This window comes from Nicotiana sylvestris, chromosome 4 (assembly GCF_000393655.2).
Source record: "Nicotiana sylvestris chromosome 4, ASM39365v2, whole genome shotgun sequence".
NCBI lineage: Eukaryota > Viridiplantae > Streptophyta > Magnoliopsida > Solanales > Solanaceae > Nicotiana > Nicotiana sylvestris.
The window spans coordinates 110895577-110967665 of record NC_091060.1 but is presented as its reverse complement, the minus strand read 5'-3'; the positions used below and the strand labels follow the sequence as shown (position 1 = coordinate 110967665).

Sequence of the window (72089 nt, the reverse complement as noted above, 5' to 3'; positions counted from 1 at the left end):
TGAACAGTGCACTGGGAAGTTGAAGGAATACATTTGCAGAGTTGGCATATCTGCTACTCCGCATAATCACTCTGCTGGCCGCAGAATGGTTGCAGAGTGAGGCAGTCTTTTGGTCATTTTTGATGTCATTTTTGCGGCCTATTATGCGACCGCAGAACCATTTCATGGGCCGCACTCTAATCGCATATACAAACTTGATATTTTTCAGATGGAGGTTCTCCAGCACATTATGCGACCGCAGATTGAAGCAAGAAATGTCAGTTTTGGAGGGCTAATTATGCGGCCCACTTTACGAATCGCAGAAGCATTATGCGGTCGCCTATGCGACCGCAGTTCTGTGTCGGGGCTCCTATTTTGCTAATTTTTAAACCAGGCCCTAATTCGTTAAAACATATGCCATAGTCCATTTTGAGCATCTTTCTGATACTTTTCGAGTGAGAGAGAGTTCTTAGAGTGGGGGAGTAACCTTCAACCTATTATCCAATAATTCTTGCTCAGTCCTTGAAGATTAACAAGAAAAGTCCTCATCTTAAAGGTAAGAATCTATGCCCTAGCTCTTAATTTCGAAATTCTATTAAAAATGAATAATTAGAAAGACAATTCTTGGTTGTGGGGGTTGTTATCTTGCATGCATGTATTATCAAAGAATGTGGGAAGGTTGTGAGCTAAAGATGGTAGAGAATGGGTTAAGGAATGATGGAATCCTTCACAAAAGGGCCTTAAAAATATTAATGCACACCTAGTGTTTGTTAATATGCTCAAACAAGCTGGAATCATGATCATATTCTTAATTTTTGTCCAACTTGTTATATTTCTAAAATAGATTGAAGTTGCTAAGAATTTCGGAATATTGTAGAGCTTAAGTTGGCTAAACCCCCTCTTCTTAGAATTGAATCCCATGGTATTCATGCAATAGGTGTAAGTCCCAAATTGACCGTTATAGAAATTGCTATTCCAAATGTAATGGCGTTGAAAAATATATATGTGCAATATGTATTCCAGTGCTTTCATCATGTTATCTTATCATTTGAGGAGGTGTTCAAAACATGGAATATGTGCTAAAAATGCCTAGACTTCAAGTCAAATTCGAATAAAGATTGTTAGGCCAAATTATGTGAAAGGTCTCTATGTGCCTTAGATTCTAAATTCACATGTGTAATTAAAGTCTTGAATAAAAAGTCGTGTTGCTGTTGATAATGATAATAATGTTGGAATGTGGAAAAGAACTTGAATTATGAAATACGGTCAAGAGCCAAATATGATATAACAATTGTGGCCACTAGTGCCAATGAATTGAAAGATGTGAAAGAAGTGTGAAATGGGGTGATTTATAGATAATGCTAATGTCTCGGGCTAGACGGCCTAGCCGATCGGGCCGTGATCGGACGTTATGCCCCACACATGGTGGTAATTGTGCTGGAAATTATAATTGAAATTGTGATTATGGTTGATGTGTCAAATGAGATGACCTAGCCGATTGGGTCGGGATCGGACTCCGTGTAAAAATGTGGTGGTATTGTGGATGATGGTGTATCGGTACTAAGATCTCCCAACCAAAAATTACGGAAAGTTACTTGAAAACTTATGTGATTCTTAACTTGATGATTAGGTATTGTTTGAGGCTTCTATTGAATTCATAATTGTTCCTTCTTGTATTAATGATCATTCTATTGAGATGGTATTTAGTTATACATACTAGTACTATTCGATGGTACTAAGGTCCCTTTTGTCGGGGGCACTGCATCTTTAAATGGATACAGGTGTTTCCACAATAGGTAGCCTTGATTGCTGATATCAGTACATCCTCCTCCCAGCAATCTTGATGAGCTCCATTTCATTTCAGAGTTATACATATTTTATTCCTTATGTATTGTACTTTAGGTATAGCTGGGGTCTTGTTGCCGACACTTTTGTAGCACTCTTTTGTATCTATTAGAGGCTCCGTAGACACAATGTGGGTTGTATATGGGTGCTGGGAAAGTCGGACGAAATATGGTTGTGTTTGAATCATTTATTCCACTTCAAACTATGAAACATGTGTGTATTTTAAGACATTAGAAATGAAGTGACTAATGAAATGACTCGGTATTGTATACATGATCTCCCTATTATCTAATTAATGAAAATATGACTTCTCTTTGATCATAAGTGAGTTTGGGTAGAAAGTATCTAACAGGCCGGGTTCACTCAGTTGAGCGCCGGTCGCGCTCCCCGAGTTTGGGGCATGACATATACATGAATCCATCATTATTTTTATCATTTAATTAGTGTTTTGAGTTGGAAAAATTGAGTAATTTTGTGGAAACTTCCTAAGCTATAATTTAAGAGTTTGAAGGTCAATTTAAGATCAGAATTGAATAATTTTAATATAGTTGGACTCATTATTGAATGAGCGTTCGAATTTTGTAAGTTTGGTCAGGTTCCGAGACGCGGTCCCGGGGTTGACTTTTTGATTTTCTTCAAATATTGTAACTTTATTATCCGGAATAGTTTTCTATTGTTTGTATTTATGGTATAAAGTTATTTTACCTAGATTCAAGTCGTTCAGAGTTGGATATTTTCAGAAAAGGCTTACTAGCGGGTTGAGTTAGCTTGTTTAAGGTAAGTATCTTGCCTAACTTTGTGTGAGGGAATTATCCCTTTAGATTGGAGTTGTTTTGTGTTATTTGTGGTACGTGAAAGTTGTGTATGCAATGTGACGAGTGGGTACACGGGCTTAATGTGGTAATTGATCGGTTAGACTATTTAGTTTCTTTTCATTCCTATAATCGAATTGTCATAACATGTTATATCCTCGTCGTAAATCTATCCTTACATCCTTTCTATGACATTGTTAATACGTGTCCCATCTCTTACTTGTTATTTGTCGTTACATGCTTAGTTGAAGTTATTGGTTCCTTATTGCCTTGTTAATTATTGAATTGTTCAGTTACCTTTTTTGAAGTTGTTATTTTTTGCAATATCATCTTGTTGAACTTTGGTGTTGAAGTTGTAAGAACCGTTATCACTTGAGGCTAAGTTGTTAATAGTGGAGATATCGTTCTTTTTGAGCTATTCACCATTATATTGTTATTGTCGAGATTCGTGTACACATTGTGGTTGATCAATGGGCTATTTGTTGTTTGAGATCCATAATGTTGCTTTGATTCACTTCAAAAGAATATGAAGTCTTGGCTGGACATAGACATGACCCAGGAGCTTTGGATCAACTACTCCGACTTTGAAATAGAGTTAGTGCAAATATGCACTTTTGGCATTTAGAGGACCACTCTTTTATAGCCTCAACAGCGAAGAGGTCACAAAGAAGCAAAATCACGGTCGTTGACTTATCATTATCTTATCATGGAGGTTATTTTCTTTCATTACTTATTTGATTATATCTTTCAGAGAGAAGCTCAGGCTATTGATTTATGATGTATTAAAAATTTTAAATGACCGAGTGATAATGGTGCACAATTTGGAGCTGGGTGGACAAAAGGCTCGCCCCTTTACGCACATCACGTGTTATACGACCAAAGCTTAGAATTTTGTTTAGTTCCTTATTTGTGTATCAATTATGTTAAGATCAAGCCCTAGGTCCTCCATGTCTGAGCTTCACAGAAGGATCGAGAGCAGAAGAAGAGAAGAGATAGAAAGAGAAAATGTACAACTCATTTTCTTAACTAATGAAATGCAATGTACTGTACAACTAATATAACAAAATAACCGACCTTTTACACTTAACTATTAACTAACTACTTATCTACACCTTCTAGAACAGTACCAGTTAAATATATTTAGGTACAACTATACTATGCTAATAATTTCTACACTCCCCTTCAAGTTGACAATGGAAAATTTTTTTCATTCTCAACTTGGAAACCAGAACTGCGTGTTGTTGGTGTCCTAAAGCTTGTGCTGAAATATCAGCTGGTTACTCATTACTTCCTATGTGTGCAGTCTTGATTAACCCCTATTGAATCTTCTCCCTTATGAAATGGCAATCAATCTCTATGTGTTTTATTCTTTCATGGTAGACGGGATTTGCAGCAATTTGTAACACAACTTTGTTATCACAATATAGCTCTGTAGGTTCTTTAATATCGACGGTTAGCTCCTTCTGTAAACCATGTCAACTCTGCCACTGTATGTGCCATACTTCTGTACTCAGCTTTAGCTGAGCTCCTCGAGATAGTAGTCTACTTTTTTGCCTTCCGTGAGATAAGACAACTCCCCAACTTGATACACAAATATGTAATTGACTTTTTGGACTTAGGACATGATCCCGAATATGAATCACAGAATCCCTGAAATCTTTCTACACTATTACTTAACAAAAGAATTCCAAGTCCAGATTGATCCTTAATGTACCTCACAACATGTAGTGCAACTTCATAGTGAGACTTCTTTGGAGCGGGCATAAATTGGCTAATACATTGTACTGCATATGCAATGTTAGGTCTTGTGATTATCAAATATAGATGTTTTCCAACCAGGCTTTGAAAAAGACTTCTGTCCTCCAAGACACTGTCATTAGTGTTCCCATCTACAATCTTATCAAACTCTATACTTGTAAGTTTCAAGTTATGTTCCATTGGAGTCTTCTTGGGCTTTGATCTTGAGAGCCCTGCCTCTAATATCATCTCTAAGGCATACTTTCTCTGGGACATAAAGATAACTTTTGCTGATCTAGCAATTTCAATTCCCAGGAAGTTTCTCAATTCTCCAAGATCTTTCAGTTTGAAGTTCTAATGCAAGGCTACTTTTGATGTATTAATCTCCTCTTGATCGTTTACTGTAACAAGTAAATCATCTACATAGACAAGTACAAGAACAAAAGTTCCATTAGTTGTTTTAGTAAACAATGAGTAATCATGTCTCCTTTGATGAAAGATAGACTTGAGAAGTGTTTGTGTTAGCTTCAAATTCCATTAACTCGAGGCTTGCTTCAAGCAATAAAGAGATTTAAGTAGTCTACACACCATATGCTCCCCCTAGCTACCAAATCCCTAAGGCATTGTCATGTAAATTACTTCACATAAATCTCCGTTTAAAAAAGCTTATATACATCCATTTGGTAGATTGTCCATTTTCTAAGTGCAAAAACTGCTATAAAAGTCCTCACTATTGTCATTTTGGCCACAGGTGAGAAGGTGTCATGAAAGTCAATCCCCTCCTACTGGGTATAGCCCTTTTCTACCAGTTTGGCCTTAACCTTTCTACTGTGTCATCAACATTGTACTTAATTTTGTACACCTATTTACATCCTATAGAGACTTTTCCAAGAGGCAAATTCACAACTTCCCAAGTGTTGCTTTATTTTAATGCTTCAATCTTAAGTTTCATAGCCTTGATCCACCTCTTATCTTTAACAGCTTAGGAAAATGAGGTTGGCTTAGTGTCAGATGAAAAAGAAGCTATGTAGTATTGAAAAATAGGTGAAAGATGAGAATAAAAAATGAATTAATGTATATGATAAAGAGATGAAGCAGAGGCAGATGAGGATGCACATAGTCAGTCAGCCATATCGGAGGTTTAGAGATCCTAACTTATTTCTTGACTTGTGTGGGGCCCGTAACTGGGATAGTCTTTGTATCTGGGGCTACATCATTAGTATCAAATGATGATTCAGCAGGCAAAGAAGGTGCAAAAAAGGGAGAATGAGTAGGAGAGGAAGGAGAGTTAGCAAGAGAATCAGAAAAAGTAGCAAGTGAGTCTGCTGACTAATTTGAATGGTCAAGTGCAGTAACTTCTGGTTCAACATTGGTAGAGTTCTGGTTCTATGCTAGACGAAGGAAAGATATCTAGGACAATGTGACTAGGATTTGGATCAGGGATATAAGAATCTGTGTAAGGTGCTTGAAAGGAAAGATCATTTTTTTGAAGACATCATCCCTACTAATCATGAATTTGTTAGCAGCAGTATCATTTTTGTGTTGGTGCATACCCCATTAAGACTCAAGGAATATATTTAGGATTGAATTTGTCATGGAAATCAATCTTTGTGCCGTAGTAACTGCACCCCATTGTTCTCATGAGGTCAAAAGAATGTGGTTTTCCATGGAACATCTCATAGGGAGATTTTTCCTTGTAGAACAGAACCGAGAAGTCTATCAATGATGTAGGTTACCGTTATAAATCAATCAACCCCAGAATTTTAAGGGTATGTTGGCTTGAAATCTTAAAGCTCTTCCTATTTCAAGAAAGTGCTTGTGCTTTCTCTCCACAACTCCATTCTGTTGTGGAGTGTGCACACAACTGCGTTGATGAATTCTTCCTTTGGACTTGAAGAGATTGAAACAAAGAGTGTTGAAGAATTCATGACCGTTGTCTAACATGACACATTTGACAGTATTACCAAATTGGTTTTCTACTAGTTAAAGGAAATCTTTCAAAACAACATACACATCACTCTTTAATCTCAAGAGAAAAGTCCATGTCATTCTAGTATAGTCATCCACAAGAGTTAGGAAGTATTTGAATCCATTATAAGAACATACTCTATAGGGTCCCCAAACATCCATATGGAATAGTTCAAAAGAGCAAAAAGACGTAGAAGTAATAATGGAAAACGGCAATATAGCTAACTTGCCTAGCAAGCGGACAAATAGGACAATTACAAGTAGAGGGCTTAGACAATTACTTATTTATTTTAGGTATATTTTGTAAGACTGTCATAGGGGCATAGCCTAGTCTTTGATGCCACGGGAAGCTTGAGCTTGGTTGATGTGAGACTGTCATACAGTTGGAAGAAGAAGATGTAGTAGCAGGTGCTGAAGGATTGAAGATATAGAGCCCTCCTCTGAGTCTACCAATCCCCTTCACCATGCCACTGGAGATGTCCTAAAAGATACAAAAATAAGGATAAAACTGGACTGAATTGTTTAACTATTTAGTGTATTTGGAGATAGACAACATGTTATATCTAAATTCAGGTACATAGAGCACACCATGAATGGTTTCTGAGTTAAATAGATTGCAAGGACCAGTGTGAGTAATTTTTGTGCTATCACCATTAGGAAAATGTACTGAGGAATATTTAGGCTCAGGTATTTGAGTGATACTTGACAAAAGATTAAAGGATGATACCATATGATTTGAAGCACCAGAATCAATAATCCAGCAGCTTTGTTCAGTCAGTGATTTACCTGCCATGTTAGCAACTTCTGATGACTGAGGTTCTTTACTTAAGAGCTTGTGAATCTGCTGATACTGTTCTGGATTGAAGGCCTGCACAGTTGGAATAGTCGGAACATTGTGCATAGCATATGCATTTCCTGCATTCTGAAACGCATCCCCTGCATTCACATTATGTGCCACAGGTCCACTATTGTCTTGTGTTCCTCTCCTTTTATTGTTGTTGTACTTAAAACTTGGTAGATATCTATTCAACTTGTAACAGGTGTCCCTTGTATGTCCTTTCATCTTGCAGTAGTCATGTATCAACATAGTGTTCCTCCTAGGTCTCATATTGGAAGCCTTGGCAGTTACAAGTGCACTGTTGTCTATACCAATAGGTGCACCACCTAGAATGCCATTCTATGTAGCAGATCCACTACTCATTCTCTGACATTCCTCTTGAATAATCATAGAGTATGCTTGATCAAGCGTTGGTGTTAGATGCATCATTAGTGTCACGACTCAAATCCACCATGTCGTGATGGCGCCTAACGTGAAACTAGGCAAGCCAACTCAATTACCAAAACAACACAAAATCCAAAATAACGATTTCTTTAAGATATTAATTAACAAAACTTTATAATATAAGTCTGAATAACAAAGTGCAGAAAGAAAAGCTCGACATCGGGGTGTCACAAGTCATGAGCATCTACTAAAAACTATTCGAACTATGTTGGTAATAAATGTGTATCGTAATAAATGCATTTGTACTATGTTAGGTTTCCCCCTCATATATAAAAGGAACCCTTTGTCATTTTGTAGGGATCTGATGCTCAATATTGAATACACAAGAACATTCTCTCTGCTCTCTAACATATTCTCTTGATCTCATTACTTCCATTTATTTCTTATATTCATTGTGTTCTATTTCTTGTTCTTCATTTATTGTTTTTATTGGCCATAATGATCCGTCATTGATTTTATCATAACTGTTAGTCATCCATCAACTACCCTCGGCAGGACATCAGACTCGACCTCGAGGCCCCGAATAAGCAAGCTCGAGGCCCCGATTATCAGCCATTCGGTTTGGTTATCACCTTTTTTTCTTGTTTCTAAGCCTTTCACTTAGCATCAATTACCTAACAACTAGCATAAAAATAGATCACATATTTTTAGAACCACAAAATCAAATCTAATTATAATTACCATTTTCAATGTTAACAGTTTGGCGCCCACCGTGGGGCTAAAAATAATAGTGATTATTTTCTTGCTAGTTTTACTACATAACGCAAGTTATCTTTAACGATTTTTCTTGTCCAAGATCTTTTTATTTCACGTCAAAATGTCTAACTCATTAAATGCACATGAAAACAACAACCTTGAAGACCATGGATAAAATGGTGTGGATGTTCCAGGTGTTGGTGTACCACCACGAAACCCTGAGAAAATCACCAGAACCAATTCTCGTGGACGTGATCTCGTGCAACGCCCAACACGTCAAAATAAGCTCCCACACCAACAGGAGCATACACCAAGAAGATAAACAAGAAGCTCAAAAAACCACGGCTCAGGAAGAACAAGAGGTTAGCCTTCACGTCATCTTTGAAATGTTGCAAACACAAAAGCTGGTGATTGATCAGTTGTAAAGCCACCAAAAGACTCCAAGCATGGTAGTTCGGGAAACGGCTCCCGAGCCAAGCAGGTACCAGAAAGATCAAGAAACAATGGGTCGGCAGCCGACCCCGCCATCATAAAGATGCTCGAGGACCTCACAAAGAGGATCGAGTCGGCGAGAAGAAGATAGAAGCCAACGACAAGAAGGTAGAGACCTACAATTCTAGCGTCAATCAAATTCCGGGCGCACCCCCGATTCTGAAATGTATAGATTCGAAGAAGTTTGTACAAAAGCCATTCCCACCAAAAGAGGCCCCAAAACCCATTCCAAATAAGTTCAGAATGCCCGACCTTCCGAAGTACAACAGGACCTCAGACCCCAACGAGCACATCACTACTTACACTTGTGCAGTGAAGGACAACGACCTAAAGGACGATGAGATCGAGTCCGTCCTACTGAAAATGTTAGGAGAGACGCTTTCAAAAGAGGCAATGATGTGGTACCACAACCTAGCCCAAAACTCGATAGATTCATTCACCATGTTGGCAGATTCTTTCATAAAGGCACATGCTGGTGCCATCAAAGTAGCTACAAGGAAATCTGACGTCTTCAAAATCAAGCAAAGGGAGAACGAGATGTTGCGAGAATTTGTATCTCGCTTTCAAATGGAACTACCACCGGTCTCCAACGATCAGGCGGTGCAGGCTTTCACTCAAGGTTTGAACGAGCGAAGCTCGGTAGCTTCGAAGCAGCTGAAGCAGAACTTAGTCGAATATCCCGTCGTGACTTGGTCGGACATCCACAACCGATACCAATCAAAGATCAGGGTCGAAGACGACCAACTAGGAGCCCCATCGGGCTCGGTATATCCTAGCAAGCTTCCGGTAAAGGAGTTAAAGCCGAATAAAGAGAGATACAAACAGTACACTAAAGAAAGAAGAAACGCCCCAAGGCGCAACATACCCCGCAATGACCGGAGGATGGACCGAGGCTAGAATCCTCGAGGACTTGTTAATAGAGCTGGATTCGATAGGCACACAGGGCTAACGGAGGCGCCCCGCTTGTCAGAATACAACTTTAACGTTGATGCTTCAAATATCGTATACGTCATTAGTAAAATCAGAGATACCAGGTGGCCAAGGCATGTACAATCAGATCCTTCGCAAAGAAACCATAACTTAGTGTGTGAGTTTCACAACACGCACGGTCACAGGACCGAAGATTGTCGGCAACTCCGGTAAGAAGTAGCCTGACTAATCAGCAAAGGTCACCTCCGAGAATTCCTCAGTGACCGGGCCAAAAATTAGTTGCGAGAAAGAGAGGCGACCAAGAAAAATGAAACAAATGAGCCACAGCAAGACATCCATATGATCTTAGAAAGGCATCGATGCTCCACAAGAACCCATGATCAGAAGAGCAAAAATATCCATCACCAGAGAAAAGTGAACTCGAGGTTACATACCCAAGGATGCTCTCACATTCAGCGATGAGGACATCGAGACCTTGTCTTAGTCTCACAACGACCCACTGGTAATCTCTTTCCTTGTAAATACATTTCAAATTAAACGTGTACTTGTGGATCTAAGTATCTCGGACAAAATTATCAGGTCGAGAATGGTAGAGCAGCTCGGACTGCTAGACAAAATCATGCCCGTCTCTCAAGTCCTCAACGGATTCAACACGGCAAGCAAAATAACGAAAGGGGAAATCACCCTCCTAGTCAACGTGGTCGGCACAACCCAAAATGCCAAATTCCATGTCATCAAAAGAGACATGAGATACAACGCCTTGTTCAGGACGTCGTGTATACACTATATTAGAGCAGTACCATCCACCCTCCATCAAATGATGAAATTACCGACAAAAGATGGGGTAAAAATTGTCTATGGGGAATAGCATGCAGCAAAAGAAATGTTTGCGGTGCACGATATGGCACCAATGCCAATACCTCCACCATTAAAGGAGCCGAAGGATAAGCAAATAGTAAGATAGCGATAACAAGCTACATTCTTGGCTACGCCCGACTAAACAAAACGAAGGACCGTACCAAGTCCTCATAACAAACGATTGAATCACATCAAGGTCCGAAGCGCCGTCAGCACTAAGGTATAGTTATCTCCCTTTTTCAGTTACATTTTATGCCAACCTGAATGTAGGTATCCAATCGAAACAGCCAAAACTCTTTCTAACTCGAAGGCCTTAGGTTCCAAAAGCGTACGTTGCACTCTTTTCCTTCGACCGGGTTTTTATCCCAAGAAGGGTTTACCGGCAAGGTTTTTAACGAGGCAACATCTATATGCTACCTAGCGAAGACTTAACAAGTATTCAGGGCTTCTTTTCAATCAACCTCGAATACTAGGGGGCATCCCCCCTAGAGGAACACCTCCTCAGAGAAGCCAAGATGCGCTAAATGGGGTCTCGATAGGAAAAAGATGTACCGGGCCAAACGGTCAAATGAACCATGCCCGTATAGAATAACCGAGCCCTTAACAGCGAAAACATGTATACTTGTACAGAGTAGTCAAAGAATACTTTCCATCAAAGCATTTTGCGTTTCAAAAAAGTCCGCTATTTTTTACAAAAATGGCTCCAAAGCCAAAAAGCATCACGAACACTCGGGGACTAGCATCAACAATTCGAAACTGTATGACCTCTGGGTCGGAGCTTCAAACTCCTAAGCCCTCAATGAGGCAACATCAAGATTACAAAAATGGCCCCAAAGCCAAAGAAACGTCCCGAACACTCAGGAACTGGCGTCAACAATTTGAAGCCGTATGACCTCCGGATCGGAACTTCAAACTCGCAAGCCCTCAATGAGGCAACACCCAGTTTGCAAAAATGGCTCCAGAATCCAAAAACATTCCGAACATTAGGGGACTGGCGTCAAAAACTCAAAGTCACATGACCTCCAGGTCAGAAACCCCAAACTCATAAGCCCTCTATGAGGCAATACCAAGTTTACAAGAAATGGCTCCCGAGCTACGAAATCTTTGATGACTCGGGGACTACCGCCAATTGCCACCCCCATCGACTTATCAAAAACCCGAGGCCATAAGACCCCAAGTGGGCAGCCTCGGTCTCGTAAGACCTATATAAGGCAGTAACAATATCTGTAAGACCTCAAGCGAGGCATGAATCATCCTTGTACCAAGTAACAATATTTGTAAGACCTCAAGCAAGGCATGAACCATACTTGTACCAAGTAACAATATCTGTAAGACCTCAAGCAAGGCACGAACCATACTTGTACCAAGTAACCAAAACTATAAGACCTCTAGTAAGGCATGTAAAAAATTTTAAGACCTTACAAAAGGCATAAACCAGATCTTAAAGTTAAGGCTATATATCGAACTTGTAAGACCCCTAAAAAGGCATACCCTCAATATAAACCCCGAAACTACTTCACTCGGGGACTGAAAGGCTCCGGCCAAACACAATGACTACGGTCACAAGTCTCTACCATCCAAGTTAACACTACTCGGGGATGCCCGGCCATCACTATAAAATCATAGGCCTTCAATTACTTTGAAAGTATTTCGAAAAGAACCGGTTAAATAGGCTACCCTCGACATAGGCAAAAGAGCTTCGACCATGTCAGCTCCAAACTATAGGCTTCGAGATACTCAGCCACTAAGCTAAACCTCCCGAGGTGCTTGATCATCTCCATATAACAACTCATAATCGAGGTTTTTCATGAAACCGTCGAAGAGTCAGGCAAACACAATTTCAAAAGTCCTTAACGAAGGAAAAATAAAGCCTACTAGAGGTCGTACTAACCCAATGCGTAAGAGCCACTATCGCTAGCCCATACTAGAGGTCGTACCGACCCAATGCATAAGAGCCACTACAGCCAGCCCATATAAAAGGTCGTACTAACCAAATGCGTAAGAGCCTAGGGACAACTTTAAATTAAAAAACATAAGGGTCAAATGAGCTCGAGTCGAAACCCAACTTGGAGACTGAACTCGAAATAGTTAACTAAATATGCCTAAGAGCAAAAGCATAAGAGCTCAAACGTCGGCTTATACTAAAAGGTCGTACCGACCAAAGCGCGTAGGAGCCTACGGGCCAGCCTAACGAGCCCCAGGGCCATACTAAGAATCTAAGGATTCCTTTTAACTCGAAGACCAAATTCATCTGGCTAACGACTGAAAAATATTAAGGCAAAAGGAAATGCATGAAAAATAAAACTGCGAGGCTTCCTTTTATACATATATGCGAGAGAATACAAGCTTCATTCACAAAGTTATTTGAAAGCACTATACACAAAACAAGAAAGGAAGGGTCTAATCTACGTCCCCCTTGGGAACTATGGTCTACCGGCCTCCTTCTCGCCATTTTCGGCATCGGACAGAAGGAGCTTAGCACCATATTCTTCCTCATCCACCTGCTTTATCTCTTCCAAGAGGTCGAATCCCCTAGCATGTATTTCCTCTAGGGTTTCCCTCCGAGATTTACACCTCACATACTCTTTATTTCTACTCTCCTGGTCGAGAGCCCCTTTAGCTTAGCACGAGCATCAGTAGCATCATTCAAATAGACATCCACCTTCTTATCAGCCTTAGTTCGGATACTTTGGCTTCAGGCCGAGCATCCATGACTTCGGCCTTCACCTTTAGGAGCTCAGACTCGAGCCTTGAAATCATATCCATTCGGACCAAGCTATTCTCATGAACGTTGCGAACCTTCACTTCGAGGGCGTAAGCCTTGGCCAAAGCATCTTTCTTAGTCGATATCTGGGTGTCCACCCGAGCCTTTAGCTCGTCACGCTCGCACTTGTCTTGACCAACTTTGCTCTTAAGGTATTCTAGGTCCTCCATCTTTTTCTGCAACTAAAATAAACTAGACATTGGCCTCAGAATGCAGAAGAAGAAACACGCACTCTCTCGAAACAAAAATTACATGCTCCTCGATATAGCTTTCGTAGTTCAAACTTCGACTTGCCTCATAGCACAAGTGTGCCAACTCGTCTTCCCGTTCATGCAAAGAAGCCAGAGAGATTTCTTCGCATCCACGACTTCTCGCAACCTGGTCTCATGACAGAGCAGCTCGGACTTGAGCTTGTTAAAAGCCTATGAAAGAGAAACTCGATAACAAAGTAAAAATTACAAAACTATAAAATCAATACGTACGGCCAAAACTCACCACAGAGTAGAGCCGTTGAGATTCCTCGAAGGTCGAGCGTACATCTACTAGTCTGGCTCCCTCAACCCCAGTAAAATCGATCCCGGTTGGGGCACGATCGCTTCGTGTATGTGGCCCCTAGCTTTGAACATCCCTCAAAGTAACTTCGATGGGAGAAGAAGTTGGTGGCAGAAAACCCTCATTCCTCGAGGTGCCTTCGACGAGAAAAGAAGATGATAATGGATGTGGAACTATTTTCCTAATGTAACGATCCGACCGGTCATTTTGAGCTCAAGCACTTTGTTCAGCAGTTGGAAGTCATGAACATCTTCATTTCAGGTATATTGACTTGTACGTATGGTCCGAGTTGAATTTCGGGAAATTCGGAGTCAAATTGGAAAGAAACTTTTCATTGCGGCAACCTTAAGTTGAAGAAAATGGCTAAGATTGGAATTTTAAGTAAACGACCTCGGAATTGGGATCTGAAAGTTCCAGCATATTCGTATGATGATTTCAGACTTGGTCGTATGTTCGGATTTGGTTTTGGATAACCCGTGAGCATTTCGGCGTATATTGTGGAAGTTAGTATTTTAGAAGAATTTCATAAATTTGGGTTGGAAGGCATTTCAGAGCTATAGATGTCCGTTTGGGATTCCGAGTTTGGGAATAGCTCCGTATGTTGATTCTGGAGTTGAGAGCGCGATCGGAAGTGAATTTGGATGTCCGGAGGTCATTTTGAAGTCATTTGGCTAAATATAGAAATTTGAAGGTTTTTGAGAAAATTCGACCCGTAGTGGAAATTTTGATACGAGGGTCGGAATGGAATTCCGAGATATGCTATAGCTTCATTATGTCATTTTGGACTTGTCTGCAAAATTTGAGGTCATTCGGACGTGGTTTGTTTGGTTTTTTTATCAAAAATGGAATTTGGATGTTCTTGAGATTCATAGGCTTGAATCTGATGATGGTTTGATGTTTTGATGTTATTTTGGGTGTTCCGAAGGTTGGGACAAGTTTGAATGATATTGTGGGACATGTTGATATAATTGATTAAGGTCCCGAGGGCCTCGGGTGGATTTCGGAAGGTTAACAGAATGGAATTCGGACCCGAAGAGAAAAGAAAAATCTGCTGCAATTTCTGCTGCTAAGCTGTCTTTGGACAGCAAATGTGCAGTCGTGGAGCGTACTTCGGAGGCCTATATCTTTTGATATACAAGGAATTTTGAGATGATTCAAAAACAAAGTTGTAGCCCTTCGTGTCTAGTTTCCAGAAAGCTAAGGAAATCGTAATTTGGACATCTGTAGAGAAAGGTATGATCGATTGAAGATGACTGGTGGAGCAGTTTCTCCAGAATTTTCGGATTTCATGGAGCCGACTTTAGAAGCTCATATCTCGGGATATATAAAGTGTTATATGGTGTACAACCTATCAAATTAAAGATATTCGAGTCTAGTTTCTAAATCTTCAAACCGTTCGTAATTTGAATATTTATACAAGACGTTATGGGTGTTTAAACATAAGGTGTCCGACAAGGGAAAATTTTAATAGGATGTACAACTTGTATAGGACAAGTGCAAGGTACAACTCGACGAAGCACGGGCAGATTCTTTAAACACGGATTTGGCTTATTTCTTTCATTTCTTTCATTTGGCTTGGATGATTTTGGAGAGAATTTCAAGAGGGATTTTATCAAGCATCAAAGGTGAGTTGTTTCTACTTATTTCCAAGTTAAATACAAGATTATATGTGAATTAGAACATGAAAATCAGTAGAAAAGTGGGGTTTTAGGGCTTGTGCTTTTGAGATTTTCTAGGGTCGATTTGAAGTGTCAAACGAGCTCCGATTTTTGTGTTCTTTATATGTACGGACTCGTGAGAGGACGAAGAACATCTTGGTATAAAAATTTCTGAGTTTTGAGATGTGGGCCCTGGACTCGGGTTTTGACAAATTCGTGAATTTTGATATTTTTCGATTGCTTTCGATTGGGTATTGTCCCTTTAGCATAATGCGACATATTCGTTGTGATTTTGGGCAGATTCGACACACGAGGAGGCCAATTCGAGGGGCAAAGGCGTCGCGAGCTAAAGAAGTAGCCGGTTTGAGGTGACTACATTTTTGGTTGAGACGTATACTTTATTATTGTGAATTGGGCTTGTTGCCATGCTTGGGGCCTTGTGCCGACCTGTAGAACCCTTAGGGGATTTTTGACTGGTTTTCCTCACTTATTTTGTTAAAGAATTTATATCCTCAGTCATGTTTCCAATTGTAGGCTTCTTGCCAATTATTTGAATCCTTCAGGGATTGATATCACTGCTTTCGCATATTTTGCATATCATTTGACCTCAGTCCAAGGTTTTAAATACTGTTTTGCAAACTCAGCCATCTTTCTAAGATTTGAAAACTTAAATGATATTTCTAAATGATATTTCGGGCTGAGAACTACTGTTTTACAAATGCCCAAGGGGCTTATTATGATTTCTGGACTGAGCATGGATTGGACTGCGCGCCGCAGCAGTGATTTGAAGCAGTGGTAACAATGACACTGTATGATGTGACTTGAAACAGTGGTAACAATGGCACTATGTGATATAAATTGGTTAGGTAACAATGACTGACCAGGACTTGATTGATGCCACGAGATGGCTTGTTATTGCGCTTGGGCTGTAGGAGCCCCTACAGAGTCTGTACACACCCCTAGTGAGCGCCGTTGACGATAAATAAATATGGATGGCTCGGGTTGCACGCCGCAGTGGGTACCAGAGGGTACCGTCATATGCATTACATTGCACTCATGTATTTATTCCTCATCTGCATTATCCGCCATAATAATTATGTGCTCTTATTTCATTGACTGGTTGCTTCATAGAGTTCTGAGCCTAAGGGGCTGATACTGTTCTGAGATACTGAGCTCGAGGGGCTGATACTTTTCTGAGATACTGATCCCGAGGGGCTGATAGTGTTATGAGATACTGAGCCCGGGGGGCTGATACTATTCTGAGATACTGAGCCCGAGGGACAGATTTCTATTTATTATTGTGATACTGAGCTCGAGGGGTAGATTTCTACTTATTATTTTGATACTGAGCCCGAGGGGCAGATTTCTACTCGTTGTTTTGATATTGAGCCCGAGAGGTAGATTTCTACTCGTCATTTTACTGCCAAATTACCTGTTTTTACTGGTTTTAAAGAAATTTCACATGATGTTTCACTGAATTGTTATTTTAAATGATTTCACTGCTTCTGTATAGAGTGTTGTGTGCCTTAACATGTTTTCTTACCCTCAATTATTATTTATATTTATTACTCACTGGGTCGGAGTACTCACATTACTCCCTGCACCATGTGTGCAGGTATAGGTATTCCTGAGGCATAGAGCGAGTTTTTTGCTGTTCAGTTTTCATCGGAGTTATCGAGGTAGCTGCATGGCGTTAGTAGACCCGTTTTCTCCCTTATCTTCTGTATTTATGATATCTTTAGATGTCGTTCCTAATTCCATACCTTGAGGAATTTTAGTAAACTCTGTAGTAGCTCATGACTTGTGACACCCCGGTTAGGGCTGAGTTGGGTTGGATTTCCGTATTTTATCTATACTTTCCGCTGTTGGATATTATTAAACCATGTTTATACTATAATTGTGTTAATTAATTGTCTTAAAAGGATGAATTGGGTTGAATGGTTGTCCTTGTCTTCATGAGAGGCGCCATCACGACCAGGTTTGGGAATTGGGTCGTGACAAGTTGGTATCAGAGCCTAGGTTACATAGATCTCACGAGTCATGAGCAGGTTTAGTAGAGTCTCGCGGATCGGTACAGAGACGTCTGTATTTATCCTTGAGAGGCTGCAGAACCTTTAGGAAAACTTCACATTCTTGAATTCTTATCGTGCGTTTTTGATTCAGCTTGAAAAGTAACTCTTGAAATTCCTTCCACGCGTTCGCATGCGCGCATGAGCGCTCAGTATTAGATGTGCCTTGATGTCTTGTGATTCCCTGATTGAGCGGTGAGACGTGATCTCTATGAGTTGATGTTGGGCCAGTCTGAAGGACTTGAGGCCGGATCTTTTCCTACGGCTTAAGCACCAAGGTGCTGATTGTGTGAGCAAGTGTTTTAAACTTATATGTCCGGTATTGCCCCTATTAGCGGGAATGACGGCTGGGTAGCAATGTGATGGGTATGTTAGTACTGCGAGATGTTTCTATATGACTTGGAAGTGTCGAGGAAGATCTGCTGGATGATAGGTGAACTATTAAGTGTATGATTTCCATTGTGATTAGAGGTGTAGCTCCGAGTTATGGGCGTGAAGAATCTTTTCAAGTATCCTGTTTGGAGTGAAGTGAATTTCATGTTACAGTATAAGTTTAGACCCAGGAAGACTAAGTGATTGTGTAATGTGTATGACGGTGGGAGGTATACAAAAATGTTAATTGGAGGCAAAGTAGGTGGGTTATCTCATGCGGAATAATCTATGTAGGTTTGTTCCTTATAATGTTGAGTAGAGAGTTTCTTTTCTACTAACAGGGTGTATGTGTTGAGATTTGAATTTGACTCTAATTGAGAAATTTGAGTTGATTGTCACGAGAATGAAGGTGATCTTAGTAGTGGAATTGAGGTATTTTATGGTCTATGTTACCTAATCTTGTGAAGAATTTTTGTTGAACCAGCTGTAGTAATATGGCAATATTTCTGAGTTTGATGACCTGCGTGGCCTGGTTGAATTAAAGGAATTTAGTTCTGATATCTTGATTAGGAGAAAATGGATTTCCAAGTGTTCTTGATGGTTTCTACCATGGTTTAAAATAGATATTTTCTACAGGTATGGGGAACGTGTTGTGTATTGTGAGTTCCTGTATATTTCTTCATTATTGATGGGGTACGAAGGTTTTGGATTGAGGTTCTGTTTAATGTGGGGTTTCCTACTGGTACTTGGTTGGTTTGAGTGGTTATGGTGATCAAGAATGGTGTTGCGAGTATACGAGTTGTGTAGTATGTTATGCGATTATATCTAGGGTTATTGTTATGGCTTGACACAGTTTGTTTGGACTTATACAATGTGTGTACGTGAGATTCGGGTCTTGAAAGGAATTCTGGATGTTAGAAATTGGGCTCCAAGGATTTGGGGTAAGGTTAAAGTAATGTTTATTATTCACTACAATGGGTTTAATGTGTTTCGGAATAATTGGTTCCAACTTTTTTTATGAATTATATGCCCTACCGGTATGAGGGTTCGTTATGTGCTATGAAAAAAAAATGTTTACGAAATTTATTGAGAAGAAGAAAGAAAGGAAATTGAAAACTGCAATTGGCATAATATGAAATATTTAAACCGGGATGCAAGCCGCGGTGGAGGTTATGTAAGGACAAGGTCCTTGTGGTAAATAATTATAAGTTTAAAGTTTTCCTTTGTAAAGTTTAATTCGTACGATAATATTAAACGGAGTCATGCCAGTTAGGTTGATTTGATAATTCTTGTATATTTTATGTTCATATTCAGCCATTTTCGTACTGTAAACATTGAGTTTTAGCTTATGAGATGAGTTCCCAGGTGGCGTTAAATGTGACTCATTAATCCGAGTAAGTAATAATGAGGTCTTCATGCCTCACATTCTGTTGTCAATATTGTGAAAATTTGAAATGAGGTGGTGGTTAATATGATATTTATTGATAATGATGGAATTATTTATGAACAACTATTAAGACCAGAAATGTGGTTATGATCATTCAAATGATGCGTTTCATGTCAAAATATCATTGTGATAATGTCGGGCTTGTAATGCGGAGATTAGTGTTATTGATATACTTGTGGTACTTGTTGGGTTGTGGATATGCTGTTAGGAGTTGTTTTAGTGTTACTTTGACAGGTGGATAGACCCAATTACAAGGGAGACTCGAACAAAATATTTGAAAAATCTGGGAGTTAGTCAAATTTTGGGGACTTAAGAAAGCTGAAATGTTGGAAGAATATCTAAGATCTATATGAAGTCGTTCGGTTCATTTGGTTGTGGATTGTGGGGTGTTGTCCCGGCTATGGTGGTAGTTCTTTCATGTTATGAGAAGAAATGACTTATTACGGTCCAGGAAAGGCTATCAGCCTAGTTCAGTGCGAGAAGAATCGACCTGAAGTGGGTGAATGGATTTAAATAGGACTATGGGCTTCATGTGAGTCAGATGTATTCATTTTAGTATAGCGCTCCTCAAGGAGGGGTGTTGGAATATCATATGTTGTTCCGTGTTCGTCAACTCATGTAATATTGTGATTGTGCCATGTGTGCTGTGAAACGGCTTGATAAATTCCTATTCTCTGGGGAAAAGTCCATATTAGTTGTGTGAGTTGAGTAGTCCATTCCTGAATCATTTCCTTATGTATCTTGTTCGCATTATGGCCTATTGGCGCATTTTTGCATCATGTGAGACCGTTGGTCATTGTCTGTGGTGATTGGTTGTCTGAGCAGCTCGTACTAGGTGAGGTGAGACTATTGGTATCGGGGACCATTGTAGTGGGATTATGTGAGGTATATTACAGGGCAGTTACCAGTATTTGGGTAGTAATGAGGTGATGATTTTAGTCAAAAAGGAGAGAATTAATGTTTGGTTAACTCTGCAATTGGTTAGAAATTTCTGCACATCTCCTCCATTGTGGTTGTATCGTCAGCATTATAGCAGAATGTATAGGTATATCATCATATGTATTGAGAGCATCAGAGTCGTAGAATTTTGGTTATTAAGGTTCATGGAGTGCCATTGCGGTTGGATGGTGAATTATGTGATGCATGGTGCTAATTCAACAAAGGTACGCAGTCATGTTCCGGTACCTCGTGTGGTAGTTGATACAGTGTTTATATACAGGGAACAGTCTGGCAGAGAATTTCAGATGTTGGAATTGGGTTCTGAGCTTATTGTATGGATAAAAGAGGATATCTGCAGATTTGATCAAACTAATGTGTCCATATGAGTTGTGGTAGCACGGACAGGTGCACGAGGTGTTAAACAGTGATTTCAGATAACTTAAGAGCAGTTCTTGGAACGTTCGAGGACGAACGTCTATTTAAGTGGAGGAGAATGTAACGACCCGACCGGTCGTTTTGAGCTCTAGCGCGTCGTTCAGCAGTTGGAAGTCATGAACAGCTTCATTTCAGGTATATTGACTTGTATGTATGGTCAGAGTTGAATTTCGGAAAATTCGGAGTCAAATTGGAAAGAAACTTTTCATTGCGACAACCTTAAGTTTAAGAAAATGGCTAAGATTGGAATTTTGAGTAAACGACCTCAGAATTGGGATCTGAAAGTTCCAGCATGTTCGTATGATGATTTCGGACTTGGGCGTATGTCCGGATTTGGTTTTGGATAACCCGTGAGCATTTCGGCGTATATTGTGGAAGTTAGTATTTTAGAAGAATTTCATAAATTTGGGTTGGAAGGCATTTCAGAGTTATAGATGTCCGTTTGGGATTCCGAGTCTGGGAATAGCTCTGTATGGTGATTCTGGAGTTGAGAGCACGATCGGAAGTGAATTTGGATGTCCTGAGGTCATTTTGAAGTCATTTGGCTAAATATAGAAATTTGAAGGTTTTTGAGAAAATTCGACCGGAAGTGGAAATTTTGATATCGGGGTCGGAATGTGATTCTGAAAGTTGGTGCAAGTCCGTAATGTCGAATGTGACTTGTGTGCAAAATTTGAAGTCATTCGGACTAGTTTTGGTAAGGTTTGAGATACTTAGTCTCTTTTAAGGAAGCTTAAGTTGGAAAAGTCAACCGGATATTGACTTATGTGTTAGAGGGCTCAAAATACAAATTTTATGGTTCGGATAGCTTCGTTAGGTGATTTGGGACTTAGGAGTGTGTCCGGAATATTTTTGTGATGACTGGTGTAGAATTAAGCTTGAATTGACAAAGTTAGTATTTTGGCGAATTCCGGTTGATAGGTGAGATTTTGATCCGAGGGTCGGAATGGAATTCTGAGAGTTGCTGTAGCTTTGTTATGTCATTTTGGACTTGTCTGAAAAATTTGAGGTCATTCGGACGTGGTTTGGTTGGGTTTTTGATCAAAAATGGAATTTAGAAGTTCTTGAGATTCATAGGCTTGAATCTGATGATGATTTGATGTTTTGATGTTATTTTGGGTGTTCCGAAGGTTCGGACAAGTTTGAATGATATTGTGGGACATGTTGATATAATTGGTTAAGGTCCTGAGGGACTCGGGTGGATTTCGGAAGGTTAACAGAATGGAATTCGGACCCAAAAAGAAAAGAAAACGCTGCTGCAATTTCTGCTGCTAAGCTGTCTTTGGACAACAAAAGTGCAGTCGTGGAGCGTACTTCGGAGGCCTATATCTTTTGATCTACAAGAAATTTTGAGATGATTCAAAAACAAAAGTTGTATCCCTTCGTGTCTAGTGTCTAGAAAGCTAGAGAAATCGTAATTTGGACATCTGTAGAGAAAGTTATGATCGATTGAAGATGACTAGTGGAGCAGTTTCTCCAGAATTTTCGGATTTCATTGAGCCGACTTTAGAAGCTCATATCTCGGGATATATAAAGAGTTATATGGTGTACAACCTATAAAATTAAAGATATTCGAGTCTAGTTTCTAAATCTTCAAACCGTTTGTAATTTGGATATTTATACAAGACGTGATGGGTGTTTAAACAGAAGGTGTCCGATAAGGGAAAATTTTAATAGGATGTACAACTTGTATAGCACAAGTGCAAGGTACAACTAGATGAAGCACGGGCTGATTCTTTAAACACGGATTTGGCTTATTTCTTTCATTTCTTTCATTTGGCTTGGATGATTTTGGAGAGAATTTCAAGGGGGATTTTATCAAGAATCAAAGGTGAGTTGTTTCTACTTATTTTCAAGTTAAATACAAGATTATATATGAATTAGAACATGAAAATCATTAGAAAAGTGGGGTTTTAGAGCTTGTGCTTTTGAAATTTTCTAGGGTCGATTTGAAGGCTCAAACGAGCTCCGATTTTTGTGTTCTTTATATGTACGGACTCGTGAGAGGACGAAGAACATCTTGGTATAAAAATTTCTGAGTTTTGAGACGTGGGCCCAGGACTCGGGTTTTGTCAAATTCGTGAATTTTGATATTTTTCGATTGCTTTCGATTGGGTATTGTCCCTTTAGCATAATGCGACATATTCGTTGTGATTTTGGGCAGATTCGTCGCACGTGGAGGCCAATTCGAGGGGCAAAGGCGTTGCGAGCTAAAGAAGTAGTCGGTTTGAGGTGAGTAATTGATGTAAATGATGTCCTGAGGGTTTGAAACCCCGGAATTTCACATTGTAACGCTATATTGAGGTGACTTGCACGCCGGATAACGGGCATGGGGTAGAGAACCATTGGGTATTGTGACTTAGTCCGTCCCAAGAGATGTTTTTACCGTGTTTTCTACTTGGATTTAATTGTTACATTTGGGCTTCTTGCCAATTATTTGAATCTTTCAGGGATTGACATCACTATTTTCGCATACATGCATATCATTTGATCTCAGTCCAAGGTTTTAAATACTGTTTTGCAAACTCAGCCATCTTTCTAATATTTGAAAAGTTAAATGATATTTCAGGCTGAGAACTACTGTTTTACAAATGCCCAAGGGGCTTATTATGATTTCTGGACTGAGCATGGATCGGGCTGCCCGCCGCAGCAATGATTTGAAACAATGGTAACAATGACACTATATGATGTGACTTGAAATAGTGGTAACAATGGCACTATGTGATATAAATTGGTCAGGTAACAATGACTGACCAGGACTTGATTGATGCCACGAGATGGCTTGTTATTGTGCTTGGGCTGTAGGAACCCCTCCGGAGTCTGTACACACCTCCAGAGGGTACTGTCATATGCATTGCATTGCACTCATGCATTTATTCCTCATCTACATTATTCGCAGTAATAATTATGTGCTCTTATTTCATTGACTGGTTGCTTCATACTGTTCTGAGCCTGAGGGGCTGATACTGTTCTGAGATAAAGAGCCCGAGGGGCTGATACGTTTCTGAGATACTGAGCCCGAGGGGCTGATACTGTTCTGAGATACTGAGCCCGAGGGGCTGATACTATTCTGAGATACTGAGCCCGAGGGGCAGATTTCTACTTATTATTTTGATACTGAGCTCGATGGGCAGATTTCTACTTATTATTTTGATACTGAGCCCAAGGGGCAGATTTCTACTCGTTGTTTTGATATTGAGCCCGAGAGGTAGATTTCTACTCGTCATTTTAATGCCAAATTACCTATTTTTACTGGTTTTAAAGAAATTTCACATGATGTTTGACTGAATTGTTTTTTTAAATGATTTCACTGCTACTGTATAGAGTGTTGTGTGCCTTAACGTGTTTTCTTACCCTCAGTTATTATTTATATTTATTACTCACTGGGTCGGAGTACTCACATTACTCCCTGCACCATGTGTGCAGGTACAGGTATTCCTGAGGCATAGAGCGAGTTTTCTGCTGTTCAGTTTTCATCGGAGTTATCAAGGTAGCTGCATGGCGTTCGCAGACCCGTTTTCTCCCTTATCTTCTGTATTTATGATATCTTCAGATGTCGTTCCTAATTCCGTACCTTGTAGAATTTTAGTAAACTCTGTAGTAGCTCATGCCTTGTGACACCCCGGTTAGGGCTGAGTTGGGTTGGATTTCCGTATTTTATCTATACTTTCCGCTATTGGATATTATTAAACCATGTGTTATACTATAATTGTGTTAATTAATTGTCTTAAAAGGATGAATTGGGTTGAATGGCTGGCCTTGTCTTCATGAGAGACGTCATTACGACCAGGTTCGGGAATTGGGTCGTGACACCTAAAGCCATAGATCTCGTATGTAGCAGGCTCAGCCGACACATCCTCTCCGAGCCCCCAGCCTAGAATCATCTTGCTATAAGCATCGTCGCCCTACGAAGGCCCTTTTTGCTTATTATTATCATTCCATAGCCCAGAAGCTGGTGATCCTTCTCCCTCTCTGAGAGAGCATGGTCTCACCTCAAAGGACTCTCTGATGCCTATGATGACGGGGTTAGTTCGTGTAAAAAGAAAGTGCCTTTCAAAAAAGGGAGCAAATCACATAGCACGTACCGTGGTGTTTGGCCTCCGATCTACCCTTACATAAAGCTCGCCACTCGGATGGATCGGCTCATTCATCCCTGATCCCTGTCTTCTTCATCGTCAACAATGAATGGCATTGTGTATCAGCATCGTAGGGTCAGCAGACCCCAATGGTGAAAGGCCGATACAGCCTGATGACATGACTAAAAGTGAATTCAAGCCCTACTTCTTCCGCAAAGAACCTAATCATCAACATTATCCTCCAAAATGATGGGTGAACCTGCGCTGAGGTGACCTGGTACTTTCGACAGAAGTCGAGCACAACCCTATCAGGGGGGCCCAGCGTGAAGGGGTATGTGTATACGTTCAAAAAACCCTTATCCTGATCCATAATGCTCTCTTCCGGGGAAGGTACCCGTAGTACTAACTTTTCCCCCCATCCACAATCTTTCCTCACTGACTCAATGCGCCTTTCATACTCTCAATAACCCCATGCATTTTGGTTCAAAAAGCCTTTAAGGGCAGAACTCCCCTCTCCTTGCCGAGCGGACCCTGGTGTGGCAGCCATAACTATGGTAAAACTAAGGAATTGGAGCGGGAATTCGAGAAAGGGCTTCAAAGTTGAAATGGTGAAGGGCCTAACATAGGAAATAAAACTCTATGGAAGAGGATAACTACTAGAAATAGTTGAATCCTCAAAATAAGGAATACAACCCTATATGTAGAGAAAGCGACGACTATCTGCCTGCCTCAAAGGTGAATTAAAAATGCTGACTAAGCCATTTTTTGCTTTGGGAAGATATACCAGCGGAATTGCCTTGTTCACTTCATAACCATATCATACAATTAATGCTTTCATACAATATTTTGGGGATTAAAAACCCCCCACATCGTTACAAGCCTCGAGATGGTACCCGATCTCGAGGACCTCTGTCAAGAAGAAGATAGGCTCTAAGAAGCGGTTGACATCATTACGAGCCTTGAGATGGTACCCGATATCGAGGACCTCTGTCAAGAAGAAGATAGGCTCTAAGAAGCCATTGATATCATTACAAGCCTCGAGATGGTACCCGATCTTGAGGACCTCAGTCAAGAAGAAGATAGGCTCTAAGAAGCCATTGACATCATTACAAGCCTCGAGATGATACCTGATCTCGAGAACCTCTGTCAAAAAGAAGATAAGCTCTAAAAATCTACTCATACGGACCTGATTTCGAGGTGGTATCCTACCTCGAGGATTTCTACAATTGTAAATGTGAGTCATTTACCTGATCCTCAAGTTAAACGTCCTCTTGGTTATTTTAATCCAGGGGCTATCCGATTCTAGGCGTACCCTCATTCAGGATCTATGTATAACGCCTTAAGGCTATCTTTGCTCTAAACGCAAAACAAGCTTTCAAGTCGCCCGAGCTTGAGAGAACTCTCACTCGAGGACTACCTTTGAAAGCCCAAAGGCTATCTTTATTCTCAGGAATCCGAGATTCCCCCTCGAGGACTATCACGGGGTCTGAAAGGCTAAGTTCATTTTGAAAGTTTGAAGCCATACTCTCATTCAACTCGAAGTCGGGGGTCCCGATGGCCTAAGCTCGTATCAGCTCAATTTGGGCTCATCCTAAGGAACGACAAAGGGCTCCGCCGAATATTGTATTAAGCAATAAAGGATCGGGGAAACACCTACACTCGGACCTGATATTCAGACCAATCGGTAGAGTCATGCATTCAGATTCTTCATAAACTCGAGTAAAAGGAAATCCGGCACAAATCAGGTACAAAATTAAAGAAACAATTTTTCATTACTAAACGATGATTACAAAAACCCACAAAGGATCCTTACATATGATTACAAAATCCCACCAAGGGTCCTTACACAGAAACATAGAAGCCAAAGAAAAAAGAAAAAAATGTATATAACAACTACGAGCCTAATCCATTTTTCGGGGTACATCATTGGGGGAAGCATCTTTGAGAATCGTTCCCTCGGGGCCTCCTCTCGATCTTTCAAATGGTATCTTCAAGATTAAAGAAGAAGCAGAAAACGATGACAAAGAAGAAGAAAAAGATGAAGAAGAAGCAGTAAAAGATGAAGAAGTTGCTGGGTGAAAATTCTGGCAAGTATGGGTCTCGCCAGCACTACTATTCTGAAGCCATTTCTTGAGACGTTGCACTGGTGCGGGATGCAACAGTTAGTAGATGGCACCACCTTACTCCACGGAAAGCAAAAGGAGCGAGGCACCACACCGGGTAATTAGGGAAGATGGGTAGAAGTTCGTGGTCCATATATCCTTTAATGCGAAGGTAATTTGAGATTTCTCTCTCATTACCTCGGGCCAACAACAACAACAACAACAAAATTAGTACAATCTCGCTCGGGAAGGGAAAGCTCTGGAAAGAGGCCATGGTGCAACTGATGAGGACACTGTCATATAACCTTAAGGCCACAGTCCTCAAACATAGGAAATAATAATGGATGAAGATGAAGAGAAGAAAGAGGTAAAGGGCTGATTGAAGAACACTTGAATGAAGTTTTGATTCAAGAAGGCTTCCATTTATAGGAAAGGTGGTAGCGTAACCAACGGCACAATCAATGTCTTTGAAAGACGTACCGGCAGGAGCAATTAATGTGTTTTGGGAACTCGACCAGCATCGATATTATCACTTTGAAGAATATGAATTGGCGGTACATTGAACGATTATGGAAAGGTACATTGAATGATTCTGGAAAGGTGAATCAATGGGATGCCTCAATTATCATAAAGGCTTATGTCATGAGTATTATATCATTGCGGGAAGGCCGAGGAGATGGATATCGAAATCGTTTCTTATCGTTTCACTCTAAGAAATGCGGGGATTATCTGTATACGGTAAAATCAGAGGGTCTAATTTTTGGTCACTATGACACTTCATAAGCACGTTTCTATAAGCTCGAGATTATGGTTGAGATTAACACCCGAGGGGTTATCGACGTCCAGCCTCGAGGTAGTGCAGACTGATTAGTTATGGTGAAAAAGTGAGAGGCTCCCAAGGCATGTGACTAAAGCTGACCTAGTCTGTTCGGCTAGCTCAAGCCCGTACCATGGCATTAAGTAGATGTACTAACTAGGTATCTTGGAAATAAATGTGTTTCTACTATGTTAGGTTTCCCCCTCATATATAAAGGGGACCCTTTGTCATTTTGTAGGGATCTGATGCTCAATATTGAATACACAAGAACATTCTCTCTGCTCTCTAACATATTTTCTTGATCTCATTACTTTCATTTATTGCTTATATTCATTGTGTTATATTTCTTATTCTTCATTTATTGCTTATTATTGGCCATAAAGAGCCATCATTGACTTTATCATAACTGTTAGTCATCCATTGACTACCCTCAGCAGGACATCAGACTCAACCTCGAGGCCCTATTTATCAGCCATTCGGTTTAGTTATCACCTTGTTTTCAAGCTCTTTTCTTGTTTCCAAGTCTTTCACTTAGCATCAATTGCCTAACAACTAGCATAAAAATAGATCACATACTTTTAGAACCACAAAATCAAATCAAATCTAATTGTAATTACCATTTTCAAGGTAAACATGAAACACATAAAAATTCACACCATGAAATCTCAGTAAGTACAACATGCTTTCAAATCAGTAGATGAGTCAAATCATCTCATTTAAAATCCAGTTTTCGGTAAAAATCATTTGAAGAAGCTTTTTAACAATTTCAACAGAGGCTCAATGCAATTTAGAGTAAAAGTGAAGAATATCATAAACAGCCCCCCGGGCAAACATAGTTCGTACACAACCCCTCGGGCAACATGAATCATAAACCACCCCTTGGGCATAACATCACTCAGAATCAGCCCCTCAGGCACAACATGAATCAAGAACAGCCCCTTGAGCATAATATCATATCACACTCAGATTACCCGCGCTCACTGGGGGTGTGCAGACTCCGGAGGGACTCCTACAGCCCAAGCGCTATATCAAGCCACCTCGTGGTATAAATGAATCATGCTATCGGCCTCTCATAATCATAAATCAGTAACAACATACTGCAGCGCGCAGCCTGATCCCATAATATCCTCATAAAAATAGGCTCTCAACCTCATTCAGTCAGAAACCTCTCAAGACACTCGGGCTATCAGTAAAATAGGGTGCTCGACGCAAAATATCATTTTATACATCAAAACGGGTTAATAAAGACTGAGTTATGAAATCAGTAAAGACAGCATGACTGAGTATAGATCTTAAATCAAAAACAGTGAGAGGTTAATAAGTAAAAGACCTCTAAGGTCCAAACAGCTTTGGCACAAGGCCCAAATATGGCGTTCAGCCCAATTTATAGTAGTTCTTTCTAAAACACATAAGTATCAAATAGTTTTCAGTCAAATACACAACTTTATAGTTGCTACGGGATGGACCAAGTCACAATCCCAACGGTGCACGGCCACACGCTTGTCACCTAGCATGTGCGTCACCTCACAATAGTGAAACGATGTGAAATCCGGGGTTTCATACCTTCAGGACAAGATTTACAATCCTTACTTACCTCAAACTAGTCAAATCCCTACTCCGCGATGCCCTTGACTCTGGAATTGGCCTCAGAATGTCCCGACTATGACCAAAAGCAATACAATGCAATCAATATAGGCCAATGAACTAATTACATACGAAAATTTATCAATTTAGACCAAAATCCCGAAATTCACCAAAACCTGGCCCTCGAGACCATATCTCGGAATCTGACAAAAATCACAAAACTAGAAACTCCTTTCACTCACGAGTCTATACATACCAAAATAATTAAAATCCAACATCAAACGGTCCCTCAAATCCTCAAGTTAAACTCTCCAATTTCCAAGCCCTAACCCATCAATTTCATCCCTTATTTTTACCGATTGCATACTTAAACAACTGAATATTACCATAATCACAAGTATTGAGCCTAAGTAACATACTTCAAGGAGTATCCCCTTGATTCCCTCTTAAAAACCCTCCAAAACCCTCAAAAATCCGAATGAAAATGGCGAAGAATGGCCAAAATTCGCGAAGGGTCCAACATATACCTTCTGCCCAGGCATTTCCGCACCTGCTGTCCAAGACTGCATCTGCGCCCCAGGAACCGCAACTGCGGGCTCGCAGATGCGTCAAACCAACTGTATCTGTGGTTCTTCTCTTTGCCCTCAATTTTTGCATCTATTTTTCCCCACCGCATCTGCAACCTCGCACATGTAGTCCCCGATCCACAGGTGCAGAAACAACTGAAGAAGCAGCTTCAGCTGCATAATCTCATTTCCAAATCCCCCGTTAACTATTCAAATTAATCCCGGGGCCCTTAGAACCCCAACAAAAAATGCCAACAAGTCACATATCACCATTGAAATTTAGTCAAACATTCGGAACACTCAAAACATCGTCAAAACACCAAATCACCCTCGAATACAAGCCTAAGAACTTCTAAACTTCCGAATTCCACAAACGATGCCGAAACCTACCAAATCACCTCCAAAAGACCTGAAATTTTGTACACACATCACAAATGACACTACGGACCTACTACAATTTCCGGAATTCCATTATGACCCCGATATCAACATTTCCACTACTGACCGAGAAATGCCAAATTTCCAATTTCACCAATTCAAGCCTAAATCTAGCACGGATCTCCAAATTACATTCTAGATGCGCTCCCAAGTCCAAAATCACCTAACGGAGCTAACTGAACCATCAGAATTCACATTTGAGATCATTTACGCATAAGCCAACATCTGGTTGACTTTTCCAACTTAAACTTCTAAATAGGAGACTAAGTGTCTCATTTTACACAGAAACCTCTTCGGACCCGAACCAACCAACACGATTCGATGAAATACAGCTGAGGAACACACATAGAAGCAAAAATGGGGGAAATAGGGCTATAACTCATGAAACAACCGGCCGGGTCGTTACATCCTCCCCCTCTTAAACAAATTTTTGTCCTCGAATGAGTCTAGAAACATACCTGAAGCCTAAAATAGGTGTGGATATCTGCTCCGCATCTCCCGCTCGGTCTCCCAAGTAGCCTCCTCCACGGGCCGACCTCTCCACTACACCTTCATTGAAGTTATATCCTTTGATCTCAACTTTCGGACTTGCCGCTACAAAATGGCCACTGGCTCCACATTATAAGTCAAATCACCATCTAACTGAACCGTGCTAAAATCCAAAATTTGAGACGGATCGCCAATATACTTCCGGAGCATAGAAACATGAAATACCAGATGCAAGATCAACAAGCTAGGTGGCAAAGCAAGCTCATAAGCCACCTCCCCAATCCTCCGAACCACCTCAAATGGCCCAATGAACCGAGGGATCAATTTGCCCTTCTTCCCAAATCTCATAACACCCTTGATGAGAAAAACCTTCAGTAGAACCTTCCATGTAAGACACATCACAAACCTTCCTGTCAGCATAACTCTTTTTTCTTGACTGGGCTGTACGAAGCCGCTCCTAACTCACTTTCACCTTGTCTAAAGCATCCTGAACCAAGTCTGTACCCAAAAGCGTAGCCTCACCCGACTCAAACCAACCTACTGGAGATCTACACCGTCACGCATATAAAGCCTTATATGGAACCATCTGAATACTCTACTGATAACTGTTATTATATGTAAACTCTGCGAGCAGTAGAAACTGGTCCTATGAACCCCCAAAATCAATTACACAAACGCGTAACATGTCCTCCAATATCTGAATAGTGCGCCCGGACTGCCCATCCATCTGAGGGTGAAAAGCTATGCTCAACTCAACTTGAGTACCCAACTCTCGATGCACAGCCCTCCAAAATTACGATGTAAATTAAGTACCTCTATCTGAAATGATGGAAACTGGGACACCATGCAGGCGAACAATCTCTCGAATATAAATCTCCTCTAACCGCTCTGAAGAATAGGTAGTACACATAGTAATGAAGTGCACGGACTTGGTCAGCTGATCCAAAATCACCCAAATAGCATCGAACTTCCTTAAAGTCTATGGGAGTCCAACTACAAAATCCATGGTAATCCGCTCCCACTTTCACTTTGGAATATCGATCTGCTGAAGCAAGCCACCTGATCTCTAATGCTCATATTTTACTAGCTGACAATTGAGACACAATGCTACAAACCCCACTATATCCTTCTTCATTCTTCTCCACCAATAGTGTTGTCTAAAAGCCTAGTACATCTTCGCGGAACCCGGATGAATGGAATACCGCAAGCTATGCGCCTCTTCTAGAATCAACTCCCGAAGCCCATCTACATTAGGCACACATAACCGGCCATGCATCCTCAATACCCCGTCATCACCAATAGTCACATATCTGGCATCGCCGTGCTGAACTCTATCCTTGAGGACAAGCAAATAAGGATCATCATACTGGCACTCTTTGATACGATCAAACAAGGAAGATCGAGAAACCACACAAGCTAGGATTCGACTGGGCTCCGAAATACCCAACCTTACAAACTGATTGGCCAAAGTCGGAGACAGGAATATATGCCAAACTGCCCATACTCACCGTCTTCCTACTCAAGGAATCAGCCACTACATTAGCCTTTGCCGGATGATATAAGATAGTAATATCATAGTCCTTTAGCAACTCCAACCATCTCTGCCGCCTCAGATTGAGATATTTCTATTGGAACAACTGCTGGAGGCTACAATGATAGGTAAACACCTCACAAGACACACCATAGAGATAATGCATCCAAATCTTCAATGAGTGAACAATGACAGCCAACTCCAAATAATGAACAAGGTAGTTCTTCTCATGGGGCTTCAACTGACGAGAAGCATAAGCAATCACTCTATCCTCAATATACTGCATAAGAACCTGAAGCTGATGGAAAAACTAGCATTGGAGCTGTGGTCAAGGCAGCCTTGAGCTTCTTAAAGCTCGCCTCACACTCATTCGGCTTCTTGAAAAGAGCACCCTTTTATGTCAATTTGGTAAAGGGCGATGCAATGGATGAAAATCCCTGAATTAATCGATGGTAATAACCTGCCAAACCAAGAAAGCTATGAATCTCTGTGGCTGAGGACGGTCTGGGCCAACTCTAAACCACCTCTATCTTCCTCGGATCAACCTGAATACCCTCACTGGATACCACGTGCCCCAAGAACACAACTGAATAGAGCCAAAACTCACACTTGGAGAACTTTGCATAAAGCTTCTCCTCCCTCAAATGCTGCAATACAACTATCAAATGTTCAGCGTGCTCATCCTAACTACGCGAGTACACTAGAATATCATCAATGAAAATAATAACAAACGAGTCATGATAAGGCCGAAACACACTGTTCATCAAATGCATGAACGCTACTAGGGTATTGGTCAGCCCAAAAGACATCACAAAGAAACTCATAATGACTATATCGGGTCCTAAAAACTCTCTTAAGAAGGTCCAAGTCCATGATCTTCAACTGGTGATACCCTGACCTGAGGTCAATCTTGAAGAACACTCTCGCTCCCTGAAGCTAGTCAATTAAATCATCAATATGAGACAAAAGATATTGTTCTTGATTGTGACTTTGTTCAACTACCTTTAATCAATGCACATCTTCATCATTCCATCCTTAGTCTTCACAAAGAGAACATGCGTACCCCACGACGACACACTAGGCCGAATAAACCCCTTATCAAGGAGTTCTTGAAGCTGCTCCTTCAACTCTTTTAACTCCGCCAGTGCCATACAATACGATGGAATAGAAATAGGTTGAGTTCTCGGCATCAAATCAATACCGAAGTCAATATCCCTATTTGACAACATGCCTAGTAGGTCTGCAGGAAACACATTTGAAAAATCCCTCACTATCGGAACTAAATCAATGGAGGAATTATCTGCACTGACATCCCTCACAAAGGCTAAAAAATAAATACAACCCTTCCCAACCATCTGCTAGGCTTTCAAGAATGAAATCACCCTACTAGGAACATAATCCGTCGAATCTCGCCACTCAATCCGTGGCACCCCCGGCATAGCCAACGTCACTATCTTAGCATGACAGTACAAAATAGCATGACACAGAGACAACCAATCCATGCCTAATATTACATTAAAATCAACCATACTACGCAACAAAAGGTCCATTCGGGTCACCAAACCCCCAATAGTCACCACACATAACCGATATATGCGGTCTACAACAATAGTATGGCCGTGCGTATCCAAATAATGAACAAAATATTATGACACATATGAAAAGGTGGAACCAGGGTCAAATAATACATAGGCATCCCTCTGGCAAACTAAGACAAAACCTATGATCATAATATCTGAAGCAATAATATCTAGTCTGGCTGGGAGTGCATAAACGGTCCTGACCACCACCTGATCGACCTCCCCCTCTGGGGCGACCCCTAGCTGACTACGCGGGTGGTGAAGTAACTGGTGCTGAAGTCGATGGTTGACTTATCTACTGAGGCGGACCTCTATGACAACGAGGACACTGCCTCCACATGTGCCCCAACTCTCCACACTCATAACAACCCCCTAGTGCTGGTGATGGGGACTAAAGGGAACCCCTAGCACCGAGATGACTAGTAGAAAAACCTGGTATGGAAGAGCCCTGAACTAATGGAGCATGGGACGAACTCTGAGCTGGGAGAGCACTAAGTGATGAATGGACCTGATGGGAACTGTGAGAACCACGGCCTGATGATGCCCCACGGTGAATCGAGTGAGATGACTGAGCATGTCTAAATGGACACCCTCTGTCGTGCTGAAACTAACCCCCATGAGGATCACCCCCAAAACTACAAGATCCATGAGGCCTCTTGGCCTCTCTCTCCACTCGCTCCTGATGGCGAATCGACTCAATGTCAACAACCTCCTCAAAAGAAGCACCAGATACCCTCTCTCTGGTCATAAGAATACATAACTAATAAGAGATGCCATCAACGAACCTCCTGATCCTCTCCCTATCTATGGGAACCAACCAGATAGCATAACGGGCTAACTTGGAGAACCTCATCTCATATTGCGTCACGGTCATATCATCCTGATGCAACTGCTCGAACTATCTGCGTAGCTCCTCTCTGCGAGACTGCGGCACATACTTCTCCAGAAAGAGAACGAAGAACTGCTGCTAGGTAAAGGGCGCTGCACCAACAGGCCAACGCCTCTCATAAGCCACCCACCAAGTAAAGGCAGCTCTAGAAACTGAAAAGTAGTGAACGAGACCCCACTAGTCTCAAGAATACTCATCGTGCGAAGAATCCTCTGACACTTGTCCAAGAAACCCTAGGCATCCTCTCCCTCTCTACCACTAAAAGTCGGAGGCTGAAGTCTACCAAACCTCTCTAATTTGTGTTGCTTTTCTTCAGGCATGACTGGTACCACATAATCTTGAGCAGGTGCAATCGACTGGGCTTGTGGTGCCTCTAGTGTCTATAGTCCCTGAACAACATGCTCGGGTATTTGGGTGGCGAGAGTCTGAGTGCCTCCCCCTATCTGAGAAGTAGATGCTATAGTAGAAACTGCGACCGCCTAAGCAAGACTGGTGCACATGGTTATGATATGAGCTAAGGTCTCCTGAAGACCTGGAATAATAATAGGCACAGCTGGTGCCTGAGCTGATCCTGCTGGAGCGTCCACAACTGGGACCTGATCAAGAACTGGGGCAGCTAGTGGATTTGCAGATGTTGTCCTAGCTGCTATGCGGGCTACATCCCTGCCCTTACCACAGCGTCGATCGTGACCTCGGCCTCTATCGGCCCCAACTGGTGGTCGTCCATCCTGACCGGTAGCACATGTCCTCACCATCTATGAAAGAATAGAATAACAGAAGTTTAGTTACCATAATAAACAGATTCGCATGACAAGAATTCAAGAATGTGAAGTTTTCCTAAAGGTTCTACAGCCTCTCGAAGATAAGTACAGACATTTCTGTACCGATCCGCAAGACTCTACTAAACCCGCTTATGACCCGTGAGACCTATGTAACCTAGGCTCTAATACCAACTTGTCACAACTCAAACCCACCATGTCGTGATGGCGCCTAACGTGGAACTAGGCAAGCCAACTCAATTACCAAAATAACCCAAAAATCCAAAATAAAGATTTTTTAAGCTTTTAATTAACAAAACTTTATAAAATAAGTGTGAATAACAAAGTGCGGAAAGAAAAACCTGACATCAGGGTGTCACAGGTCATGAGCGTCTAATAAAAATTGTCTGAACTGATAAGACTAATATAGTCTAGAAATCAACTAATAATATCCATAGGAAGATAGGAGGGAGAGGAGCAAGGTTGTGATCATCATGTAGCTACCTTGCCAACACCAAAATATCCGCAACGGATGAAAAATCAACACTCGCTAGCATGTCCAGCAACCCCTAGATCTGCACACAAGGTGTAGGGAGTAATGTGAATATGCCAACTCAGTAAGTAATAAATATAACTAAAAATTGAGCAGTAGGAAACACATAAAATCCACACCATGAAATCTCAATAAGTACAACATGCTTTCAAATCAGTATATGAGTCAAATCATCTCGTTTAAATCGAGTTTTTGGAAAAAATCATTTGAAGATGTTTTTCAACATATTCAACAGAGGCTCAATGCAATTTTGAGTAAAAGTGCTGAAAATCATAAACATCCCATCGGACAAACAAAGTTAGCACACAGCCCCTCGGGCAATATGAGTCATAAACCGCCTCTCGGGCATAATATCACTCAGAATTATCCCCTTAGGAAAACCTCACAGTCACTCGTAAACAGCCCCTCGGGTATAACATGAATCAAGAATAGCCCTCGGGCATAACATCATATCACTCACTCAGGGTACCCGCGCTCACTGGGAATGAGCAGACTCTGGATGGGCTCCTACAGCCCAAGCACTAAATCAAGCCACCTCATGACATAAATCAATCAGGCTCTCGGCCTCTCATAATCATAAATCAGTAACAACATGTTGCGGTGCGCAGCCCGATCCCATAATATCCTTACAAAAATATGCCCTCGGCCTCACTCAGTCAGAAACCTCTCAAGCCACTCGGGCTATCAGTAAAATAGGGTGTTCAGCCCAAAATATCATTTTATCCATAAAATCAGGTAATAAAGACTGATTTATGAAATCAGTAAACACAACATGACTGAGTATAGATCTTAAATCAAAAACAGTGAGAGGATAATAAGTAAAAGACATCTAAGGTCCAAACAACTTTGGCATAAGGCCCAAATATGTCGTTCGGCCTAATTTAAAGTAGTTCTTTCTAAAATACATAAGTATCAAATAGTTTTCAATCAAATACATAACTTTATAGTTGCTACGGGATGGACCAAGTCACAATCCCAATGGTGCACGGCCACACGCTCGTCACCTAGCATGTGTGTCACCTCACAATAGTGAAACGATGTGAAATTCGGGGTTTCATACCCTCAGGATATGATTTACAATCATTACTTACCTCAAACTGGTTAAATCCCTACTCCGCGATGCCCTTGCCTCTGGAATCGGTCCCCGAACATCCCGAGTCTGACCAAAAGCAATACAATGCAATCAATATAGGCCAATGAGCCAATTCTATACGAAAATTTATCAATTTAGACCAAAATCCCAAAATTCACCCAAACCCGGCCATCGGGCCCACATCTCGGAATCAAACAAAAATACCTAAAACTAGAAACTTCATTCACTCACGAGTCTATACATACCAAAATTATCAAAATCCGATATCAATTGCTCCCTCAAATCCTCAAATCCTCAAATTAAACTCTCCAATTTCCAAGCTCTAACCCCTCAATTTCATCCCTAATATTTACTGGTAACATGCTTAAACAACTGAAAATTATCATAATCACAAGTATTGAGCCCAAGTAACTTAACTCAATGAGTATCCCCTTGATTCCCTCTTCAAAACCTTCCAAAACCCTCAAAAATCCGAATAAAATGGTGAAGAATGGCCAAAATTCGTGAAGGGTCCAATATATACCTTCTGGCCAGGCACTTCCGCACCTGCAGCCTTTTTCTCGTACCTGCACAACCACTTCTGCGGTTCAAACAACCGCACCTTCGGTTTTCACTTAAAAATTCAAGAATGAATCTGTGTCCAAGGAACCACACCTGCGGGCTAGCAGATGCGTCAAACCAACCGCATTTGCGGCTCTTCTCTTGGCCCTTAATTTCCACATCTGTGGCTCCCCACCGCATTTGCATCCTCGCACCTGCGGTCCCCAATCCGCAGGTACGAAAACATCAAAAGCAGCAGCTTCAGCTGCATAATCTCATTTCCAAATCCCCTGTTAACCATCTGAATTCATCCCGAGGCCCTCGGGATGTCAACCAAAAATACCAACAAGTCATATATCACCATTCAAACTTAGTCAAACCTTCAGAACACTCAAAACAACATCAAAATACCAAATCACCCTCGAATTCAAGTCTAAGAACTTCTAAACTTCTAAATTCCGCAAATGATGCCGAAACCTACCAAATCACCTCCGAAAGATCTGAAATTTTACACACACGTCAAAAATGATACTACGGACCTACTCCCATTTCCGGAATTCCATTCCGACCTCGATATTAAAATTTTCACTGCAGACCGAGAACGTCAAATTTTCAATTTCGCCAATTCAAGACTTAATCTACCACTAACCTCCAAATCATATTCCGGACGCGATCTCAAGTCTAAAATTACCTAACGGAGCTAACCAAACCATCAGAATTCACATCCGAGATCATTTACATATAAGTCAACATCCGGTTTACTTTTCCAACTTAAACTTCTAAAGAGGAGCCTAAGTGTCTCATTCCACACCGAAACCTCTTAGCACCCGAACCAACCAACACGATACGATGAAATACAACTGAGGAACTCACAAAGAAGTAGAAATGGGGAAACAGAGCTATAACTCATGAAACGATTGGCCGGGTCGTTACAATTAGTGTATGACTTCTTCGTGGTGCATAAGTTTCATTTAGACCCATTAGAAACTTCATAACTTGTTGGTGTAAGAACATAACAAATTGTCTGGACTTCTCATAGTCACAACCAGGAAAAGGGATAATCGACTCAAATTCATCCCACAAATCATTCAACCTAGAAAAGTACACAAATACACTAGAGATTCCTTGTGTTAAGGAACTTATTTCCTTGTTAATATGATAAGTTTTTGTGGCATTCACCTTAGAAAATCTATCTTTCATGGATTTCCACACCTTTTCCGCATCTGAAGAGTATAAAATTCCTCTTCTAAGTTCTGGTGCTACTGAACTGACTAGACTATAGTATATCACCGTTCCCATTGCCTTAACCTAACTATGTCTTTATCATACTGTTCTCTAGTACAGGTTCCACCTATAAAGCCTAGTTTATTCTTCACCAGTAGTGACATAATCATAAATCTACTCCATTCCAAATAATTTTTTGTTCCAATTAGTAATTCTGGCACAAGTGAAATACCCGGCGTGTCCGAAGGATGCACATATAACAGATCATTGCAATTGACTGTTTGAGTGTTTGCATGTGACGATCCATCAGGAGTATTAATTGCCATTTCTGCAAAAAATGATGAATTTTGAAGGATTCACAAACAGTGAACAATTTTAAAAAAAGCGAGAAAATATTGGGGAAAATTAGAGATTTGAAGAGGTTAATGAGATGTTGAAGCTTGACTGTCAGAATCACATGGAGCCGTGCTCTGATACCATGTGAAGATAAAGCCTTAAGTCCTCCATGTCTGAGCTTCACAGAAGGATCGAGAGTAGAGATGAAGAGAGAAGAAGAAGAAGAAGAGAAGAGATAGAGAGAGAAATGTATATCTCATTTCTTAACTAATGAAATAAAATGTACTGTACACCTAACATAACAAACTAACCCACCTTTTACACTAAACCATTAACTAACTACTTATCTACACCTTCTAGAACAATACTATTTAAATGGCTTTAGGTACAACTATACTAAGCTAATAATTTCTATAATTTACAAGTACAAAACTAGAATTTTAGTTTCTGTACTTAGTGAAGTAATTTTTTGTAAGGGTTAGTGTTTATATTGGATTGAGTGACTTGTAAATTCATAAACTATTAATGTATTTTTAGCATTTTGAACTACTAGTTCGATTCATTAACCTCTATTTTTAAGGAATGCGGGGGGGGGGGGGGGATGGGCTAAAGTGGGATAAGTTCGATGATGTGAATTACCTCATGACATCCATCTCAGTGATATGTCAGGCCACATGAGATAATTTTGCCATGGTGGAGGGCCCTAATGGCAGAGGAATATTTTTGGGAAAAGGCTAGATTTATCTCTATACTTTAGCAAATTATCTACGTTTATCCCTAGTGTTACTATCAGTCCAAATATATCCTACCGTTAAAAAAGCAGACAAAAATACCCCCAATCCTAACAACTATCCATTGTGGCAAATACCCCCTCAATAAAAAATGCCACGTAATTAAATAACCCAATCATAATCTTTCTTTCTTAATATTTCTTTTTCATTCTAAATTTATATTTTTTTCTTTTCTCTTTTTTTTCTCTCACCTTTTCCCTACTATTAGAATCCTCCCCTTTCTCTCCCATGCCCTCCACTATTATCGTGGATAATAAAACTTCACTGGAAAAATGGTTTCTGTCCTTTAGCAATTGCTTACACCGGCGAGATCAACCAGTCGACTAGGCTCTCTCTCTTTCTCTCTCTCTTCTGCTATAACAACTAGCGACCTATATAAAAATATCCACCACCACCTATATAAAAAAAGATCTGTTTGAACACCAAGGAAGCCACCAGACCTGAAAACTCTTTGACCACGATTCACCTTTCTTGCTTATCCATATCCAACTCATGGTAAAAAAAATTAAAACGTCGGCGAGCACCACTGGCCCCAAAAATAGTAGATCGGAAAAACACAAAAATAGACTAGTATAAAAATCAGAAAGACAGAATGGAAGTGGCTCCACTATCCATATCTTGCAGGAAGTTGCTCTGGCATCTGTCGTTATTTGTAATAGTGTTTTGATTTTTTCCCCTTTGCCTTGTCTTGTTCATTTGTTGTTGCTTCCTCGGAGCTCCGATTTGCGCCCCCCCCCCCTCGCTGTTTTGGCCTATAAGTTTTGGTCAACTTTGTTTCACTTGATACCATACAATATGGTTGAAAAGTTGTTATCTACTTTACGTTGGTTTACAATATTTTCTTTCACAAACTTTTGTTGGTTTATTTCTTTCTTGGATATGGCTGATTTGGAAAATACTACACAATGTATTAACCAAACCAAGAGAAAGAGCAATCAATTTTAGTTCTTGTGTCCTTTTTGTTTTAAAAAAGTGAAAACTACTGATTTTTTTTAAAATGTGGGATAAATATGGTTGGCAGAGGTTGGAAATGGTTGTGGAATATAGTCTTAGTGTGGTTCAAGGTGGAGAACGATGGTTCAGGGCGCCGCAAAGTATTAGATACCTAATTCTTTCATGGATTAGGTTTGCTCTAATGGTGGAGGCAAGGGATTCAAATGTTCGGGGAAAAAAGAGAGAAAAGAAGAAAAGAAAAAAGAATAAAAATTTAGAATTAATTATGTGGGTTATTTAGTTATGTGACATTATTTGTTAATGGGTCCTTTGTGACATGGACAACCGTTAGAGTTGGGGTATTTTTGTCTACTTTCTTAATGGTAGAGACGTATTTGGACCGATAATAGAATTAGGGATAAATGTGGATAATTTTACTAAAGTAGAGGGATAAATCCGGCCTTTTTGCCAATATTTTTTAACCAATTTTATGATGTCGGGGCTATGGTGGACTTATAGTATAACAGAGGGTATAAATAAATATTTTTGAAAAGTAGAGGGGTATTTATAACCCTTGAAATCGGACAACAAGAATCTGTACCTAACAATACCAACCATTTATAAATTCAAATAATACAAAGTCTAATTTGCCCTTTAACTACCCCTTTTTTTGGGCCACCAACTACCCCTTGTATTTTGAAACTTGCGGAAAGAAGAGAGTATATAGTATGCATATGGGTAAGCGTCGAATGATTCTCTTTCCTTATAGAGAAGAGAGGAATAAGAGAGAATGATTTGTTAGATGTGATATGGTGCATTTAACACGTTTCCAAAATTAAAGGGTCTAAAAGTAATCCTGCCCAATAACAACAAATCGAAGCTAATCTCTCTCATCTCATAGCTGTAAGTGAAAACACAAAAGGAGCACTTCGAATCATGAGAATTATTTGAGCCTTTGTTACACTTTTATGCTCTTTACCAATAAATAGGGATTCCCGTAATGCAAATCTCTCGGTCAATCCAATGTACCTGGACACCTCAGTATTATTCACATGAGATGCTGAGGAGCTTTAAACCCTATATTTCCCGCACCTTCTCCAGCAGCATTAGAAGCAGAAAATACCCTTTTCCAATGGCGAATTTGTCCACCGTTTCAACACAGAAAGAGGCTGTTTCTACTCAACATGAGTCAACCCAGATTGTCCCTAAGCCTTTGCAGGTAACCCCTTTTGAGATTATTTGTTTATTTTTCTTCGGACTTAGCATTTGATAGACAATTGAAGGGCAAAGTTATTTTGTAATCCATCAAAGTTAATGTCTAATCCATTTTAACTAGCGTTTAGCCATAGATTTCAAATTTGTTTTGAAAAATTTGATTTGGGTGAAGTTTGGTTCGAAGATGAAAATGTGTTTGGACATACGTTCTCAAACCATATTTTCCAACTTTATTTTGGAAAAACATGTATATAATTCCCAAGTTTTGGGATTTTGGCCCAAAATCAGCAATTGGGGTGATTTTGGGATTTGGGGTTTGGGATTTGGGATTTTGCCAAAATGTGGTCAAAATTTATGGCTAAACATGAGTTTTGAAAATAAATTCCAAATTTATTTTGGCAAAACTCAGAGCCAAACGGTTAGTCTTCCAAGTTAAAATTTTTAGGGATCCAAAAAAGTCCATTGAAGAGGATAGTTATTGTGTGATTGTCTTTTGCAGCTATGTCAGTTGAGGCTTTTTTCTTGCTTCTATTTTTTTGTCCGTTAGTGTTACTACTTTTTCTCCCTCTTTCACAACGAAAGAAGATGGAGGATGTTAGGCTCTGTATTTTGCGGGCGAGATGCTGCCCAACTCTTGATATGACCTTTTACCTTTATTTGACATTAGATGTAAGGATCATAACATGTAGTAGTATTAGATGAGAATAATAGAATCAGTTGACTCTATGCCTCAATTTAAGTTGGTGCAAATCTTGGAGATCAGGTGTAATTCCAAATAACAAAAACACTATGTGATTTCTTCCCAGGTGTCTACCTTTGTTGGACAGAGTTATAGATACCTCTGTTGGTGGGAGATAGCAGGTATTCAGAGAAATAGTCGAGGTGCGCGTTACAGCTTAAGGGCCGGATACCACTGTTATTTTAAAAACAAATAATTGACCCTACGCCTCAATCTGAAATTAGTTAAGGCTGGTTGTATAAATCCTCTATGTCCTCAACATCCCTTGTTATTTCATCAATTACAATGTTGTTTCAAATTTTATGCACCTTGGAATCTCATTATGTATCCATGACTACGATAAGTAAGTGTGGTCTCCGACAAATTGTTGTTGTAAACCTCATGTGTTTGGGAAAATTCTCTCTTTCTCTCTCTTCTATTTTCACACTTGTGCTCCGTCATACATGTCCATTATGGTCTTTATATATTTGATATGAAATCTTTGCTTCTCAAGCACACACATCTAATATTGGACTTGCTTCTTTATCGCCTTTGTTATATTGAATTCATGTTTTATCGTTCTTTCCTGAAGCTTCATGTGTGATTCGTAAGTTTAATACCACGACTACACAACTTTGAAAATCTCGTTTGTTCTTTTATGTCAGAATTAAGGTACTCTTTGTCTACTTTTTTCTTCTTTCTGATATTTAATATAATTTTGAATTGCTTAATCAGCCATATACTCTGACCTCCCAAAGACATTTCCAAACCTTATAGAGATATCCTCTCATCCACAAGTTGCCCGACCTCTCATATGTTTCATGGCATCCTTTGCTTCGATCTTCTTAGTTCTATGAGTATACTTAAGGGGTTTTGCATGTCTTGAATGTATGAAAATAAACTAATTTGTTCTGATGATGTGTGTTGAGCATTTCCTTCTTCCATTGGTTTCATAATCTCCTACGAAAATTTGTCCGGTGTTGTCTTTAATGCACTTCACTTGATTCAAGTCTTTACCCCTCTTCTCTCTCAGTCATGTTAGTTTATAAATATTTTCCTCTCTTTCCCAAGTCCCTAACTTTTGGTGGAAATCATCTTAGGCTGTATTCTTAGCTTCTCTCTTCTCTTGAGTCTCTGTTATACTCTTCAAAGGGTACTCCATCTTCGGTTGTTGCTAACTCCCAGTACCACTCTCTTTGCTTTAACAATTATCTACACACCTCCATGATTCTTCAGATCAAGGTCTTAGATCTTTAGACACATGTATAACTTCATTTACTTTATTAATGCAAATGTCATTTCCTATAATATGTGTCTCGTCTTTTAAGTCTAATGCTCCCTCCTTCAGTTACGTGTTCTTAAAAGCTACTTGATCTGTGTACTCCTCACATTTGATATTCGTAAAGTCTTGGAATATCTTGAGACATTGAAGGGCCACCGGTGAATGAAGAGTCATTGTTGGCACAGAGAAATGGGAAGAAACCACTTAAGTTAGACTAATGACAACCTCAAACTTACATAATGATGGAGAACATGTGCTTAAGAAAAGTGGGTCAGTGTGCTTAGGCAACAGGCAAACGTTCCAGATGAAAACAACTATGGCAGATGGCCACATGGGAAGAAACCACTTAAATTTTTTGCCTCTTCTGGAACCCTGGTCCCCCATCGACCATTCCATCTTCATTGACCGCTAAGTTAGATACTAATTATTATGCATGCTCTCTGTCCTCACTGTTCCCTTTGTTTTGGTCTGCTCCAAATTCAAATATATGTTAGCTACCTCTTCGATCAAATTGTTTGGATGATAATCAGAAGTCTTGAAAGGTTTTCTGCTGAAAAGTAAACAAGGAGAAACCAATTGAATAAACATTGGGAAGAGTTTTTGGACCGTTTGAGGAATCCCTCATGACTGTTATCTTCAGTTTGTGAGTTTAGTTGTTAAATTTATGCATGACAATACTGAAAGGTCTAAAATTGTTCCAGAACATGTCTAGATTCTCCATAAAGATAGTTAGAATATTAAATACAGAAAAGGTTCAAATATGCCATCGAACTTTAAGAAATGGCCTATCTATGCCATCCGTTAAAAGTCGGATATATTCATGCCATTAACGTTATACTATTGGCTCATATATGCCATTTTCCACTAACGGAACCCTACTATTACCAGATTTTGCCACATAGCATCATCATCTACTGCCACATAGATTTTGCCACATAGTGGATAATGGCATATTTGAGCCATTTTCGTATTTAAATAAGAAAGCTCCTTAAAGCATATTAGGTGGGAGACCAGTTAAGAAAGTTGTGATCTTTCTTTCTCATGGACAGCAGTTGAGAGGCAGTCTCAACAGCCTTCTGAAACCTATGATCTCAACACATGATGCTGCAGTAGCATGTCCTTAGTAAAAAAGGAGTGCTACTGTTCCATATTAGACCATAAGCCTGAATTGGAGGATGCTTGGTTACACTTAATCTCTCATAAAACCTCATGCTAGAATTACAGCCTGCTGTGATGCAAAAGATGCGGAACATCAAGCGACTGAACTATCTTGCTTTGACACAAAGTATACTGAGAACCTAGGAAGCACAAAAATGCTTGTTTGAGACAGCATATTCTGAATACTAATTGGACCTCCCTGATATGAGCTCATTATTCGTTCAATTTTTTCCTTCTTGTAACCTCCCTGATATCCCAGACCCCACTTATGGGAAAATACTGGGTTTGTTGTTGTTGTAACCTCCCTGATATGAGCTCATTATTCTTGTAATTTATTCTTTCGTGTATAGCTCTACAATAATCCATGCATTTCTCTGGTAAATTGACTAGAAAGAAAAGAGAAGAATCCCTGCTAAATTTAGAGATTTAATTTTGTATTTGATGTTCTTTTAGTAGCCCCAAGAAAAGATAAAGAGAATTTAATCGACGAAGAATCTGATATGCAGTTGCACATCATGCCTTCATGAAGTAATAAGAAAAAAGAATCTCCTTTTTTTTTGTGTGTTGAGATATTGGGTGTTCTTGTTTGCCTTTCAATTGAGTAATCTTGCTGTTTCTTTTAGGTTGCCAAGCGCTTAGAGAAGTTCAAAACTACAATTTTCACCCAAATGAGTATGCTAGCCATCAAGCATGGAGCTATAAACCTTGGCCAGGGCTTTCCCAACTTTGACGGCCCTGATTTTGTAAAAGAAGCAGCTATTCAAGGCATTAAGGAAGGTAAAAATCAGTATGCTCGAGGATATGGAGTCCCAGACCTCAACTCTGCTGTGGCTGCTAGATTCAAGAAAGACAGTGGACTTGAGGTTGACCCTGAAAATGAAGTTACTGTGACTTCGGGCTGCACCGAAGCAATTGCTGCAACCATTTTGGGCTTGATAAATCCTGGTGATGAGGTTATCCTGTTTGCTCCTTTTTATGATTCTTATGAGGCTACTTTATCTATGGCTGGAGCAAAAATAAAGGGTATTACTTTAAGACCGCCAGATTTTTCTCTTCCAATTGATGAGCTAAAATCAGCAGTATCAAAGAGTACTCGAGCAATCCTTCTAAACACTCCTCATAACCCCACAGGGAAGATGTTCACTCGAGAAGAACTCAATGTCATTGCCTCTCTGTGCATTGAGAATGATATTCTAGTTTTTGCTGACGAAGTATATGACAAACTAGCCTTTGAAATGGAACATATTTCAATTGCTTCTCTTCCGGGGATGTACGAACGAACTGTGACTATGAATTCTTTGGGAAAGACATTTTCGCTGACAGGCTGGAAAATAGGTTGGGCGATTGCTCCTCCTCATTTGACATGGGGAGTAAGACAGGCTCATTCCTACCTTACCTTTGCAACATCCACCCCGATGCAATATGCAGCAGCAACTGCCCTTAGAGCCCCAGATTCTTATTATGAGGAGCTTAAGAGGGATTACTCGGCCAAAAAGGCAATATTGGTGGAGGGGTTAAAGGCAGCTGGTTTCACAGTATACCCCTCGAGTGGAACGTACTTTGTGGTTGTTGATCACACTCCTTTTGGGCTAGAAAATGACATTGCCTTCTGCGAATACCTGATCAAGGAAATTGGTGTTGTAGCCATTCCAACTAGCGTATTCTATCTAAATCCAGAAGAAGGGAAGAATCTTGTCAGGTTTACCTTCTGCAAAGATGATGATACTCTTAAAAGTGCAGTGCAGAGGATGAAGGAGAAGCTGTCAAAGAAGTGAGGAGCTGTAAGGGAGACATCATGCACTGACTGTCTTATTGTTCTGGCATGAATTGTTTGTAACTTGTGATAATTACTAGTAGTACATTGTTTGCTGATAGTCATTTTCTGAAAGGTGAGGCTCAATAAGAACTTAGCATGTTGTAACCCTGAAAACATAGGAACGGGAAGCAGTTGGAGATATATGCCCATTCTTGATATTATGAAACTGCCCCAACCCTCCCCAAAGCCACACTCCCTCGGGAGGGCTCTCTTCTTAATTAATAGATAGGGGCAACATCACACATTTCACTTCAACTTCAAAACATCTTTGCAAATTGAGAGTATGATTGATTGCTTATTATGTGACAAATAGGAAATTTTATTTTGTAGTACTCCCTCCGTTTCAAATCAGATGAGGTACTTTTATTTTTAGTATGCTCTAGATAAATGACACATTTCTAAACTTGGAAATAATTCAACTTTCAACTTCTCATTTTACCCATTTTACCCTTAAATGAGAAGCTTTTATAACCACACAAATGTCATGGCTCCATAAAGCTTTTACCTCTTAAGCTTTTAAGACCACTAGTTTCAAAAGTCTTTTTTTCCTTAAACTCCGTGACGAGTCAAACTATCTCATCTAAATTGAAATGGAGGGTATAATATTTTTGGTCGTGTTTGATATACTATATTCGGTTTTAATTTTTTTTAAAAGAATTTGTACTCTTTACCAACATAGTACAAGATTTAAAGTTATATAAACCGACAAAAAAAAAAATATACATAATAGAAACTAGTAATACAGAGATTAGTAATGCAAGTAATATAATATAAGGATCTTTAGGCATTATTTATTACGATGTTTAGTTTGTTGCCTAAAAATTATTATACACTCCATATTTTAAAATATGTTATTTTTTGACAAAATGAAATATTGGTTACCACATGAAAGGTTAATTTCGTCATTTAGTTATTTTATTTTACGTATTTCTAATCCTTGTATCTTCATTTCATATTCTACCAAACAAAAAATAATACATAGATTTTCTCATAAATTGTTTCGAAACCAAAGGACCCCTTATAACATTATATCAGTTATAGGCAATTGGTCTATGTTCGCATCCCTATTTTATCATGGTTCCGATATATGTACAAAAGTGGTGGCCAAGAGTTTAGTCATTAAGACTAGAGACAGTCTTCCAGTGAGTCCCACAACTGTTCGTGGGAGTTTTATTTTTTCTACATTTTGTTTGGATAATTTTACCGATGGGACTGTTGGGTGCATGTGAACAAAGTCCAACATAAAAAGTATTTACTTATAAGATATTGATTACCCCTAATGGTGTGATGCCTTTTGAGAAAATTCATGTGGGTAACCAAAACAAACAATAATACACCATATTTAAGTGTATCTTTAAGTCATTTTATCATAACAACTGGTATCAGAGTCACTGAGTGTCTTTGCCCGTCTATGAGTCATTGTACTACCTTACACACAGCCTCAAAGAGCATACACGAAAAGAAGCTAATGAGCTTTGGTGACCATAAATACTCGGTTAATGTGAGTAGCACACAATTAATCTCTAAAATAGCACATCAATGGTGAGGGGTCACGTCGAACTTAGTTCAAGATGAGATTATTGGGTGTGTATAAACAAATGCTCATATAGAAAGTAAAAAAGATAAAATATCTACTTATAAGGTATTGGATATCTTTAATAGTTTGAGGCCTTTTCGAGAAAATCATGCGGGCTTCATACCTTATTAAGTATATATTTAAGTGTTTTAGTCCAATCATCAGCAGTAATGGATGTTATTATAGTGTTTTGCTGAGATCATAAGATGCTAAGCTGCATTTTATATACAGTCAACCCTCTTTATAACAGCCTCATTTGTTTCGATATTTTTTGATTTTTACAGTGAATGGTTGTTATACACCTATAACAACATTTGACGTTTAAATATTTTGTCTTTTATACATAAAAATTATCCAAATATCAATTATTTTTCCCTATTTAATTTTACATATAAAAAATAAGAAAATTATTTAAATTTAAAATCTCAAAAGATATGCGTATTACACTAGTCAAATATTGAAGAAAAGCTAATATATATTATTAATAAATTTATAACTAAATGATAAAGATTTAAACTCTAAGGCTCACATTTAAAGCTACTTAGAAAAATAAATTCTTTTAAGATTAATGCAAAAACTTTGTAATTGTAGCTCGTTTCGTAGATTTTATTTTCTTACTAGCGATATAACGCTTGAATTGGTGAAGATTCGTATCCAAATTTTCAGCAAAAAGATATCCAATAACATTCACTTGAAGACAATCTAAGAGCTTAACAGTTAAATCTTCTATCTAAATATTTTTTGGCATTTGTCCAATGGAAAAGATATCATGTACAAATCTTCAAATCACATGTCTTACACAAAATAGAAACTTTGTGTAATGGAGAAGATTGTGTCGTATTTTTAGAAGTATTATTAGTAACCTTGATTCTATATGGTTGTTATAGAGGGGTAATTTTATAAAGAGCGTTCTGCTATAAACACGGTTTTTGCTATTAAAGGTAAAAAGTTGTGGCAGAGAGGTAAAATATAACTTAAAAAATTAGTTTTGAGGAAAACTTGGCTTTTGAATGGCTATTATACAGGGATGCTATTATAAAGAAGTCTGGTTGCTGGTGTCTGGTGTTCATCACGTTCGCTAGAGGACCCTCGCATTAGCGATGAAGGTTTTGGTGATGAGGAGGATTTCTTCTTCGCGTTTGTGCCTGGTTGGCCACGTTCGCGATGGCTGACGGATTGGTGCTTAGCGTTCACGCCTGGAAGGTCGCTTCACGATATAGAGGGGGAGCTGGGGGCTTTGGCATTCGCGTTTGCGAGAGTTTGGTCACATTCGCAGAAGGATGGGTTGTTTGGCCTTCGCGTTCGCGGGGTGCGTTTTGGGCACGTGCCGCGTTCGTAAAAGAGTACGCTGGAAAGTGCATTTAAGTATTGAATTTCAGAATTTTACCTATTCTCTCATATTTTTTAACGTTTGACTTCGAGAGGTGGAGACTTTTTGGGAGCAATTTTACTCATACATCGGGGATAAGCAATTTTTACTTGGATTTGGCTTTATATCTTGAATCCTCATGGATTTCTACACCTAAAACTTGGATTTTTTAAAGAAAATTTGGGGGTTTTATATACAACTTAAGAGAGTGAAAATTGGGGATTTAGGAGTCAACTTGGACTCGGTTTTGAAATCTAATCATATATTTTGAATTGTCGGGTTATGAGTAGTCAGGATCTACCCCTTGACCCGGGTTTTGACCGTGTGGGCTAGTGTTGACTTTTATTGACTTTTGGGAATTTGATTAAAGATCGAAGCTTTATTATTTGGGATTATTTTCTATGGATTTGTTTAATATTATTGAGTTATTTTTGACTAGATTCGAGCCGGTTAGAGGTGGTATCTAAAGGAAAGGCGAATTTGGAGGGTTGATTTGGCCCGTTTAAGGTAAGTATCTTGCCTACGCTTGTGTGAGGAAATAATCCTTAAGATTGGACCTTATTTGTCTAATTGTAATGTATGTAAAGTAACATATATGTTAGGTGACGAGCGTATATGCGGGTGATATGTATGAAAATTACCGGACTAGACTCTAGGCTTTTATTATGCCTTAATTTTGATTGTGTGCTCTCTATGATACATGTATAATCCTAATTAGACAAGATGTACATTTGTGAAATCATTACTAAATTAATTTAGTCGTTGTCAAGTCTTATATCTTGAGCATACATCCACACTATATTATTATCATGTCCTTGTATACTTTATTGATGAATTGTGAGAATATATATATCTTGATGATAAATTGTATCCTGAATTGTTATGATTGTGGCACATGTGAATATATTGGGCGGATTGATTGGGTGTTGGCACGAGGTCTATTTCGTGTGGATATTGTTATTCTGATGGTGTGTGGGTATAAGGGTGACATACTTGATTTTGATGATGTATAAAGTATAAGATTTGCCTTCTTGATTATGATATTGTGATAGTTATGGCATGAAGTTTTTGTTGTACATTGTGTGGATAACTGGATATGGATCCTCCCCTCTGGGGTCACCCTTTTATATTTCTCTCTTGATGGCGTACATACAAATTATGGTACCGTGAGTGGTGTGATTGAGGTGATGCTGTATAAGAATGACATTACTGTTTGATGATGTGCGGAGTATAAGGGTGGTATTCTTGATTATGCAAGTGAATTCTTTATGCTTTGTTATGCACTTTATATGATTTCACATGAAACTCTATGCCTATGTTATTCACTGATAATTCCTCTGTCAAAAATTGATTTACCTGTGATGAGTTGATAACTCTTATTTTGTTGAGCGATGGTACTCCATTCTATTATGTCCATGTTGCCAGGATTGGATATATTGCACATGTTCTTTGACTAGTGAGTATTACATAACTTGAACTTCGTCACTACTTCACCGAGGTAGAACTTACTAAGTATATGTTGTCACATACTCTTACTACACTTTCAAATATTTTTGTGCAGAATCAGGTGTTGGAGGTAGCAGAATTTACGTGTGAGCTTTGACTGTTCGAGAGGATTCAAAGTAGTGTTGCATGGACGCCGAAGACCCTTAGAGTCCCCTTCCCTTAATTTTCATACTGTTGCATTATTTTCAGATAATATTGTATCTTTCTAGACTCGTCATGTATTCAGTTAGAGCTCATGACTCGGTATTACCTAATTTTGGGAGTTTGGCTTATGTACCTTTGTATTGGCTTGTAGGAGCTTTATTCCGCGATTTATGATAATTTCAGACTTATTATATCCTATTTCATGTTTCTATATTATTGTATGATTGTCTTACCTAGTCTTGGAGGTTAAATTCCATCAAGACTTGGGAATTTAGGTCGTGACAAGTTGATATTGAAGCTCTAGGTTCATAGGTTCTACAAGTCATGAGCAAGTCTAGTAGAGGCTTGCAGATCATATGAAAACGTCTGTACTTATTTTCAAGAGACTACCTTACTATTAGGAAACTTCACTTTTTTCATTTTTTATCGTGCATATTAGTTTATTCCATATTTTGAACCTTTACTCTCTAATTCTTTCACAGTTGGTAAGGATATGTTCTACTGGATCAGTTGAGCAGGCATCGGAGCCCCCTGGTTCTACTGGATCAGTTGAGCTGGCACTGGTGCCCCCTTTTACAGCCGTGAGAGACCGAGACCGAGGTAGACGTGTGCCACGCTCTGTAGGTAGAGCTTTTTGCCAGAGCAACAGTCGTTGAGCCACCAGTAGCTCCAGTACAAGAGCAGGAGCTTGATCATGTTGAGCATGTGGGACACGCGCGAGCACTTGAATGGCCTATTACTATGCTATGGCTTTAGGATACTTTGGCTCATTTTATGAGTATGTTCGAGATCTTGGCCCATGTAGGGTTGATTCCAGTTGCATCATCTACATCAAGGATGGGAAATGAGCCTAGACTCATGCCGCACGTACACTAGAGCAGTTTGCTCATATTTATTAGACATCGGGTGTTATGCTGGTGCAACTAGTAGTTGTAGTACATCCCGAGGTAGGGTCAGTTGTGTCTCCCGAGGAGCATAAGAAATTGGAGAGGTTTCAGAGACTTCGTCCTCACCATTTCAGCGGAGGGACTTCTTGGATGCATAGGGGTTTTTGGACCGCTATCAGGTTTGGTGGAGTCAAACGCGGTCGAAATTGCTACCTTCCAGTTGATAAGGTTCGCATACAGATGGTGGTAGACTTATGAGACCAACACGATAGATGGTGCATCACCACTTACATAGTTCTAGTTCTCAAATCCTTTCTTGAGGGAGTTTATCCCATAAACCCACAAAGATGAGTTACACAGTCAGTTTAAGCTTTTTCACCATGCGGGTATGACTTTGACCTAATATGCTATGATGTTTTTAGAGTTATCATGCTATGTAACTCCTTTGGTTACTACTGATAGGGAGATAGTCTGTAGATTTGTTGAAGGACTAAACTACAGTCTCAAATTTGGGATGGCACGGAAAATGGAGACAAATATTGCATTTCATCAGGTTGTGGAGATTTATAGGAGGCTACAACATATCCGTAGGCTGGAAAGGGAGGTTAGGTAGGCTGAGAAGCCTCATGGATTTGGAGGATTTAGTAGATCTTACTCTGGGGGCAAGGTTCGTAATGGTAGATTCTTTGTCAGTCGACCAATTCAGTCTGCACTATAGGTTTCATGTACTGCTCCAACTAGCGATGGATCTGAAGTCACTCGTACCGTACAATCATCCTTCAGTGCACCTCTTTCATGGAGTTCATACATCGGTTATTCCAGTCGTCTGAGGTAGACTAAGATCCAATAGTCACATCAAACTGAGGGGTTGCTGCTATTGTGGTGATATGAGACATATTATGAGAGATTATCCTACATTTTTGACAAGTGTACCTCATAAGGGTAACTAGGCTACGATTCCAGCTCCAGATGCCACACTACCAGCACAACCAACAAAAGATGGAGGATAGGCGGGTAGAGGTTATCCTATAGGGGGAGGCCAGACCCGTTGTTTTGCTTTCCCTGGTAAGACTGAGGCAGTCACATCTGATGCAGACATTACATGTATTATTCCAGTTTGTTATAGAGATGCTTCCGTATTATTCGTGTGATGACCCAATAGATTCTTTTGAGTACTAACTAATTTTAGTATTATGAGACCTCCCAAAGCTTCATTTGTTCTTTCTTGATTTGCATGCATGGTCTATATATTTATTTTGGAAAGTTTTTACATGAAATTTTGAAGAAAAAGTAATTTTTGACTTAAAATGAGGTTAGAGTTGACCACTGTCAACATTTTTGGTAAACGACCCCCAATCAATGTTTTGACGATTTCAGTAGGTTCGTATGATATTTTTGGATTTGTACAAACATTTAGTTAGGGCCCGGAGTGAACCAAGCGCATTTCAATACGTTATGTGAAAAATTATAAAATTGAGTTTATGTTGAAATTTTTTTTGAGTTTTGAGGATCGATTCTTGTTTTTGATGTTATTTTAATGATTTGAGGTTGCAAGAAAATTTATAATATATTATTGTACTTGTGTGCATGTTCGATTCAGAGCTCGAGGGGCTCGGGTGAGTTTTCGGTGAGTATCAGATGAGTTTGGTTGGGTTTGTAACTGTTGGTGCTCAGCAGTTGCTCGTGCAAGGCTGCGGATCTCGCATTTGCGAGCTCGCTTTTGAGGTCACTAGACTGCATTTGCGATAAAGGGGCGGGGCTGGATGCCTTCGCATTTGCTATGGTAGGTTCGCTTTGTAGAGGAGTTCCATTTTCATTTGCGAATATTTTGGTCGCATTTGCGATCCCTAGGTATTTTGGACACAACTAAGTTTGCATTTGCAATGGAAGGGCAGATTGCATTTGCAAATATCTTGTTGCATTTGCAACTGTTGACTATCTAATGATCAGTGTCTTGCATTTGCAGACATCGTATTTACGGACATCGCATTAACAAGTTGGGTAAAAGGTTGGAAAAACGGGACTTAGCTCATTTTACACCATTTCTCAACCCGAAATACTCTAGAGGCAATTTTTGTAGAACTTTTCCTTCCCAATTTCAGTGATCAACAACTCTAATTCATTTTCTATCAATTCCCCATTACTTATCATGAGTTTTTAGCATCAAATCTTTGAATTTTATGGTAGAAATTAGGGATTTTGTAAAATTGAGATTTAGGCCTCAAATTGAGGTTGAATTTCAAAACAAATCACATAACCGGACCCGAGGATAAATAAATAATTGGGTTTTGGTCTGAATCTCGAATTTCGACAAAGTGGGCCCGAGGTTGACTTTTTAAAAAATGATCAAAATTAACTTTTGTTATTCGTGAGTAGTTTTTAAAGCTTTATTTTAAATTGTTCGAACAATAAATGGACAAATTTGATTGGTTTGAAGGCTTGTTCAAAAGGTAAGGGCGTGATTGATATTTGATTTAGTTGCGAAGTGAGGTATGTGTCGTGGTTAACTTTGACTTGAGGGAATTAGGACTAATTAGTTTATTTTCTACGTGAATTATGTGCGAGGACAACATATATGCAAGGTGATGAGTATATATGCGTCGTCATAGGGTAAAGCGTGTGGGTGGAAATTGTCTTATTGTACCGTGTTGTTTTATTCATTGTGCGCTCCATGTGTTAGCTAGATTGTTATTCTTTATGTTTACCGGGAAAAATGGTAATACCAAATAAATTTGATTTAGTGGTTCTAAAAATACGTGATCTATTTTTATGCTAGTTGTTAAGCAGTTGACGCTATGTGAAAGACTTAAAAACAAGATAAGATCTTAAAAGCAAGGTGATAACCAAACCGAATGATTAATACTCGAGGCCTCGGGCTTGCCTATTCGAGGGACTCGGGGTCAAGACTTGAGCTCGGTTGGGAACTATCGAGGGTAATCAATGGGTGACTAACAGTAGTAATAAATCAATGACGACCTTTATGGCCAATAATGAGCAATAAAATGATGAACAATAAATAGAACACAATAAATATAAGCAATAAATGGAGCAATGAGATCAAGAGAATATGTTAGAGAGCAGAGAGAATGTTCTTGTGAGTTTTTTATTGCGCAACAGATGTTTACATAATAACAAGGATCCCCTTTATATATGAGGGGGAATTCCAATATAGTACAAGTGCATTTATTACAAAGATATGGGATGAGACAGCTAGTTGACGGCATGATTCGGGTCTGAACTTAACTCACTAGACTTTGTCAGCCCTAGTTGTGCACCTTGGGAACACCCCACTTTATCCCCGTAACCGTCGGTCTGTACTGCTCTGAGATGGAGCGTCGATGGACCTCGAGGGACGAAACTCGACCGTGGTTTTGAGCCTTCGAGACATTGTAACGATGGAAAATTGGACCCTCCGATTTTACCGTATACACTTTAATTATTCGCTTCTGTGTTCATTTCTTATTCTGAAGTTGTGATGATATTAAAAGTTGAAATTTCTCATTCTAGCACCAGGTTGAAGTTAAAATTTGCTTCCCACCTTGCTTGATATTTTGGATTATTGTTGTTACTTGGTGAGGAAGAGTGAAATCCACGAAGTGTGTTGCTTGCCTTATTTGCATATTGTTATCATTGATTAAGTGAATGTGAGAGTAAAAGCACGAATGGTGATGCCATGCACTTGATTGATTTATTAATCATTTATCATATCATTGACGATGAAAGTAAAATCACGAAGGGATGATGCCGTGCCATTTTATTTATCATATCATATGGTGAGAATGAGAGTAAAAGCACGAAGTTTGATGTCGTGCTATTACATTTGTCATATTATATTGTGAGGATGAGAGTAAAAGAATGAAGGGTGATGCCGTAAAATTTGATGATTTTAGTGCTTTACTTGATTCTTGGATTGTGAATTTGGCTTGGCTGCTTCATCGCTCATTACAAAAAGAGACTTATTTGGTAATGCTGTACTTATTGTCCCGATTGTTGTTCCCTTTATTCTGTACTTATTGTCCCGATTGTTGATCTTATCCCGTTATTACCTGTAAATGCATTACTTTATACTTTTGTTGCTTTATATATGTATATGTCTGTACAGGTTTTAGTAGGTATCTTATCTTAGCATCTCCACTACCTTGTCGGGGTTAGGCTCGACACTTACTGAGTACATTTGGTCGGTTGTATTCATATTACACTTCTGCACTACTTGTGTAGATTTTGATGTTGGTACCAACGGAGTCTAGAGAGGCACTTAGCAGATATCAATTTGTGACTCGAGGAAAGCTGTACCCCATTCGCATGCCTTAGAAGTCACTTTCCTACTTTATTATATTGTTTCAATTTTATTTAGAACAATGTTGCATTATTTTTAAACCCTTGTATTTAGCTAAATCTAGAAACTAATGTACTTGTTACACCAGATTCCCAGGTATTTTATGTCATATTACTATTAAATATTTGATATATACTACTGTACGCGGAAAAATCAGAGGACTTGATTTCTTGCTACCAAGTCATTTCGGAAGAACACCTCGAGACCCCGAGGACGGGAAGCCACGGCCGAGTTCCCGACCTCGGGGATCATCGTGGCCCGACTCAAAGAAGATGAAGATCTAAGCCAGGATAGAAGGGGAAGCTCCCAAGGCACATGGCTAAGTCTGACAGGGCTGGCCTATCCGGAGTCTATGCTGAGGCATTGCGTCAAGCCATCCCATCTCCATACTTTGTAATTAATCTCCATGTACTCGTAGCCGAGTTCCCCTCCTATATAAAGGGGACTCATCCTACCTTGTAAAGTGCTGATGCTACTTCATTTCTCTACAAGTGCAATAATATCTCATTCTCTCTCTCTCTCTCTCTCTCTCTCTATTTTCTTTCTAACTTGCTTGTTCTCGCTGGCCCGAAGTCGCCTTAATCTCCATTGTTTTCTTACTAGTTCTTCATCGTATTGCTCAGTATTGGCCGCGAAGATCCTTGTTTAATTATATCCTCAACTGTTATCCCATCCCTGACTATCCCCGATAGCTCGAGCTAGACCCCGATATCGACCCCAATGTCCCTCATCGACCAGACCTATACCTGGGCAGCAGGCCCTTCGGTTCGATTACTATCTCGTTTTAGCTTGCATTTCGTCATTAAACTCTGCCTTATTAGCATCAACTGCTCTAACAACTAGCTCGAGAATAGATCACGTTTTATTAGATTCCCATTTACAAAATTAATTGTTGTTACCATTTTTACGGTAAATAGTTTGGCACCCATCGTGAGGCTAAAAATAATATTGATTATTTTCTTGCTAGTTTCATTGCACGAACGCACATAATATTTCATACTTTTTCTTGCCCAAGATCCTTTGATTTCAGTTCAAAATGGCGTGGTTGTCCCGGCCGTTGGAGCACCACTACAGAATCCCGATAACGCATCCGGATCGATTCTAGCAGACGCGAACTCACAGAACGCACAGCAAGTCGGCAAAACGCCTCACACCAATAGGAGCACACAGCACAATGACCAATAAGAAGCTCAAAAAACCCCAGTCCAGGAAGAACAAGAAGTTAGTCTTCATGACATTTTTGAAGTATTGCAGGCACAGTAGTTGGCTATCGCTCAGTTGCAGAGCTATCCTGGGATCCCCAGCACAGTAGCACCGGAAACGGTTCCCTGCACCGAACGACTACCCAAAAGATCAAACAACAACGGATCGATAATAGACCCCGCCACAATGAAGACGCTGGAGGATCTCTCCAAGAGAATCAAGTCAAGTTCATGGAGGCTCATGCAACAGTTATCTCCCGGGGAAGCGGTTTTGGAACCCGTTTCACGAAAATACGGAACGACGGAACTCCCTAGGTGTGATAGGACCTCGGATCCCGATGAGCGCACCATCGTTTACACATGTACAAAAAACGACAACGACATCGAAGATGATGAATTCGAGCCCGTCCCGTTGAAAAATTTTGGGGAAACATTTTCAAGAGAAACCATGATGTGGCACCGCAGCCTAGTGCCTGATCTCGCGAACTCACTTACCGTGCCAGCAGATTCCTCCGAAGAAGCACATGCCGACGCCATCGAAGCAGCAACGGAAGAGCCCGGAACATCGGAGGCCGAACAAAGAGAGAATGAAACACCACAGGGAGTCACGCCCCATTCCTTGATAGGACGAATGATATCACTCCTGGTTTTGGATGATTGGGCAACCCAGGACTTTGCCCAAAGTTTAAATGAAGCATGCCCGAAGACTCCGGATCATTTCAAACGAAACATAATCTGATACCAAGCTAAGACCTGGTTAGATGCCTGTACCCGGCACTTGCCACGAATTAGGGCCACGAACAACCGTCTAGGAGCCTCTACGGGCCCGGTACACCCAAGCAGGCTCCCAGCAAAGAAACTAGTGCCAAACAGATGGAGGTACCATCCATGCACCGCGAATGGGAGGAACGCCACAAGATGTAACCCACCTCGCAACAGTAGGGAAATAGTTCGAGGGCAACGTCCTCGAGGAACCTCCAGTGGGGTTGGATCTGACGAGGCACAACCGGTAGAGGAACCCCGCTCAGCGGAGTATGATTTCAACATTGCTATACCAAATATCATGATCACCATAAGCAAAACTAGGGATGCCGAATGACTCAGGCCTATTCAACCAATACCCTTTCAAAGGAACCACAACCCGACGCGGGGACCGCAGGGCACTCGCGGCCACGGGGTCAAAAATGGCCACCAGCTCAGAGGGATACAGCCGTGCTACTCAAGAAAAATCACCGCAGAGTACCATCGAATGGTCAGGCTCGAGTCCAGCCCCAAGAGAGGAGGGCAACCGAGGAGGATGAAGCAAACAAACCACAACATGTTACCACGACAGCGAAAGAGCGACGACACCCTCAGGGGACTCATAAAATAGGAAATAAAAATGTTCGTCGTTAGGAGAAAATGGGTCCAGTGAAATATTTCGGAGGACGCCCTTACAACCCGGGAAAAGGGCACCGAGATCCGCCTCAGCATCACACTGATGCATTGGTAACCCTCTCCCTCATTTGATCTATTTTGAATAAAACATGTGTTAATGAATTCAGGTGGTTCTGTCACATGCAACAACGATGTCGGACCAAAGTCAGTGGGGCGGTTCAAACTAACTGACCAAATCGCCCCTCATCCCGAATCCCTGGCGAATTCCAAATGACAAATCGCCACAAAGACCATTCTTTTGATATAGCCCATCTGAGCTTTTGCCGGGACATCGAGCTCTGTACTATCGGAGGGGGCGCAGAGCACGGGCGTCTTATTCAGACGACCGCCGGCACACCCCTCGGAGACAGTGTCGACCCCATTTCTCCAAAAGCATGAAACACCTCGCAAAGGGCAGGACTAAAATAAGTCGACGGAAAGCAATACACGACAAGAGGAAATTCTTCTCCATCTAGAGCGTCGCCGACATCAATGCCCCCACCCTCGGAGGGATCAAAGGGTAAGCAAACCACATTTTCGGCCAAGCCTGACAAGACACAGTGGGGGGCAGTATCAGGACTCACGCCTCGAAAGAGTAGGAACATACCAAATCTCAAAACGTCGCCTACACATCTCGCGGTGAGGAAGAAATTCTTTACTCCCCTATTATTTTTTCACTAACCTGTATGCAGACAACTGGCCAGGGTATTCAAAAGTTCTAACTCTACCTGGAGATCCCCAGGCTCTAAAAAGGGCCTGTCGTGCTTTTTCCCCTCAATCAGACTTCCGCCCCGAAGAGGGCCTCGTCAGTAAGATTATTAGCAAAGCAACGCACCCCTAGAGGAGAATCCAATAAGATCACTGGCCTTCTTCTACAGTCCAACAATGAGGGTGATCTTCTTGTAAGGGCACCGTCCCCTCGAGAGGACCAGGAAATGGCAGACTAAATCTCAATCGGGAATTATGTACCGGATCGGTTGGTCCGAGAAGCCGCGCCCGCGCGGGCCGAGCTCATGACAATGAAACAATATATGTCTACACCAAGCAATAAAAGGATATCTTTTCAACATCTTATTCTCCAAACAAGGAAACCTCAAGTATACCCCCCACATGGGCCTCTCCACCAAGTAAATCCCGAACTACTCGGAGACTTGACGTCAGCAATTCAGCACCCGCACGACCCCGGGGTTGGAACTCCGGTCATAAAGCCCCTACAAGGCAACTCTGAGCTCACGAGAAGTGGTTTTCAAGCTTAAACAAACTCGGTGACTGTTATTAATCGCCATGCTCTAGAAAACCCGAAACTGTAAGACCCCTAGCGGGAAGACTCGGCGTAACCAGATTTATTCTACATTATAACAAAAAACTATAAGACCTCAACAGTCATGAAAATCTTGAATTTTAGGTTATACGTCGCATTTGTAAAAATCCCGAAAGGCATACCCTCGGTGTGGACGCCTAAACTATCACTCGGGATCAAAAATGGCTCCGGCCAAACATATACAACTACGGTCAAAATGGCTGATACAGCCAAATTAACGCGACTCGGGAACGCCCAACCATTGCTAAACAAAATCGCAGGCCACTACTTAAAATATACTTCGGAAAGAACCGGTTAAAACAAACTTCCCTTAACAGGAAAAAACAAGCTATGAACCTTCCGAGGTGCTCGAAACATCGCTGATAACTACTTGAAATCAATGTTCTTCTAGAACCGAGACGGGTCTGGAAAAACTATTTCAAAAGACCTTAACGGGCAAAAAAAAAAGCCTACAAAAAAGCCCACGGGAAAAAACAACATAAGAGCCATTGTCGCCAGCTAACCAAGCCTCCTGGCCACATATTAAAAGGTCTCTATGAACAATCAGCGTAAGAGCCATTGTCGCCACCTAAAAAATTGACAACTTGAGTATTAAAATGAGATCGAATCGTAACCCTATTCGGAGACCGGATCCAAAATAGTTAACTATGCAAGCCTCCGGGCCACATATTAAAAGGTCTCTACGACCAAAGCGTAAGAGCCATTGTCGCCAGCTTGAAAATTGACAACTTAAGGGTCAATTAAAGCTCGAGTCGCTACGCGACTCGGAGACTGGACCTAAAATAGTTAAACTGCAACATGCCTAAAGGCACGACATAAATGCCACTGTCAACCAACCGAGTGAGCCTCCGGGCCATGCACCTGTAAGGTCACTTCGACCCGAAGCACAAAAGGCCACCATCGTCCGCCTATACAGGCAGGATAAACCTTGAGGGTCAATTGAACCTCGAGTCACAACGCGACTCAGAGACTGGACCTGAAATGGTTAAACTACAATATGCCTAAAGGCACGACGTACATGCCACTATCGCTAGCCGAGTGAGCCTCCGGGCCACCCACCTGTTAGGTCACTTCGATCCGAAGAACAAAAGGCCATCGCCGTCCGCCCATGAAGGAAGGATAAAACTTGAGGGTCAATTTGAACCTCGAATTGCAACGCGACTCGGAGACTGAACCCAAAAATGGTCGAAACGGCAAATGCCCAAGGGTAAGAAATGGGAACAATTACTACCTGCCCACATGGGCTTAAATGATTTAAGGGCAGGAAAGCTCGAGTCAAAGACTGACTTGAAGACTAAACCTAAACAGCAAGGCAAAGAACGGAGGGCCAAACATCCGCTCATATCAAGGATCGCACTTAAGAGCCCCCAGGCTTGTCCGATCAGTTTCGGAGCTACGAGGATCCCGCCAAACACTGAAACCAGCCCGCCTGGTCAAAAGCAATAACAAAAAAGAGATGCGGAAGAAATAAAGCTTCAAGTTTCCTCTTATGTTACATACAAAAAGAAAAAAAGGAGAGGGGCGCACTCTCCATCTACAGACATGCTCTACATCTATAAAATACAAAGCGACAAAACGGCGAAATCTATGCTCTGCTTTAAAGGGATACAACTTGCCAGGTTCGCTCTTCGACTCGTCACTAAGAAGTGATCGCACGTCATGTTCGTCCGCCCTTTCTCAAGCCAATTCCTCTGAGAGAACAAAGCCCCTCACACCGATCTTCTCGAGTACTTCTCTTTGGGATCTGCAACGAACATATTCCTCAATCCTCTTCTCCTGGTTGAGGGCTCGCTTCAGCTCGGCTTGAGCGTCCGCAACATCTTTCATACAAATCACCATCTCCTGATCAGTCTTGATTTGGTTTAGTGCCGCTTCAGCCCGGGCATCAATTATCTCAGCCCTGATCTTCGAGAGGTCAGATTGGCAGTATCACAAGCCAAGCGGAGTTGGACTTCTAAGGCGGGGACCTTGGCCGAGGCGCTTGTCTCCTCTAAAGCTTGAGCTTGCACCTGAGCCCTTAGCTCACCACAAGTAGTTTCGACAAGGTCGATGTCTCCTTTAAGGTACTCCAAAGCCTCCGTCTTTTACTGCAGAGAATATAACAAAAATGGGGTTAACCTTAAGGGCCAAAGAGATCAAAGCACTAGTTGCAGAAAGTTACCTGCTCCATCAAATAGCTCTCGTAATTCGAGCTCTGGTACGCCTCATATCGCCAGTGCTGCAACTCAACCTCTTTCTCCTCGCCAAGGAGCCTAAGGGGCTGGCCCTCGTCCAAAAATTTATGAAGCCTGGCCCCTTAACGAAGTAGCTCAGACATAAGCTTATCACAGGCCTGCACAAGAAAAATTCAATAGAGGGAGGAGGACATAGAACACAGAAAAACTGCGGCTAAACTCACCACGAAGTGAAACCGACGGACTTCCTCGAAGTCAGAACACACTCCTATTGATCCTGCCTCTTCGGCCCTAGAAGAACCGACCTTGGACAAAGCGTATTCACTCGGAGGAATCGCCACCCATCAGATATTCCGGTAGCAGCAGACTCTGACAATGCCTTCTCCTCGAAAAAACAAGCCCGTGGATGCCCGGTTATCATAAATCTCACGCCAGGAGTCGCATCATCGGTATGATGTCGTAGTAAGAAGCTCGAGGAGTCAAGTGTCAGAATCATTTCCCATCACTTCTGTTGATACCCAATTTTTCCCTATATATTCTCAATATGTGAAATAACTTCAAAATAGCATGTATATGCATATATAAGTGTGTCCAAATGTTTTGTTATTTTCTCATAGTTTTTAAATTAATTTATTGCCCTCTTTTATCCATAAAAACCCAATAATTATTTCCAAAATAATTGTTTTTGGTGGTTCATTTATTGAACTTTTATATTTATGCTAAGATATAGCTAAGGTAACTTTTGCATATTTTTACAAATTTATTAAGTATTTTTAAGCTAAATTATTAATTATATGTTATAAATCATTTTAGTACTTTCAGTTCATTTCCAGAAATTAATTTACTATTTTTTAATTCTAAAAAAGGCAAAACTGGCTATTTAAATGATAGCCCAATTTCATTTCAATTGTAGCCTAATTTGAACCCTAAATCAGACCCAATTTCCCCGGCCCAATTTTGTTTAAACCCGACCCCTAACCTAACTAAACCTACCCAAACCCAGATCCCCACCTAACCATTTATATCCAGGTCGTTGATCATTTAGATCAACGACCACCATTCCCCCTTTCCTTTTTAACCCCAAACGACCCCTTACCCTACTTCATTTCACACCAACCGCCGCCTCTGAATCCCTCTTCTCTCTCAACTCTCTCCCCAACCCCTTATGAACCCTAGCGGCCTCCCTCTAACCCCACCCTAATCCATTCTAATACCTTCCTAATCCATGGCCCCTCGTATTCATTTGAGACATGTACCAGCCTCCCATGACTATTGGGCGTTTGTTTCTGTAGGTTCATGGCCAGTCCTCAAAGGAATCTGGTCCAGTCCCTACTCAAACTTCAGGTCATGGCCTTTCTCCGTCCATCCACGACCTTTCTCCGGCCATTCATGGCCTTTCAAGGCAGATCCTTGACTTTCCTGGTTAGATCGAAAACTTTCAAGGTCTTTCTCACATTTTCTGGGTTTTTCAAAACCCTAATCTTTAAGATCTTTTGATTTTCGTTCAGATCTACTTTATATCTGTACTTACTATGAATGTTTTAAGTGTTTTTCTCGAAAGTTCTTCAGCTTTTCTTTCAAAACGACTTTTCATTAGGGTTTTCGTTTAAGTTTTTCCAAAAGATCTCTGCCCCAATTTTAACGTTGTTTGTGATTTTGCTATGTTTTGTTCATGTTGTTCTTCTATCTGAGTTAGCATGTTGAAAACCCTAATTCCTTTTTTGTCTCATCCGAGTTCTAAGACTGTTTGTGAGATATGTACTTGTTTGATTAAGTTCCTTGTTCTCGTTTGACTTACTTGTTTTACCATCTTTTGAACTCGACCATTGTTGAAACCCTGATTTCTCAAAAGGTTTCCTCACTTGTTGCTGTGAGAGCTGTACTTGTTTTGACTCTCTTCTTCACTTTGGCTATACATGTGAGACTTGACTATCTAACTTTGCTCGCTACTAAATCCTAGGCTTATTTCTTTTACTATTGTACATTGGTTCTTTTGCCAATGTGCTTGGCCTCGCATGTCTGATGTTTTTGTTCGCTCTATTTATATACTGAAGTACAGAAGTATGTTTCTTCCTTGATTGACCTAGATCTTGTGACTGATTTCAAAAGCTTTTCTTATATGAGCCCTGATTTCACTCGCCTGTTTAAAATTAATTGATTCCTTTCCCTTTACTGTGATGTTTTACCTTGCTGAATCCTTTCCAAGATAAGCATATTTTTGTAATCAGACTTGATTGCACTGCATGCTTTTACTACCCCTTATATGGCAATAATCAAACTGGTTTCTTTCCTTATTTGAACCTGTTACTACCCGTTAAACAGTGATTCCTTAATTAAAGGGAATCACTTGTGTAATTGATTCTGACTTCTGATTGTTTCCATTTTTGTGTTAATACTGTTCTTATTACCTTATTATTCACCTGTTTTCAAAACTATAAATACCCAACCTCTCCTCTTTTAAAGACACGAACCATCTAAGTTCAGAATACACAATCCACTTAAAACTCTCTCTTTTCTATTACTACTTGTGTTACTTCTTTATTTAGCCGGCTGAAAGCCAAAGCTAGACTGTGGAATCTTGCTTACTTTTTCTTTTTGCACTTTGCTTCTTACCGGTATGTCCTAGTTAATCTTCAAGCATCAATAACAACATGTTTCCTTAGATGCTTCAGTTTCCTTCACTCTTGCCTGCTTCTGCTTATGTTTATGCAATCAAGTTATATTACTAAACATGCTGTAATCTGTTCCCTCCCCTTTCTAAATTAATGTTTTCCCTTATGCATGTACTCTGTCCGTCACTTGTTGCTGACTTATGAATCCTAAACCCCCATATCCCTTTATGTGCTTGTGTTCTCTGGCTGGTTTGTGGGGCATGCCAGCATCATCTATTGCTGTGCATGTCCTAAACCTGACCCCTTTTGTGCAATTACCGATTCTGTGTAATTTAAGTTTTACTACTACTGTTTTCAAATCACCCTAACCCCTTACTATTTTTAACCCAGTTTTAAATAAATCTCTGTTTCTGCACTTCCACTATACTCTTAGAACTTAGGTTCTGCCCTTCTTGTGTGAGCCTTGCCTTGGGACCCTTGAGCTCTCTCTGAACTTAGACACATAAGGGTTGGCCCTTCCACACTGCACTCATCTCTATCTGGTTATGCAAACCTGGGTGTAAGCACTGCCCGGGGTTTCTTAAGACCCTTAGGGAACTTTGACACACCCAGGTCTGAGAAAGGCTTTGAAACAAGTGGTACTTGAGGTGGTTTATTCCATAACTCAGAGAGGAAGTCAAGAATCAGGCTTCCTATGGTTGTAACTTCCATTTTTTGACCTTTCTAATGTAATTCAGTATTTTGTCTAAAATAATTTGTAACAAATATTGGGGTTGGCTAGTGAAGAGGGGATGAGTAATTATGCATGTTTAGCTATTAGAAGGGTAGAGAACATGACTATAGGATCTGTTTCTTTAAATTCAACATGTTTTAATTCTACATTTAGATAACATGCCTATAGGACCTGTTTTTTAAATTCTGCATATTTATTACCATACTTAGACACCATGCCTATAAGTGCTAAATCGCTATAATTAGACATCATGTTCAAAAGGTTAAAATTAGTATTTTTCATAGAAATCATGCCTATAGGAATTTCATGTAAATCCTGCCTGCTTCGTTTCAAGTTCAACTAGATGTCATGTCTTTAGGAATTAATTTAAAAATCAGCAATAATAGAGATCATGCCTATATGATCTGAAACTACTCAAGTTTAAAAATCAGTTTGACTCGTACTGTTCTGAATCAGTTTTAAACAACCTACTCCTTTTATTAATACGATTTAGGAAGCATGCCTATAGGATCCCAAATCGCTCGTTTAAAACTGTCACTGCTTTGCTACACTCCTAATCAGTAATAGGCATCATGTTTATAGGATCTCACCAAACATTTAGGCAAGCCTTAGGTGATAACAACAAAACTGAATCCACCTTTGTTAATTAGTAACTGCCACAACCAGCAGGTAGGCCTGATTCTGACTTCTTATTTGAGTTATGTAATAAACTGGTCTGCTTCAACAACTAAAACTCCCTGTCTTAGTATTTTAAATTCTGACCCTGAATGTGTTTGAGTCGTGCTATTTATGTGCTTTACTTGATGAGGTATATATGAGCCTCTTAGTTTCTTACATGTTTTCCCTAATATGCAGTCCTATGTGTTTTAAATGTCGCCTTAGTCTTTTTACCTTTAAAACCTAAGAGTCAACTTAAAATCCTCCCTCTTATAGGAATAATAGTCGTAAATTCCTCCGAGACTGATCGGAATGGGATGGGTAATAGCATGCAATAGAGTCGAGACCAATCCATGCTTTAATACCTTAACGGGGTGGGAAGGGTAGATATGGATATGATGACTGGTGCGCTAATACCACGTATATTCCCTCTTCTAAGGAGTGTCATACCGGGTATGGCATTGATGTGATCCATATTATAAATAAAACCTAGGAACCCTCCTTTCCTTTCCTTTTTTTTATGCTCAAGTATTTATAGAACTGTGACTTCTTTTCAAAATTCTCCTTTAATAATTGTTCTTTCAAATTCTTATGTATTTAAACCTAAATCCCCTACTACTTGAGCCTATACTTGTCTATATGCTAACTGTACAAAATTCATAAAAACTGTCTGGTCGGGACCCCACTAGTGGATCCTGAGGGGTGCCTAACACCTTCCCCTTAGGATAATTTCAAGCCCTTACCCTATCTCTGGTTATCAAAAATAGTTAGAAATGAACCCTATAGGTGTCTTAATGCTCCTTAAATCATTAGGTGGCGACTCTTCAAAATTGCAAACCCCTTTCCCAAAAGTAAAAGAGTTGTACCATACCCAAAATGTCAAAAACCCGAATTTCGATGCATTAAGGGAAAAAGGGGGCGCGACAGCGTGGCAACTCTGCTGGGGACTCTAGGCTTTTACCACTTCATATTGTTCTTGTGAATTGTACCTCTTTATGTGCAATTACTTGTTTAATTCATTTAAGCATTTAATATCATTTTCAACTGCAAAACTGACATGTCTTCTTGTTTCTTTCCTTTATTATTGCTTTAAATTATGAAACTGCTATATTTATCGCTTTCTCAATGTGCAAATACGTGCCAACATGTTTTAATTATTGCATAATCATGGTCAACATCATACTCCACTCGTGGCAAATAAATACTATAGCAATGCTTATAATGAGTGGTTGCGCTCTTCCTATATCATTACCCGCTAAATTCGGAAAGGCATATTTGCGGTAAAACCAATCGATCAGCAGTGCAGTCGACGGTTCCGTGCCTCCCCCTAAGTTGTTCGCTTATGGGTACCAGTCTAAAACTCCATAGAAACCATTACTATGTTCAAATTGTGCATGCATCATGTCAAACCTAGCTGGGTCAGTTATATTGTCTATATAATGATCCTTTAAGACAGCCTTGTCCAAAGTACACTGGGTTTCTCTAAACCCAAACGGACATCATCACGTTCTGTGCATTTATTTGGAGAACTAAATGCTTCATGCTAATTATTGATATTAAATAGTTGAGTCTGGTAGGGGTGATGGTCTAAACTTATTTGTCTTGCAGAAATATGAGGCACGAAGTCCCTAGATTCGGCATGGTCAACAACATCCACCCAAGACTGCTAAGCTGGTGGAAAGATCCTCACTCTAGTGATCAAACCCTCATCTGAAAATATTTGGGAAATCTACCATCATTTCTGGAGATCCAACCTAACAACAAGATCATAGAAGCCGCCACACTATTTTGGGATTGTGAAAGGGCTATGTTCCATTTTGGGGACATTGAAATGACACCCTTGCTAGAGGAGATAGGAGGATTGGCTGGTCTAGTATGGGAAACTCCGGGTTTGCTGATGCCTGAGAACCGTAAAGGCAGGGGTTTCCTCAAAATGATGGGTTTAAAGAAGAATCTAGAATTGACATGTCTGAAGGAATCCTACATCCCTTTTGACTATTTGTATGAAAGGTACAGTCATAGCAAATCCTACCGTACCTACCCTGACGAGTTTGCCATCACATCCTTGGGGCACATCCATCGAAGGGTTTTCATCTTCATGTTCTGTTTCCTAGGGCTGTTCATGTTTCTTATGAAGAAGGCAAGAACCATACCTAGATGGCTATGGTAACTAAGACCCTAATGGAAGGGATTGGTGTGCATCCATTCAGCATCGTGCCCATTATTATTGCGTACATATATCGAGCCTTGGAGAAGTGTCAACAAGGAGCAAAACACTTTGAAGGCTGCAATTTATTACTTCAATTCTGGCTCATGGAGCACCTCTAAAGGGGCGAATACCGATAAGAGATCCACCGAAGGGACTAGGATGATCACATCGCTTTCCGTAATCCAAAGCGAATGAATTACATACCCAATATGTTCGCTCAGCCAGAAGATGCCAAAGGATGGGTAGAGCTATTTGATAATCTAACTGAAGAACAGGTCCAATAGATGTTAGAGTGGTTTCCGACCGAGGAGTTCATCTCCCGATCTCGAGATGCACCTTTCCTGATACTGATCGGTTTGAGAGGAACATATCCTTACGTCCCTCTCCGAGTTATGAGGCAAGCTGGTAGGAAGCAGGTTATACCCAGGGTCAACAAGATGAGTCATTTTTGGGCTGACTTCCAGAATGATGATAGTCCTTACAAGTGCCAAGCTCAGCATATGTGGCACTGCAAGATCATAATGGGGAGAGATACCATCGAGCCAGGCAGGTATCATGTTGGCTGCGCTCTTTTCTACTCAGGTTGGTTGGAAGACAATCATGATGGTCTGGTCCAGCTAGGGTTTGCTCGAGGTCACAAGATTATATATGAAAGGGCTGAGGTACAGGTCAAATACAACCGACTGCTCAAAAGGATCCGGGAATACAAAAGAGAATAACACGAGATATAAGAGTCCAACCAGAAGCTAATTGAGGAATGGAAGGACATGGCTATCAGTGCGAGTAAGTGACCGGGATACTTAGAGCGAGGCATAGTGGAATTGGAGAGAAAGTTTCTCAAAAGAGTCGAGGACTGCCAGAACGCTGAGGGAAACGAAGGAGAACACCTAACAAAGGCATTTTTACTGGTGAACCTACGCGAGTTGGAGGATTTGATCAATGAGAGCATTCAACCTGAGGAAGGTCCTTCTGGGACCAAATATATAGGAATTTACTTTTTCGCTTTATGAATGTAATAAGGCCAATGGCCATTAGTGACTTTTATTTCTTATTTATTTAATGTTGTTTTGGGATATATCTATTTTTATCAATAAAATGAGGCATTTAGCATTCTAAGTTCTCCAAATCAATTTGTCGCTAGGCCTACCTCGGGCACAAAAGAGGTTCCCAAATTAGGACACACTTTACATTCCCGCACTATGTGTCTAAATATTGCAATACTTTCTATAATCCTCACTAACTTGATTACCTTTTGTATTTATTTTTGTTTTTATTATTTCCCTTCCCAAAGGTTAGTTTGTGCACTTTGGCATCATCATCTTATTTCATAAGATCTAGGGGTCCTCCACCCACTCCTCCTCTTAGTCCTGTTAAGGACTGTTGTGTTATTCTCAAGGAGGAGGGGGAGGAAGGCCCTTCCATACAGGCTGTGAGCAGAGGGGCACGCCTCAATAACTGGATTATCAAGACAACTAGAGCTCGACGAGCCTCGGGGTAGCAAGGCTAAAACAAGCACCATGCACTATTTTTATTTACTAAATAATTTTCTTTTCGCATTTTTCAATTCCCGCAATAAGATCTCCAATGTTCAAAACAGTTATGCAATTTATCAAAGCATTTTGACTTTTCTTATGAATCAACACTCATTATTATTTTTCTCTCATTACTTTAGTTATAGAACATTACTATTACTTATCTTGATGAATCGATGACTGTGACATGCAATGAGACAATGCAACAAACGAGCATTGATTCAGAGGAAGATGACATACCAGATGAGATTGTCAAAGAAGTTGAGAAGTTTGAGAACAGACCTAAGCCCAACCTGGATGAGACAGAAATTGTTAACTTGGGAGATACAGAAAATGTCAAAGAAACACGAATCAACATTCACTTATCACCATCAGGAAAGAAGGAATACACAGATTTTTTAAAGGAATATGAGGACATATTCGCCTGGTCGTATGATGACATGACTGGTCTGAGTACTTCTATTGTGGCTCACCAACTGCCAACCGATCTAACATGTCCTCCGGTAAAGCAAAATCTAAGAAAGTTCAAGACTAATATGAGTTTGAAAATCAAGGAAGAAGTCACTAAACAAGTCAAAGCTAAGGTTCTCAGGGTAGTAGAATACCCTACATGGTTAGCCAACATCGTGCCTGTGCCAAAAAAGGATGGGAAGGTCTGAGTCTGTGTCGACTACCGGGATCTCAACCGGGCCAGTCCAAAAGACGACTTCCCTTTGCCGAACATACACATTGTGATTGCCAATTGCACCAAGCATGAGCTGCAGTCATTTGTAGATTGTTTCGCGGGTTATCATCTGATCTGGATGGATGAAGAGGATTCTAAGAAATCGGCTTTCATTACGCCGTGGGGAATGTACTGTTACAAGATGATGCCGTTCGGTTTGAAGAATGCAGGGGCCACCTACATGAGGGCCATGACTACAATTTTTTATGATATGATACACAAGGAGATTGAGGTATATGTAGATGATGTCATCATCAACTCCAAGAAGTCCACTGATCACATGGAGTATTTGAGGAAGTTCTTCAATAGATTGCGAAGGTACAACTTGAAACTGAATCTTGCGAAGTGCGCATTTGGGGTTCCTGCT

At 40.3% G+C, this 72089-nt stretch overlaps 1 protein-coding gene across 1 annotated transcript; it reads left to right on the top strand.

Annotated features, from left to right (window-relative positions):
• Window positions 1–41869: 41869 nt before the first annotated feature.
• On the top strand, window positions 41870–47490 carry LOC104232605 (uncharacterized). The gene is made up of 2 exons (XM_009785855.2): window positions 41870–42354; window positions 46132–47490. The coding sequence occupies exons 1-2, from the start codon at window positions 42136–42138 to the stop codon at window positions 47281–47283; spliced, it is 1371 nt and encodes a 456-aa protein (XP_009784157.1). The 5' UTR covers window positions 41870–42135; the 3' UTR covers window positions 47284–47490.
• Window positions 47491–72089: the final 24599 nt, after the last annotated feature.

Coding starts and splice junctions, on each gene's coding strand:
- LOC104232605 (XM_009785855.2), top strand. CDS start 42,136: ATGCAAATCTCTCGGTCAATCCAATGTACCTGGACACCTCAGTATTAT. Junction 42,355..46,131: donor TTGTCCCTAAGCCTTTGCAG/GTAACCCCTTTT, acceptor TGTTTCTTTTAG/GTTGCCAAGCGCTTAGAGAA.